This window comes from Thermobia domestica, chromosome 18 (genome assembly GCF_964235325.1).
Source record: "Thermobia domestica chromosome 18, izTheDome1.hap1.1, whole genome shotgun sequence".
Classification (NCBI taxonomy): Eukaryota; Metazoa; Arthropoda; class Insecta; order Zygentoma; family Lepismatidae; genus Thermobia; species Thermobia domestica.
In genome coordinates this window covers 82,759,246-82,831,334 of record NC_137471.1, presented here as the reverse complement: position 1 = coordinate 82,831,334, position 72,089 = coordinate 82,759,246, and positions in this window count along the sequence as shown.

Sequence of the window (72,089 nt, the reverse complement as noted above, 5' to 3'; positions counted from 1 at the left end):
CACAGGACCATCCCAAATTCTAAGAAGAGAGCATTAATGTACCTTTATCTTATAAAAGAAAATGAACTCCTATAGTCGCACCTATGACAAATAGAAGATAATCAGGTCTTATCAAAGAATACAATAAACCAGAAACGCCCAATTGTTGAAATTTGGCAATTTATATTCACAAAAAGGAACGATATGAACTACTCAAGCTTACAGTGATATATAATTTGGTACTAGAAGACATTTATTAATTAATGTTTTTTATGACAATTCCCAAATTTAAGGGATGTTCTTAGAATTTACAGGAGTGTGTTAGTGTACCAATATCTTATAAAAGAAAATGGATACCTACATTCGCCCTTATAATCATATGACGTGATAAAATCTAATCAAAGCGGATAAATTATCTAGAAAATATCCAAATTTTGAACTTTTGGCAATTTTATACCCATGAAAGGGAACGAGTTATACCACCCGAACTTATAGTGATATTCTATAAGTCCCTTAAAACATTTACCAAATTTTAATTGTACAACATTTCATAAATTTAAGGGGTTATCGTATATAAACCTCCCCTAATTTTGAAAGAAAGCATCATTATACCCATTTCTTAGGCTAGGTTTAGACGGAAGCATTTATACTAGCATTTCTCGTAGCAAAAATTGTATCATCGATATCCTACCGTGTAAAGCATCAAATGCTATAGCACTTTCCATGCCATGGCATATCCTATGACATTTCTTTACGATAGAACTTGCTCTATTTCATAAAATTTTCCCCAGCATTTGTGGTCCGATTGCAGCGCCGTGGTGTCTTTTATGCCAAATATCCAAATGCAAAATGGATTTTATGCCAAATATCCATGCTCTTTGTTTTGTGTGGGAAATTGAAGAAAAATGTGTTTGAGTAAGGATGCTGTTCACCCACATACTTCTTTGTGGTTTTCGTTTTTTAATATAACCGGCGAGAATTGTTGTTGCATCCACTATAGCTTTAGCTACCTTACGCTTTAGTTTCGGAGCCATAATTGCGCTCTTGTCCAGTGATTTGTTTGCTACGCCACGACAAGATGTTCATCAAAATGCTACCGTGTAAAAGCACTATATACTTTTGATGCCATGGAATATTATACGAGATTTTTGGCAGCACATCTGCTACGAAAAATGCTACGATAAATGCTTCCGTTTAAAACTAGCCTTATAAAACAAGACATTTCTTCTACATTTTGATGTTCTAAATCCAAAAGGGAATGAAATGAAATAGTACACTTTAAGGTCCCAGCTAATTTAAATTCATCATCAGAATTTCCCCATCGAGCTCCATTTTCTTATAATTTAGATCTTTGGTTTGTATGTTAGAAATTGTAAGCAGTTACACATGTGGATGGCAGCCGATGTATTTCTAATGGAGAATACCTCATCTCTGTAGTTTTACGATACGGTCATAACAGCAGATGAGTGTAGTTGGAAATAGGTAACTAATAAAGGTGCTGACATAATATTCGGTATCATAAAATGTTATTAATAGGTACGTAATTAAGGGTGAGTGAGTGAGGATGAAAGTGCAAAAGTAAATGTATAGGAGCACACATGTATATTTCTTTGACGGAGATGTTGATAGAAAATTTCCCCTAGATATATTTATTACAGGTGATAATAAAATGTATTATGTACAGAAAGAAAGGAGGGGAAAGTAACAAGAATATATGCATTTCTTTGTTGGAAGTAGTGAGAGAAAATGTTCACACACGCTAAACGTATGGAGAATAGTAAAATGTATTATGCCGAAAAAAGAAAGGAGATGGAGATAACGAGAACATATGCATTTCTTTGTTGGAGTTCGTAACAGTTCGAAGCATACAAAATGTTACAAAAAGTTTAAGACAAACAACTTAGGAACAAACTCTTGCGCCGTGTGCTTACACTTCTCAGTGATTAGTTACTTTCGGTATTCAACCCAACTCACCCCCTCCTCAGCCACTCTTTGTCTAAAGCAGTGGGTGACGTAATGTACTCTTTTCATTCAGACGGGAAAGACAGGAGCCAGTTTACAAGGTTTATCGCTCTAAAACCGTCCCTTTCATTCGTTTATTCTGAAATATCGTTCTAGAGCTTCAATAAAACAAAACGTTACCATAGCTTCATAAACACCCTTATTCGCATTCTTTTTTTCTTCAAAGGCTGCATATCACATCAACCTAAGAAGATGCTCCTTGTGAGTTCTATGGAAATTGTTAATCATAAAAGTATATTTTGTTTGTGCTTCCCAAACTCTGTAATGCGGGCGCAGAGGTCAACAAACTACCGACAGAAATGAGTGTTATTCATTTCTTGTCAGTAATTACAAGCAAATGTTCCGGTTGACAGAAGGACAGAGCAGGACAGAAGGATGTAATTGCCCCCTCCCTGGAGCTTGAGAAATACATATTATTTGATCAAATGTGTAGTAATATAACAAAAAAATTCGATCCTAGGTCGCACCAAGAAAACTATGTGGTGAACAAACACCGTGAGCGTGGGTTCTCCTGTTTTTCCCATTTTTCTTTCCACCATTTACTTCATTGCTTATCGTCACCGTCTCCGTTATCCTCCCCGCGTAATGGTGGGCGGAAAACTTAAAGATTTCATTTCATTTTTTGTACTAATAAAAAATGAAACTATTATGTCGGCAGAGTATCTCCGCTTTTCCGGACCCGGGCAAAATCTAAAATTACGCTGCTTTTAACAACAAACCTATATAGTTACGATAGCATATTGCTAGAGCGCTTACATTTGGTTTCAAGAGTCGAAGGTTTGATCCCAAGCCATGACAGTTCATGGACGACATTGAGAGATAGATAGATTCAAATATGGAGACAGAAAAAATGATTTACATATGTAAGTTTAGAATTTCAGGACAATGACCGGACAGCATCCGTATTATGATGAAAAGTGTAACTTTTTGAAACAGAAGGAGAAAAGATTCCGAACTGCGAGGGTTACATTAAGCAGTTGTTGAATTAAGATGGAGAATTACTTTTAGAGCATCAGAAGGGAGAGAAAGATCTTAAGATCTGGAGAATTAAGAATTTAAAAAATCTTTAGTTTCCGAGCCGTGTTTCCAAACACGAATCTTTAGTTATAGATTCATGACTTTATCCACTTCACTATTTATTATACTGTCACTAATATTACATAAGAAAATTACATGGATACAATATAGGTGTAGTCTAGGACCGACAACTGGGACAAGTATGGAAGAAAACAATATTTAGAATTATGCCACGAAGAAAGTCTTTGATCTCAAGAAACACTTTAACATCTCTTATAAGTTTACATTGATGCATTTGCTGAGATATTCAAGGCAAGCCACTGTTTGTTTATATTCTTCTGCGCGCATTTCAGCGTATTCGATTTTTTTTGTCTATCTGGTGTTCCATAACCATTGAAATGCTGACATAAAAAGTTTATATCCTGAAGTACTGTCGGATGGATGTTAGGATTCTTGCAAAAGTAGTAATCAAATTTAGCAATACGACAGAAGATAGAAAGAAGTTTTGCAATATTTTATTGTTTCAATTGCAATTGCTTTTTAGCCATTCATATGTATGATACTACGTATTTACCAGAGAAAACTACTGCTGATATTCCATTCAACAGTTTTCAGTATAAGATTAAATAACATGAAAAGTCCTTAAAATGGTTTATGTACATGGAACACCAGATAGACAAAACATCGAATATGTTGAAATGCGTACCGAAAACATATGAAGAAACAATGGCCATCCTTGAACACCTCATCAAAAGCCTCAATATAAACTTATAAGAGATGTGAGAGTGTTTCTTAAGATGATAAGATACAGACAGAGAATAAGTCGCTTAAGTTCATTAGAGAATGTTGTACTAACATCTAAAGTTATATTTCTACGTTTAAGAACTTGAAATGTTTATAATGGTGGTAGATTTGTGAAACATCCTAAATAGGAGTTATGTTTAGCTTAATTTCGTCTATCCCTTTGGTCATTATGAGACCGCTAGATGACTTAGATTTTGGGGTTGTTTCTCCATCATCAGCAACTTACGCTGGAATATGAAAGTAAATTTCATCTGAAAGATAACTCAACAAATAAAGCATAAGGAAAAGTAGCTCATAGGTATGTAGTAATTATAACTCATACATAAATTTACCGAAAACATATGAAGAAACAATGGCCGTCCTTGAACACCACATCAAAAGCCTCAATGTAAACTTATAAGAGATGTGAGAGTGTTTCTTAAGATGATAAGATACAGACAGAGAATAAGTCGCTTAAGTTCATTAGAGAATGTTGTACTAACATCTAAAGTTATATTTCTACTTTTAAGAACTTGAAATGTTTATAATGGTGGTAGATTTGTGAAACATCCTAAATAGGAGTTATGTTTAGCTTAATTTCGTCTATCCCTTTGGTCATTATGAGACCGGTAGATGACTTAGATTTTGGAGTTGTTTCTCCACCATCAGCAACTTACGCTGGAATATGAAAGTAAATTTCATCTGAAAGATAACTCAACAAATAAAGCATACGGAAATGTAGCTCATAGGTATGTAGTAATTATAACTCATACATAAATTTGCATTTTCAAAAGGGCAGCAAAAATCTGGCGTAGTCACTTGATGTTTCGACGTATTTAGTGTACCTTCATCAATGGTTGATACTCCATTCTCGCCTCTCTCTCTAGTTGGTTGCTCTTCTCACAACTCCAAACGAAGTCCCCCGAGAAACACTCACCATCCAGTTTAGTTTCCCGGACTGAAGCCTTATACCACACCTTCTGATTTCCTCAATACCAAATATAATCAATCCAATACTCATTTCCCCTTAAGACCGTGTTCGTGACGTCACATAAGTAAAAATGTTTGAGAGTTGAAGACCTCGCAAGCTGGGGAATTCACGTCCTAGTCCTGAGTTGTACTTTCTGAGGAATTCCAAGTGCCAAGCTAAACCTCAGCAAAAAGGAGAAAACACAAAATACACACTTAACAATAATCGTCAACGTAGTTACCAGACAATAACTTTTTGCTGAGGCAATCCATTGAATCAGCTAGAGAAGAGCTAACTGGTCGTTCGAAATATTTACAAATAAGTAGAATGTGAGCAATGTCCTCAAGCGCAGAGTAGTGACACTGGCAAGAAATGGAAACGTAGCCAGACACAAGTAGAAAGTTGATAAATTGAACAAAGGTAAGGACACAAACAAGGATACTGACTTTACATGAGGTTAAAGGAATCTGCTATTGCACTTATCTTTAATAAACACAAAGTCGCCATCACACTTTTCGATATTATGTCATTATATCCCTGTTTGGTAATAATGAGACTCACTTTATATAAATCACTTTTCCGGATCGTTTTTTCCAAATATTGGTAAATGTACGATATATTTCTTATTACTTCATTTGTGGCGCAACGCCTCGTACTCTTCAGACTTTCCATAATACGTAAGGAAAATGACACAATACCCAACTGCACTTATAATGATTCGGAACCTATACTGGCAGGAATATAATGACGCTTGGATTCCGTTACATAACTACTAACATTAGCAATAGATTAGGATCTTCTGAAAAATCAATTTTTTTCGTAACTATTGATGTGGATTTAAAAAAAAAATAGTTGATACTGGATATCCACCATAAGTTTTTGTTCATACTGAGTCAACCCATTAAGTGATGAAGCATGTGCCGCTCTACCACTTCCAAAAAATCAAATTTATTCGTGAATATTTATCCTTTATCGGGGTACTTCTAAACCGCAATTAATTATTCTTTACAATAACCCATTGCGACAAAGCTGTTCCTGCCATTTTGCGTTTTCTCGATTTTAGTCGCTTGCGTTGTTTTCAATATCTTAGCATGTATTTGTCTTACCAAATTGAAATTTGCTGGACATCTCCAACTTGTGTAGAGCTAAAACATTGATCTCTTAACATTTTTGTCTAAAACCACTTGAAGGCGGTGAAATCAGGGTCTACAGTAGCAACATTTTTGGGTATGGAAGACATGTTTGGGAAGAGGAAACAAGTAACGTAGAGGTCCGAATTTGAGTGTGCATGTAGTCCGGGGTCATAAGTCAATACACAAAAACTTACAGACCTGTAGCTTCTCCCAAAGACCTGACAAAATCGTAAAATTGGGGAATTATGCCAAATTGGCATGTTTCACTGTCCAATATCTCCAATGGACCTGGATAAAAAAAAAATATGAAATTTTGAGAATAGTTAGTCCTACAGTATACCATAACACACAGAACAGCGCGTTTTGTGTTTTTGAGCAGAAGGGGCTCAAAGTATAAGGAATGGTGTCATACTCTGGGAGGTGTTTTGTTCATAAATTAAACTGGAAATTCGTTTTTGTGAAGTGAAATAAAGTAGGATGAATGATTCAGTCCAGTGAAGGCTCTCAACCTCGTTTCTTTCCTCTAGTTGTAACACTGTTTTGTCTTATCACACGCACAGCAGCACTGGTGAAAAACGCCGCTATCAGCAGAAGGTGAGGAAAGTCAAAATGCACACTTGACAAAAAAAAGTCCGTAAGTACTTCTTTCTTGCTATATCAATGATATTCAATCATGTTTATTCTTGTTTTAACTGTCAACTCATGCAGGAGACTGTTGTTCTTTCGTTTGATCTACATTCTCAAGTCAGTGAACGCTTACTTGCTTTAAACACTGACTGTGGAATGTAGATCAAACGAAAGGACATTAGTCTTCTGCATGAATTTACAGTTAATAGAAGAATAAACATGATTGAATATCACTGATATAGCAAACAGCAAGAACAACGAGTATTTACATACGTTTTTTTGTAAAATGTGCATTTTAACTTTCCTCCCTTCTGCTGATAGCGGCATGCTTCACCAGTGATGCTGTGGGCGTGATAAGACAGTGTCATCGGCGCCCGAAGAACATTTTCTAGGGGTCTTAAATCCATGGTTGCTATATTATGTTTGGTATTTTCTATTTCTATTAAGAAAATCTTAAGAAATTTAAGACATCTACATCCTGCCCTCTTCTTCGGGCACCCATGAACAGTGTTGCAACTAAAGTAAAAGAGTTGGAAAGCCTTGACTAGACTAACCATTCATCCTACTTTATTTTACTTCACAACAACGAATTTCCAGTTGAATTTAAGAAAAAAAACCTTGTAGAGTATGACGTTATCCCTTAATACTTTGACCCACTTCTGCTCAAAAATACAAAACGTGCTTTGTTGTGTGTTATGGTATAATAAAGGACTAACTATTCCCAAAATTTTAGATTTTATATCCAGGTACATTGGTGATATAGGACAGTGAAACAAGCCAAATTGTCATAATTCCCCAACTTTACGATTTTTTTCAGGCCTTTGGGAGCAGATACAGGTCTGTAAAGTTTTGTGCATTAACTTATGACCCCGGACTACATTCACACACAAATTCAGACTTCTACGTCAGTTGTTTCCTCTTTCCAAACATGTATTCAATCTCCAAAAATATTGCTACTGTAGGCCCTGATTTCGCCCCCTTCAAGTGGTTTTAGACAACAATGTTAAGAGGCCAAAGTTGTAGCTCTGCCCAAGTTGGAGACATCGAGCAATTTTCAATTGAAAACAACGTAAATACTTAAAATTGAGGAAACGCAAAGTGGCGGCACCCGCTGTGTCGCTATGGAATGTTGTAACAAACATTTAATTGTGGTTTTGAAGTACCTAATATAGCATAAACATTCAAGAAAAAACTATATTTTTTGGAAGGATCCAGCGGAAATTTATCTTTTTTTTTCTCTCTATCACTGCATGGATTGACCCTACTGGTATTATACAAGAAATATCTTAAGGTGATACAAAAACATCATTATTATGCATTCCAACAATATCCAATACTAAATACGGAAAAGAGCGATAAATAACATTTAAGATGCTGAGCATTTAGCAATTGTTAAATTTTCGTGTAATACTACTGATCTTTTAGAAGAAGACCACGCAGGACAAAATTTATCTTTTCGTTCTAGGTACTGAGTGTAAGACTCATTTTACATGTTGCCTTAATCATACGTTAAAAATGTATTACGTCATTATCATTGATACTATGTACCATCTTTTTAGGAACTAATTGTAAAATGGGATATGTTAAATTTATTTTCTTTCAAGATTTTTCAATATTTATCCACTTTTGCAGAAAGAATTCTTAAATAAGGTGCTAAAGCGGAAGGAGGTTGAGAATTACAAATAGAAATACAAGTAAAGGGATATATTACACAAGATAAACATTTATAGAGATCAGTTCGTACATGTGTAAAAGAAAGAGCTGGTGAGGCACTACTCAAAAGTCAGTAACAAAAATGTTGATCGTCTACTAAATAATAACACGAAGAGACAGGTATACGTAAACTCCTGCTATTCAAATTTCAGAACAATAGTAAGACCTACATTGAGTGAAGATAATCAAGGTTTTCACAAACGTTATAATTATGTTAAAAATAGTAAATTCCTTAAAATGTATAAGCGTCTCTATTCAGATATCACCAGATTACCATGCGCTGTTGCAAGCTAGTTACGTATACGTATAAAATTACATAGTAGTAAAGATGCTTCATGTTTAATGTCTGGTGTAAAATAACACATGTAATGTTAAACTTGATGCTATTACTCTATGTGTACGTCAAAAATGAATTTTTAAATTTAAGTAAAGAAATAAATAGTTAAATGGACATGATACGACCAAGTGTTTTCTCACAATATCTTGTATAATTCTTGAAATGTTATATACAGAACTTTGACCCTATCTTCCCTGGTAACGATCCTAAAGATGTTGTTATTGACTTCGTCCCGAACGCAGCCTTTAACGGAAAAATCATAATTTAAGTCTTTGAATTTTCAATTTTTAACATTAGAAAACTACAACTACAAATGGGCTCAAAATATTTTCCTCATAATTCCCAAACTTCCGATTTTAAAAAATTATTTATACCTGCTAAGTATTCATCCAGCTTTAGATATCATACTATATCTACTACTGGAACGTTAGACAACTTTACATGGAAACTTACATATGATGCATTGTGAACGTAAAAATATTCTTTTGCGTGAAACTTAGGAGAGCCTCACTTGCATACTATATACACAAATTCATTCCCTTATTTAAATTGATAAATAGCGAAACATTATCTGATAAAAAATTTAAATTTTTCAGGTCAGTATGATAAGGATTAGTATGCACTCTTCCAACTTTCATGCTGACGAACATGATACTGAATTTTGTTATAAAGAAACTAGAAATCTCCATATTAGTTTTAGGCAAAATTGTATATTCAAACCTGCTAATGAAATAAGTGAAATAAGTCATCCACTAATATATTCATACAATCAGTTAGCAGACGAGACACATGGTATTACTTGGTACGAAGATGTCTTAGATTGTTCAAGTCTATATGAGGTACTTAAAGGATATTACTATAGTGCTAACTCTATTTATAATCTTGCAAAACTTGCCAAAAGTTTCTGCAGTCAACTTTACAGCAGGATATATAAAATCTCGACCATTTAGAGTGGTCGAAGTATTCGTCCTTAGGATAAAATGTATCTACTGTAAGTATGCCCATTATAAGTACCTATTCGGAAAACATACATGTAGGACTGTTCAACTAGAATACTTAAAAGTTTATCTAAATGTTTTATTATTGTAATAAGAAGTTAAAAATAGTATTTATTGATGAAATACTGAAATTGTTAATAACAGGAAAGTGCAAGATGAATCTGCTTGATAAACTAAATGTGATAGTAAAACCAATTTATAGATTTATTAATTTCGGCGCACGATCCTACCGGATTTCACTGGGTGTGTGTTTATGTCGATAATAAAGGAAGTTATTACTTTGATACATTTGCATTATCGATTCCAAAATATTTTTAAATAAAATCAGTTAAATATAGTTTACAAATAGTGTAAGTTATGAAGCGAAAAGTCTATATTAAATGAATATTTTATATAATTTATTCTTTATAAAATCATTCCTAAAAAATTCAATGCTCTAAGCACGATCACTAAAAATGTTAAAGAAAAACAACAAGCTTGGATATACTCATGTATGAAAAATATAAGAAAGGAATCAAGTAGGCTAGCTTAGGAGAGCAGAATATAATTACAATTTCTAAAAATCTTGTTTCCATTGCATTTTAATTACAACTTTGAATTGTTACAATATTGAGAACGCAATACTTAATGCTATTGATCCTTCATATTTCCAGCGATAACACACTTGCTGGCATTACGAAACGCACATCGTGATTTTATCAGAATATTATTATTAGTATTATGAAAAGAATATAAATTATTATATAAATTATAAATAAATATAAATATAATGAATATAAATTATTAGCTTGTATTGCATTCAGTGGTCTACATTCATTACTTTGCAAACTTAAACCGTTATCTAATTAAAAATCTTTTTAAATCCAATTGGATTTAACAGAACATTTAGAATAATTATTGCATCCTGCTTATATATTAATAAACAAATTTAAGTGTAAAATTCCTTTCATTAAGGTAATTTAGGATATTCCCAACAGGTTAAGCATATTTTCATTTTCAGACAGATTCAATTCATCTGGATCAAAATGATTCCATACACTCCAATACTTTATACATTCATTCTCATAACCATACTACTTTGAACCGATAGATGCCGAGTTTAGAAGTTATACATCCAATCATATTCACCCATTTACAATTTATTGCTGAAACCTTGTTTAATTTAGTTCTTATCAGCATAAGAATGAATTAGCTGACATACATCGGTGACAATGAAACAAAAACCCTCGGCTTTTAATTTTAGGATTCCTTTTACAAAGCGCATCTCTTGTTTTCTAAGAAGGTTAGACAACGTCTAATCTTCTTATTAATGAACTCATCTACTTAGAGAACCCTTTCTCGTAACGTTGTCTGTACATGAAATCCTCTAGCTGCAGTTGTTAGTAGCATTTCATTCCAAGAAGACTCAATGTCACTTCATATTTCTTAATGATCAACTGCATTGAGCAGTTTTACGTTGGTAATTACGTACCATTCTGCTCCAATTATAAATGTGAAACTCTGATATGTTCATATGAACCCTTTAGCTTTGATATTAATATTACAAATTGCAAAATTACAGAAATGTTGAAGCTTCCAAATATGAACCATTATATAGTAACATTTCCTTATATAGAAAAATCGAACGACAAAAACTACCCACTATACTATAGCCATTAGAGCGCTTACTTACATATGAAACGTTATTTCTTCCTTTCTCTCTTATCAAGCAAGTGAATATTTAGCTTCGTGAAACCGAATGTTACATGACACTACCTTATAGATACGTACTTACACAGCTTGTCTGACTTAAACATGTCTATCTGATTCTATATGAATCATAGAAATGATGAGCTTCTCTTATAGCTTACAACACGCTTTTACCCCTGTGCGTCTACTCGAAAATGAAGTGGACAACAGACCTGCAAGCGTAGAACTGTCGGAATTCCACGAATGTCGGGACCACCCTAAATGACCTTATTCCAACTTAGTACATGTCAATTCATAATTAACCAACAAACCCGTTAAATTAGTTACGTTGTATGAGTGATTTTACCAAACAATTCAAATTTTCTGTTCCATCTGATGCACTTCATCATTCACCAATGATAAACTTATTATCTCAAAATAAAAATCCTTAAATATAAAAATATTTTAATTAATACATGGTAAAATTTCACATGAATGATACATGAAAAACAGAATAATGACTTCGGAAAATTCAACATTCCTTAGTAATTCACTGCCTTCACGTACAAAGTTTCTGATTGAGACTTCACCACGTTCTTGAAACAAGTTAAATACTTCTAGAAAAATGTTTCCATAAGATAAATGCTGCACTACATAAGCACTAATGTTTTCATGATTTACTTAAAAATACAAAATCCTTGAACACGAAATTTTAACAGTACAAAATGTTTAAAACCACAGTGTACTGGATATTTATGAACATTCGCTTAGTTCTTCTCAACACATTTAAGGTAGATTGAACTAATATCTACATGCAAAACCACGCTTACAAATCCAACATGATAATTTCTTCTAATTGCGTACGGTGTATATGAAAAATAAATCTTTTAAGTGTTCCTTCACTAATAATATGACTGTCAGCATAGATGCAGAAACTGCCAGTGTCAATGTCGAGACGATTTAATACTAACCATGCACGCGGACTAAGCGAATTATAGTCGAAGTAGTAACACATAAGTGATAACTTAAAGAAACCATGCTTGTTAAAAGCAACACAGAGTGAAATTTAGTTCGGTTTTTGTTTTTGTACTGTTTCTAAAATATGATACAAACGTTATTGTATACACGGCTCCAAAAGTTCATTACCACCTGCAATTTACCCTTTCCTCCAATAGCAGGCAACCCAAAACGCTCAGCGGTTGCATTTGTTGCGAATTCGAAAGGCATTGGACCAAACCTCAATTTTGTAACAAATATATCAGTGTGGCAAACTGTAAATAAGAGAATAGAACAAACTGTTAAGAATGACAATGTTATTATCGTGACGGAGTTGGATGACATCAAAGGTTACAAAATGTTCTTACTTAAGCAGTTTAAACAAGACGAAGTGTAAGAAACACATATCACAGGGAGGCATTTCTCATTTTCCCCCAACAAAAAAGAATCTCATAAAAAAGAAGAAAAATACATAATGCAAAGGTTTAATATAAAAGCTCTACCCAACATTTTGAAAGTTGACACCGGAAATACAAGAACAACTGAAGCGAAGTGAATAAAATTGTAAACAGATATTGAAGACGTAAAATGAGGGAATACGGGTTTCGTATTTTAATGGAAAAAAGGGTGGTGTGGGGCACGGTCCCCTCCAAACCTTTGATCAAGAAATATGAAAAGTGCAAGTAACACTATGTCAAATGTGTGTAAACGACATGAAGAATTGCAACGAAACTTTACATATGGACTATACACAAAAGATAAACGAATACGGGTTTTTACGTTCTGCGGCAAAACGATTTTAGGGGGCAAAAGAAACCACCACGAACTTTTGACGCCCGAAAGATAAGAAGAAACGAACCGAAGTGAATGAAAGTTTTGCACAGATATTGTAGATATAAAATGAGGGAAAACGGGTATCGTATTTTCCTGGAAAAGACAGTTAGGTGGGCACGGACCCCTCTAATTCTTTGACCAGGAAATATCAAAAGTGATAGTAACAGTATGTCAGATGTGTGTAAAGGACATGAAGAATTGCAAAGAATGTTTGTGTATGGACACTACTAAAAGAATAAAAGAATACGGGTTTTTATTTTCTGCGGAAAAACTGTTTTAGGGGGCAAGAGCTCCTACCCAAAATTTTGAAAGTTGACGCTCGAAAGGGAAAAAGAAGTGAACCGAAGGGAATGAAATTGTTAACGGATATTGAAGACGTTGAATGAAGACACGGGTTTCGTATTTTCTTCGAAAAAAGATTGGGTGGGGCACGGAACCCTCCAGACATTTGATCACGAAATATGAAAAGTGCGAGTAACACTATGTCAAATGTGTGTAAACGACATGAACAATTGCAACGAAACTTTAGATATGGACTATACACAAAAGATAAACGAATACGGGTTTTTACGTTCTGCGACAAAACGATTTTAGGGGGCAAAAGAACCCACCACGAACTTTTGACGCCCGAAAGATAAGAAGAAACGAGCCGAAGTGAATGAAAGCTTTGCACAGATATTGTTGATGTAAAATGAGGGAATACGGGTATGGTACTTTCCTGGAAAAGACAGTTAGGTGGGCACGGACCGCTCCAAACTTTTGACCAGGAAATATCAAAAGTGATAGTAACAGTATGTCAGATGGGTGTAAAGGACATGAAGAATTGCAAAGAATGTTTGTGGATGGGCATTACTAAAAGAAAAAAAGAATACGGGTTTTTATTTTCTGCGGGAAAACTGTTTTAGGGGGCAAGAGCTCCTACCCAAAATTTTGAAAGTTGACGCCCGAAAGGGAAAAAGAAGTGAAACGAAGTGAATGAAATCGTAAACAGATATTACAAACGTAAAATGAGGGTATACGCGTTTAGTATATGCCTGGCAAAAAGGATTGGGTGGAGCAAGGAACCCTCCAGACATTTGATCACGAAATATCAAAAGTCCTAGTAAGAGTATATCACATTTGTGTAAAGGACATGAAGAATTGCAACATAATTTTGTGTATGTACAATACACAAAAGATAAACGAATACGGGTTTTTACATTCTGCGGCAAAATGATTTTAGGGGGCAAAACTCTCAGGCAAAATTTTGAAAGTTGATGCCCGAAAGGCAAGAAGAAGTGAACCGAAGTGAATGAAATCGTAAACAGATATTGCAAACGTAAAATGAGGATATGGGTTTCGTTTTTCCTGGGAAAAATGGTTGGGTGGGGCACGGATTTCTCCAAATTTTGATCACGAAATATGAAAAGTGCTGGTAACAGTATGTCAAATATGTGTAAATACATGAAGAATTGCAACATAACTTTGTGTATGTACAATACACAAAAGAGAAATATGTACAATACGGTATGCCGGGTCTGCGGCAAAACTATTTTAGGGCGCAAAAGCTCTCACGCAAAATTTTGAAAGTTGATGCCCGAAAGGCAAGAAGTGAACCAATGTGAATGAAACTGTAAACAAATATTGCAAACTTAAAATGATGATACGGGTTTCGTTTTTTTTTTTTTTTTTTTTTTGCTGGGAAGAAGGTTGGGTGGAGCATGGATCCACGAAACCTTTGATCACGTAATATGAAAAGTGCTAGTAACAGTATGTGTAAAGTGTGTGTGTGTGTGTGTGTGTGTGTGTAAAGGACATGAAGAATACCAACGAAACTTTGTGTGTGGACAATACGCAAATAATACATGAATTTCCGCCCTTCTGCATCCAAACGCCTCGGTGCACCTATTTTTTTATTCAGGAAAATACGAAACACGTATTCTTTCTACAATATTTGTACACAAATGCATTCACTTCGTGCTACTTGTTTTAGCCTTTTGGGCGTCAATTTTAAAAGTTTGGGTGCGAGCTTTTACCCCTAAACCGTTTTTTTGAAGAAAATAAAAGCCTCATTAGTTTTTTTTAATATTGTCACTACACAAAATTTCGTTGCAATTCTTCATGTTCTTTAGGCACTTCTGGCATAGTGTTATTAGCACTTTTGATATTTCATGATCAAATTTTGGAGTGTTCCGTGCCTCACCGAACCGTTTTCTCCAGGAAAATACGAAACCCGTATTCCCTCATTTTACGTCTACAATATCTGTGTACAATTTCATTCACTTCGGTCACCTTGTTTTTGCCTTTTGGGCGGCAAGCTTCGAAATTATGGTTGGGGATTTTGACCCTAAAACTGTTTTTTCGCAGAAAATAAGAAACCCGTATTCGTTTATTTTTTCCTTGTTGTCTCTACACAAATTATTGTTCAAATTCTTTATGTCGTTTAGGCACTTCTGACATGCTGTTATTAGCAATTTTGATATTTCGTGATCAAAGATTTGGAGGGGTCCGTGCACCACCTAACCCCTTTTTAGGCAAATACTAAATCCGTATTTCTTCATTTTACGTTTTCAATATCTGTGCACAATTTCGTTCACTTCCGCCCACTTGCTTTTTTGTCTTTCGGGCGTCAACTTTCAAACTTTTGGGTGGGGGTTTGGCCCACTACAACAGTTTTACCGCAGAAAATAAAAATACATGTATACGTTTATTTTATGTGTAGTATTTACCTGCCAAATTTTATTAAAAATCGGAGAATTACACTTGGAAAATGTTACTTGTCAGTCATTGTAGATTTATTTTCCCTGTTTCTCCATCAATAAGAAACTGTCTGACAAGTAAATGGTCCAAATGGATGAATGGAGTTGCGGGATGAGACGTAGTGCGACTGATAGAGGATGTGGAAATATGTATATGTGCAAAGTTATAAGGGTTGAACATGATAAGAAACGGAGGAGGTCAAAATTGATGGGAGAATTGCTATGCTATGTTATTACATCAAATAAACTTTTGAATCGTGAAAATAGTGAAAGATGGAAAATGCAAACGGTAGTAGTTTCACATATTGACAAAAGAAGAATGAGCAGATTAGATCATGAACCTCCGGCGCCATCTTGAAATCCTCAATTTTGAAATTGAGGTAGTGATGTGATATATCACTTAGGGCCAGCATGTTCTCAAAGGTCAATTATGAACTTTAGTGATCGTTATCTGTATTTATTTGTTAGACTTAGGATAATCTTCATAGTTATTTACGACAATCTAGGAGACTAATACTAGTATATTGAAAGTTCGGACTATCACTACATGAAAAAAGTAATCTATAATTTTGTATGATTGCCGCTAGACAGGGGCATTCGTTTAGAAGTCATCCGTCTTCTTCTCTGAATTTCAGATTTTTGGGGCAGTAATGCAGATTTAGAGACCTTTTGCTTAGCAAAGTCCAACATTCAAAAATTGAAGTCCTTACACCAAATAAATATGGATTTTGATCAGCTATAATCCATTTCCATTGGCCATAACGAGCTATAGGCGTATATTGCTCTCTTGTATATTTTTTTTAGCCAAGGATTTCAAAGGTTGCTCTACTTTCGAGTTTCGGGCCTGCTTAAAATTCAGGAAATTGGACCTAAGCAACTTCCCAGTTTTAATCCTCTGTATGTTCTTCGCATTTATTCGGTGTAAGGACCTCACTTATTTTGTTGGACTTTGCTTATCAAAACATTTCTAAAACTCTCTTACTGTCCCCAAAATCTGAATTGCATGGTGTGGGGGCGGTTGCCCTTCTATTCCACTTACGCTCCTACTAGCGGCTAGCATATGAAACTATCCCACGGCTTTTCGCATGGTTTTAGTAACATTTATTTGGGATTCTTGACTGCGAAGTATTACGTTTTTAAATAGAATTCATTTGCTTAGGAAAAATGAAATTTATTGAAAATCGATTTGGATCTATTGTGGTCTGAACTCACCAAATGTTACCTATCGTCAATAAATTCTTGACTCAGAAAAACAACCAATTACATAGACTTGCAGGAAATATAAAGTTAGCACAACATGTAGTGTGCTTCAAGCATTACTTTTCGAAAACGTAGCCCTATTATTATAAAATAATTTTATTAGCATCAGTGTTATGAAATAGTAATCAAATTTTGCAACAAAAATCTCACCCGCCTCCACAAAACGCTAGCTTAGCCCCTAAAGGCATAACTACAAAACTTTCAGAAGCGGTAACTCGAAATGATTTTCTTTAGGGTTAAAATAACCGCACAACACATTTCTGGTAAAATTCTAGTCTCCATGTAACATGACACCATTTGTATTTGAAATTTCGAATACTAAGCAAAGATGTTCGCCATGATGCTTGATAGCACCATATGATGTGGAAGACCACTTCCAAGTTTCATCATTCTCTCTCAACCCGTTCTCAACGCACAAGGATGGTGAGGACTTCTGTTTTGCCATGTATATGAATAGATTGTGTGAAACATCTATAGTAGGTAAATTTTAAAATCTACCTTAAAAGCTTACTATACACAAGAAAATACTTATGAGTCACTGGCAATGAGTCACTGGCAATACTTATGAGTCACTGAATTACTAATCTATACTGAAATATTCTGTACCCAACACAGTGTAGTCTTAAAGAAAATAAAATAAATGAAAAGATCGGTTTCAAGAGCAAAAAAGTCTTAATAAATACGTGGTTACACGATTTTGAAATATGTTTAAAATCATGTTTTAAATGTTCAAAATGTTTATAATATGTATTTTTCGTGTGTGTTAAAAATATCTTTAAAACATTTTAAACACCTTTTTCATGTTTTAAACACGTGTTTTGTTCTTTTTTTAAAACAAAAAGCTGTATTTTTTCCAACCCTGCTAACTTCTGACCAAGTTGGAAAATTAAAATACGTTTTTGCCAATATTTACTTAAAAGACTGTCGTTACTTTCAATTGACATTTGGATTAGCATTTTCTTAGTTACCTAGTTGCTGTGATTTTGATTTTTTTTATGAACTTGGCAATTGGCACAGTTGAATGTTTATATAATTAGTCTAGTTTTAAGTAGGTGGGAATTTGTCGCCAGACACAAAATTTCCTCATGCTACGGCCTCGCGCCTCATAAACATACTAAGATACCAAACTTCCTAGCTTTTATTCCGATTTCAATTACGGTACCTAAAATATGAGATTTTATACATCCAAAAAGCCTATTTAAATTACACATTCTTTTGCCTCTTTAAAGCTGCTAAAAATGGAAAATATTCACTTTTGGAAATTTTCTATATAGTTCCAGTGGGCTACCAACTTTGTCAAATTTAATCGTTGTAGTTCTACTTGAAGTGCCTAATCATTTTTGGGTGTAGAAAATGTTCCATAAATACCTTGGGGTACTTTAAATTGAAATAACATGGAATGATTTTCAGTTCCCCATAAAACACAACTAAAGTTTTAAACTGTTATTTTATTTATTTATTGTAATTTTTATAGACTACCCTATCCACACCCTACAATACCAAATTTTAATTATTTTTTAAGTTACAATTTTTGGCCCCTGTGGCTTAGTTGCTAACGCTCGCGCAGAAGGCAAGAGCTGTGCCGGGTTCGATTCCCAGTATTACCACTAGGTCGAAAAGGTGTACAGTTGTTTTTTCCAACCAGCCGTCCCGAGTGAGACTTTTTCCTCGGTTTTCCTCATTCACACCAGACAAATGCCGGGATAGTACCTCACATATAGGCTCCACGCCGCTTCCTTCCCCTCCTCATTCCTTTCTTATCTTTCTTTCCCCGGATTCTATGCTCGCCGAGAGACGTCATTCGTCAAACGTGATGGGCTTAAGGCTGTTGATGGCACTAACGCCATAAAATTATATAAATATCTTAACTATATATAAAACTACTGAGCTGACATAAATTATTGAGCATTTCTTGTAGGACTACAATGATTAAATTTGGCATGATTGTAACTTTCCGGAACTAACCCACGGGAAAATTACCAAAAGTGAATATTCTTAATTTTTAGGGGGCCTAAAGAGGGAATGAAGAATTTTCCTATGCTATTTAAATGGATCTTTTTTTTTTACCTATAAACTCATGTTCTAGTTACTTAGAATTGGAATTCTTGAAATTCGGTATGCTTGTACGTTTTCGTTAGTGTTACCTAAGTGAATCATCAGAAATAAAAATTCCAATCGTAGAGTGGTTTTATGGGGAACTGATAACTCTTTCCCGTGTTATGTATATGGAACGTTTTCTACACCACAGAATGTTTAGGTACTTCCAGCAGGATTAGAATGATGAAATTTGGCATGTTTATAGCCTTCCAAGACTAACCGACAGGAAAATTACCAAAGGTGAATATTTTTTTAAAATTTTTTAAGGGTCTAAAGGGGGATGAAGAAATTCCCATGCTATTTAAAGGGGCGTTTTCCTAGGATACAAAATCTTATCTTTTACATAGTTGAAATAGTAAAAGAAAGAAGAGTATTGTGGATTCAAGAGGTGCGAGGCCATAGGCCGAGCAAAGAGTGAAAGACAGTGAAGCGCCCGAATGAGCAGTTTCAGGAAATATTAAGATCAAGTGCATGAAATTCACTAGTGATGCAAAGGCTGATAGATAGGAAATGCAAGGCCATAGGCCTAGTAGATTTCGGGGTCTGGGGGTGGAGCCCCGAAGTAGCCGAAGGGTAGTATAATATATAAAACTATATGTACTGAAAGAAAATAACACATACTTCTGGTTAACATGGAAACTTCAAATTTGGCATGTTTGTTTATTTTCGGAAAGGCCGACCAAAAAAAGTGCCAAAAGTGAACATTTTTATTTTTTATGATGTGTAATGGGAAGGGGAAAATTTTCTACTTGTTATTCTTATGGATGCTTCTTGGACATAAAATCTTACGTTTTCGATACCTAGAATTGGAATTAAAAGTTCAAAGTCTGTATCCTTGTACGTTTCCGATAGCATCACAGGTGTAAATCACAAAAAATTAAAAATTTATTCATGTTTTATGGATAACTGAAAGCTCGTTCCAATGTTATTTAAATGGGACATGGTTTGGCCCCCAAAATTATTGGGCACTTCGGGTTAGGTCCCAGTGGTCAATTTTGACATGACTGTAGCTGTCTGACTAACCCACAGGAAAAATCCGAAAAGTGAATATTTTCAGTCTTTAGGAAGTCTAATGGGGATGAGAAAAAAACTCCATGTTATTTAAATGGACGTTTCCTTGAGTCATAAAATATCATGATTGAAATGGGAATAGGAATTAATAACTAGGTATGGTTGTAGACTCATGAGGTGAGAGGTCGTAGACCGAGCTAAAATTGATCCCCCGTCCCTGTGCTCCTTTGTTTCCAGGTCCATTCGGCTGAACTTGGGCTTCGCTGAAACGATAGTGTTACTAATTGTTCCAGCTACCTCAAATACTGTTAATTCGAGTGGTAGAGCGTTCACCTCTGGTGTTTGGGTCCCGGGTTCAGACCCTGCTCCCACCAAGTGAACTTTGTGGTCTACAAACACCGTGTTTGTGAGTTTTTTCGGGGTTCTCCCTTCTGCTCGTACTTTCTTCATTCCACCATTTCATTCATCTCTCATCATCACCGTCTCCTTTATCCTAACCGGCATAACCGTGGGACGTAAAACTAAAAAATTTCATTTCATTTTCACTATTAATTCAACACTAATATATATAGGGTGTTTCAAAACAACGCCGCCAATGTTTGGGAGGTGATTCCTGACACCAAGATAAGACAAAAACTATAGACCAACTTGGGTGCGCAAATGCTTCTTCTCGGAATTCACAAACAACCCAACCGCCGAGCTTTTTGGGTTGCCTACTATTGCAGGAAAAGGAGAATTGCAGGTGGTAATGCACTTTTGGAGTCATGTATACATGCATACGAACGGAAGCGAGTATATTGCCAAAGCAGTACATTCTAGGATTGGGGAGTCCACAGGTGATACAACGTCACCTTCTTCCTCTTTTTCCCAGTCAGTGATATACAATAATATTATATCACAATAATTCGATACTTTCTTGTCGTCCGAACATTCATATATTTCTTCTCTTTCCGGAGATAAAGCGGCTAAATTTGGTGATGATTCATTCCTCTCAAACTCTGAACGATCAAATGAAGTATCCAGTGAGCCCAGGTAATCAAACAGTTTTATTTTCCGAGCTGCCTTCTCTTCAACAGTAAAATTTTACTAAATTGTCCGCTCTACATTGTTAACTGATCTATAGTAAATGTTTTCAAGTCCTGTACCTAAATAAGTGTTAAGGTGGTGTAATTGTACAGCCGGGTCTTGTGTTTGGGTCTGCGTCTGCTGTACGAATCCCCTGCTGTTACCACCTGCATTTTCTTGCTTATCGTGTACCCCACGCTGCAAATCCAGCCGCCTCACAGCTCTCTTTCGGACGCGAAAAAAACTTGAAACATGATACTCTATTCTACCTTTAACACAATGCATCTATACAGAGTCTGGTAAATACAGTCTTACAACGAGAGAGCTTGGAGTCAAACGCTATTTTCATGTCTGTTTCAAATTGATTTTTCTCATTCCCTCCTTTGCACTAGTATATCGTTTTGAATAGGTTTGAGTTAAAGATTATGTTGAAGCCGACTAAATAATCGAATATGTAGCAATACATAAAATAAAAAATCCGCGGCAAAAAACCTGCAACATGAGGATGTAAGTTTATTGTGAAACTACGCCTAACAGCATAGGTAATGAATATAACATCTAAGTGGAACAAATCACGCCAGGATAAACCTCGGCCTCCTCCCGCGCACACTTATTTTGGAGCAAAAGACTTCGTCAATTCACAATAAACTTATATGCCCATGTTGCAGGTTTTTTTTTTTACCGCGGATTGTACAATACAGAATTAATTAAATATTTTATACATACATATTCAAACCATTGTATATTCAAACCATTCTGTTTTATAGCCTTATCATGACAACAAGTATAAAATATATTGTCTGAAAGTTTCACAAGATTAACGCATGTTTACATACAGTACTTCAACTATCCTACTATTCTTTCACACACTCATTGAAGTTAATCACTTTTCCTCATCATTTTGTTTCAAAATGACGTTCAAAAATGCCCTCATTAGGGCAAAGCGATTGATGTTAGAAGTCGCTGCTGGGGACGTGCTTCCACCTTTATTAGAAAATATGAAATTTATTGTTCAATTATAGGATCTAAAAGATGGTCAGATGTTTCACAAGCAATAAAAATGCATATCTTCTCAATTTAATTTAATTATTCTCGGGATTAGACTTGCCTTTTTTAAGTTCTAGAAGGAACTGTATGAGGCTAATCATTATACCGATTCCAAATACAATAAAAGCGCACGATAAATGCTCCAAACTTAAAATTCTATTTTCTTCCTGCGTAATCTCCACCAAGTTTAACCTAATCCGACTTATTTGTTCCATACTTCTTTTCCAATGCATCTGTAAACCCAATGCTATAAGACGACTATCGGCTATGTAATAACTACTTCAGGAATAATATAGAACAAGTTGGACCTGAAGATATAATGATTCTGGGTACGATTCAAAGTGTCAGTGTAGTCCCTAGCAATTATAGTAGTATGAATAGTTTCCTCTATATAGTTCCATTTCCTGTAAATTTTCTGGTACACTGGGTCTACCGTTTCACGAAATAATTGTCGGAAATCATCTGGTCCACCAAAACGAAGTTCTGAATTTACTAGGTCTTCCATTGTTTTGAGAAATGGGTATCTTTTACCGTATGTAAGAAATTCAAAGAATGATCCTTGGTAACCACTAATCAGAACTAGAGACATTGCAATCCAGTTCATATATAAAAGCCTCATGAAAAGTCCACGTGATTGGTGAGGAAGAGAAACTCCAAGGAAGATAGACAAGCTGTCAAGAAATGGAAATTGATAAACATGCCTATTTTCTTCATGATTTGTTAAATTTGCTAATGCAATAATTGAAGCTACCATGACAATAGATGCAAATAATAATAACCAACTCATAAGATCAAAAGGAAAAATTACAGTCATCCACACTGGATACCAATCTGGTAAAAGTGTTATCCACACAAAGTCTCCAAAGAATCCCGATATAATAACTTCAAAATGGTCTGTAAGTGGGATTAGAGGGTCAATAATACTCGTCATTTTGAAACTTGCATCAACGTTGTACGATTTTAAATATTCTAAATCTCGAAGAAAAGTTCTGTTCCGTGATTTTGGTATGTATGAGCAGTGATGATACGTAAAATTCAGGTAACGAGCGATCTCATTCATTAGGTCTACTGTTGGCCCTTCTAACCGACAACTTTCTACACCTTCCTCGTCCCAATATTTCTCCCCTTTGACATACCAGTACTTCTCGTGTATAATAAACTTTAAAGAACAATTATGTAAATTTCTAATTTTGTTAGGAAATAAGTTGTCTCCAATCATCAGTTTACCTTTAATACATTCATCCAAAACCTTAGGTTCTCCAACTGCTCTACAATGGGAGCTTGAGAAAGGAAAATATGTGTAGATGTACATTTCTTTATCATTGCTTAAACCTGTTGAGTTACGCTTAGCTAAAATGATCACATTATATACCCTTTCTGTGTTTGTTACGCTAAAAGAACTTTCAATATCATTCTGCGTATAATAGCCATTTTCAAGTATAATAATAATTTTACTAGAAACATTCCAGAACATTAGTTGTCTCATGTGCTTCATTATATCTTCCGATAAATGAAGATCCTGTAGTAAGATTAAATATGCAATATTATCGCGTTCACTTCTCCAGTTCAGACCAGAGTCCATATGAAAGATATTGCCATGAACGAAATACTGAATCCTCAAAAACGCCCCCTCAAAACCATTTAGTATATCGTATGAGTAATCTTCGACTTCTTTCTCCTGAACAATTACTAAGGTTCTGATACTTCTGAAATTATTCTTGACAATTTTACTGATACATTGCACAGTGAACTCATTGTTTTGAATTTCCACCAACTTGGAAACTAAACTTTGTTTAGAAATTATTAAGGACCATAAGAAAGCAAATACGCGAAGCATGATTTCTTCTGGTAAATATTTCCTCTGGTCCTGCAATAATATAAAGAAAAATCTTGATCTTAGTAAATGTTTCAAATCTAAAATAATACTCGTATATAGTACGATACTTATATTTTAGGAACGGTTTTGGAAAGAACCATATCTATATTATAAGCTCATACACTCGAAGAAAAAGTTTGTTTCTTTGCTTGTTTAAATGTAATCATTCGATCATTACAACGTGAAACAGGACTAGCAGAGATTCTGTTGTTCATGAAGGAACATCCAAGCGTATTACCAGAGGGATATAGTGTCCTGGTGGTAATATGCACAGAAACTGTAAAATGAATGTTTTTGTACTTCCACCAGACAGTAATTGCGTTTTCATAGAGTAGACACACATAAACTCTAGCAGAAATGTAATTGGTTCAATTTAATGTCTTCGTTCTTTCATTATCAGCTTTGAACCACACTCTGTTCGACAACACGTGAGTGAATCTATTTTATTGTCTACCAAACAAAAATTCATATTTTTCTATTTCTAAAATATAGTGTAATGTTTCTTATTCTCTATTAACTTTACTGTTTCTATTGCTATATTGTAACTAATAAATATATGCAGAAAAGAAGAGTATAATATAAAAATATAATAATAGGAGCAAAATATTATAATTGCACCGTAAATAATACCTCCATTCTACTGGCAAGACAGTCTTGTACTACTAGAGTGACTATAATATCGTTCAGCTAGAAGGACAAGTATTTGAACTTTTAACCATTAAAGATTCTTTTAAAAAATGTTATGGTTATAATAGTATGATATTTCATTATATGGATGTGAAATTCAAGTTTTAAGAGATAATAATCAATCAAAAGAAGAATCTAATTCCACTGCAGGTGCCAAACTGCTGCATTGCGTGCTCAATATCAAATGAAATTAGGACACAAGACAATCATTTATTAAAATGGTTCATATTATAACTTGCTAATTTTAATAGTTGATCAGGAGTACTAAACGACGATTTAAAGCGCATTGCGTTAAAGGAAAATAAGAATAAGAAAGGATATAAGAATGAAGATGGTTAACCAGAATTCGTTCTGAAGTTTTGCTCGACACATTAGTAAGACTGATCGGCCAATAGGATCCTATGGCAGTAAAATCTTTGTGCAATTTTAGAAAAACTGCGATCATGGCGAACTTTCAGACAGTAGAAAATACCTTATAGTGAAGATAGTAGTATATAGCAAAACAAGTAAAATATGAAAAGACGTCAGGTTTGGCAAAGCTAGTTATTAGTGCTAGTATCGGCACTAGGTACTGTATGGCGGCGATTGTGGGAGCATGAACAATACTTCCTACTAGTAATTGGAGCTGTTATCGGATCAGTTAGTTCCATCTATGGGTGGAGGGAATAATGGTTGTATATGATAGCCTAGTTAATGATAAGAGGAAAAGTGAAAATCGGATACCGAGGTAGAATGAGATGTAAAGACTTCCTCAAAATTAGTTGGGAAAGATTTCGCTTTCTTTGCATCGGTGGTAGGTACATAAATTGCCAACAACATAAATAGGATAAAGTGATCCGTGTTTCTGATCAGAAAGGCTTTTGAATAAATTCCTGAATTTCGAAGTGTGTTTCATTGCGTAATTGACTGCAAGAAATCCTCCAACCCTACCGTTTCCTTGCAATGATGTAATACTTGACTATGCACTTTAATTTGCCATAATGCCTAAGAAAGTAGTGATTTTATGTCATCACATATTCTTGTAAATAGTTGTGAAAGCACTGTAGAAGTGTGATAGCGTCATTAGAGTGGAACTCGAGAAATAATCTCAACGTTGACTTTCTACTTCTTGTTCAGTACTTACAGTTAGTGCTACTAACCGACAATTTGTGGTGTGCTGTTTTTTAAGGGTTAATTTATGACTTCCACTCTACAATGCAACTACTCACTGTATATAACAATAACAACATGAAGCAATTATGTGATCTAAAATACATAGTTTACATTAAATTATTAGATTACAAAACACAAATATGAAAAGTATACTCTTTGCAATTTCTTTACAATGCTTTAATTGTGTTATTTTCTGCTTGTATGCCTGTTACTGTGAAATCTTGGAAATGTTCGTTTCTATATTAACTAGAGAAAACGCTGAAATTTTGCGGATATGTGAATTCGATCGAAATACAATATTTTTGATATAATCTTTGCTCTACCCATTGGCTTCAGAAGTACTTTGGAACAGAAGAACTTGTGCTTCCATACTAATTAGAGTTCTAAAAGTTCGTATGGCTCTGTGTCAGATGGTTTACTTCCGGTGCGTGAGTTTCCTGGTTCGATCAATGGCCAAGATGGAAAACGTGTGATAGAAAACATCCAGTCGGAGAGTTTCTGCAGGGTATTTACACTTATTTTAACATTCTCATTCCCCAATTCTTCTATCATTATTCACTTGCCTTGATCGCCTCTCTTACGCAAAAGGGCATAATCCTGAAACATTAAAATTTAACTTTTCATTTCATTTCATTTTTTGTTCTGCGTTTATTGTATTGTAATACCATTCATCTGAAAACAGGAGAAAAAGAAGCAATTGGCAGGAAATAATTCTAGCAATTCATTTGGTGTGGTTTAGCCATCTCAGCTATGTTTTGTAAACTTATATTCGAGTTACTTTTGTCCTCCCTGTACGTAAAATTACTGAAATTACTTTTGCTTCTTCGAAATATTCCGCAGGAACGAGCAAATCCCCTGAGCTAGCTAAGGCAATTGTAAGATTTTTTTATCATTTTAGAAGTTAGATGAGTTTAAATCGATAACGCTTTCTACCAGGTAGATCGACAAGTACTAACCTAATAGATTTTATTTAAAATATACATACATAAGGCTCCAGATCAACATAAATGTCGTTAGTGATATTTTGATTTTACCAAAGCATTTGATAAAATCAATAATGATTTAATATACAAGTTATCCAGCTTTGGATTGATCATAATCAATCGTTTCCGTAATTAGTTGCGCACATTTTTCTGGAATGAAAGAATGCGTTGTATGTTTACAAAACTCATAACATTATTATAATATGAAGACAAGCATGTCGCAAGGCTCCAGTTTAGGATTACTACTATTTATTATATATGTAAACAATATTTCATTCAAAATAAAATATTCCACCTGTACGATTTATGATCGATGTAAAATTATGATATAATGATAAAACATGGTGATGCAAAGAATTTGAATTTGCAAGAATATATAAATGTAATGCTTAAGTGTAGAAATGAAAATTTCCTTGAATGATATGTAAATAAATGTTATTATGTAAAGTTCGGAACTAAAAAAAATGGAATTATTAAGCTATTATGCAGTATTTACGTTAGAAAAAATTACAATATGGATCAATGAAAATACCAGTGCAAAATTCTTCCGGAAAATAAACTACTTAGCCTAAAGAGTTCTCGTTTTATTAAAAATTTTATTAAAACTGCGAAATTTCATGCATCTTGTAAGAGTATCAAGTCACTCAAAGTTGGCTTATAAATATGTCAACCAGAACTCAAATGTTAACTTTCATGATGACAAAATATAAAAAAGAGAAAGAAAGAAAAGATAATTGGGAAAATAGTTTTGAAAGTGTTCTTAAGAACTAATTTATTATTAGTATACGGGATGTGGACTTTTAGGATAACTTTTCATACCAAAACGGCAAATAAAGGGGGTATAAAAGAGGTATCTTCCTCAGAACTACTTTGAGGCCTCCTCCATTTTTCTAATCGAAAACAAGTTAATGGAAATTATGGGCATTTCTTTAGTATAGCTCTCTCTCTCTTTCTGTATATATATATATATATATATATATATATATATATATATATATATATATATATATATATATATATATATATATATATATATTGTAACAGTTTCATTAAATAGAAAAAAAGAAAAAATGATAGCCGGTTAAAATGGTAAACAGCGCCATTGAGTTTATAACGGGAATAACGAGTACTAGAACCTGAAGGTTGTGCGCGGGTATAGAGTAGGCTCATAATTACGACAACGGTGAAGAACTGGACACAGTCAAATACTCATAAATTCAAGTGCTATAGAAATTGATCGTAGTAGAAAATTCTCAAGATATATATATGCAGTTTATAGTGACAATGTGAAACAAAAATTATTCTTAAATTGATATAAGCTGTAACAAATATATTCCGAAAGTTAAAAAAAAGTTTATCAATCGATAAGTTAAAGTGTTTGGTTACCGGAATTAGAACAAAGATTATCAAGAAGTATATTTTGGCTACTTCATTCAATGGCTTAATGATATTTGTCTCATGGAAGTTTTCGAGTGGTAAAAATATACTCAAATTTTCACATTTATAGTGATTTCAGTAAGTTCAAGAAATTAGTCCCTTTCGAGTGAGTTTAGCAACCCAATTAATAGCTTTAGAAGTGGGTCTAGTGTTCTATGTTAACTTTTTGGAATGATAACGTTAAATGCATTGTACAAGAAATAAAATTCGCTATGGAAGTAATAATTTCTAGAGCCAGCAATGTTGGTAAGTGTTGAAATTTTGTTCGAAATACTTAGTCTCATGATTATTTCCAAAAATTAGTCGTTTTGATGTAAAGCATAATATTTTGTTATTTTCTTGATTAAAAAAAATCAGTCAATTTAAATTTCTTGATTTTCATTACTAATTTTAAAAATTACATTATTTCATATTTGGAGTATAGTAATTCAGATTTAAATGTTTTATTTATCATACTTAAAGTCAATTATGTGTATGTACTCAAACAGTACATGTCCAATGGCGCTAGTCTTTGTGGGGAAAACTTAACTTCACTCAGGCTACGTTACACAAAATCGTTGTCGTAATTATCATTAAGCGTGTGCACTGTACAAGTTGCTATTGTCTTTAGTTGTGCACGCTGTATATTACCATAATATATTTCGATCGTTCTTACCTTCTTTCTAAATTCTTATTTAATCAGCACAGTTAAAATATTATTGATAATTCATGAGGCTAAGTTGAAGTATGAAAGTCGAGATAGTACATTAACGAAAGCCATAGCCGTTCGTCGTAGACCGGTTTTAGAGTATATAGTTAGTTGGCTTTTGTGCAACTCTTGTATATAATGGAGTCAGAGTATTCAGAATTATCTTATCCAGGTCAGTTAATATTGAATGGTTTTTCTAATGGTTCGCATGGAATTTTTGTGCAGAGGAATATGGATACTACTAATACTCAGGTAGACGAACAGTTTCTATCGTCTTTTGGCGATATGTTTGGTCCTCTCTTACAAACAGAACGTGATGATACCAGTTGTTTACTTAGCAACGATAACGATACGGGGCAGGTGTTTGTTGATAGTGTGAGTGTGAACACAGAACCCAAGGCTGTTCACGGAAGTTCTTAAGATTGCCTGGCTGATAACAACCCATTCAGAGTCACGTGTGAATCAGCTGTTTTGAAGGCGAAAGAAGAAGAAAACGAAAGTGTTCTTTCTTTTGCTTTTAAACCAGAAAGAATTGTGCCTGGTGATTCACGTGTAGTACATTCATTTATGCCTTTTAATACAAATTTTGATAAAGTAACTGTATACATTGCTGCAGATAGCTTTACTAATTTATGTAAACAAATACCTATTTGTGATGGTGAGGATGACTGTATATTATTTCAGTTTTTGTTGTCAGTTTATAAAATAGCTAAATTAAACATCTTTCCTAAAGAAAGTATTTTTATGGCAGCTATAGGGAAGGCCGTAGGCAACTTCCATAGCGAATTGTTGAATATTTTTACTTTCTCACATGATTGGTTAAAAATTGCCTCGTTCTTATTTAACAACATAGTGACCCCTATAGGCCGTAAATTCATTCTCGATTCATTTGTGAATTGCTTGCAAAGGCCATATGAGAATGCAGTGGAATTTGTCAACAAGGTCGTGGATAGTTATACAATTTGTTATGGACATTTAAATGACAGTGCAGTGAAAGACATTTTAATGGCCGGACTAAATCGCGAAGTTGTTTATAAGGTTTTTTGTTATTCCTACCCGAACTCTCTTGCGGAATTAATAGACATGGTCAAGCAATTTGAACTCCATCAAAATAATGTACGCATTGATTCGGCAGTAGTGCAAAGTGAGACTTCTAATAAATGTTTTAAGAGTAAACCTTATAAATCTACTCTAAAGTGTTATGAGTCTAGTGGCCCTCATCCAGTTGCAAAATGTGAGATTCGTAAACAACAGACATTAAATAAGAAACTTTTATCTCAACAGCATAGTAAGCAATTTACTCAATATACTACGGAAAAGTCAGCACAGAAAAACTTTGTTAAAAATGATAAACAATCAGTGAGTAAAGGAATGACAGTGGGTGAACAGGGCTCATCTTCTGGTGATAGTGGGCAGAGAACCTTGGTTCGTTCTCGGAATGGTGAAGATAATAAGATTATGGGAAATAAAATTAACAAACAGATATCAGTAAAAATTTGTTCAAGTGATCGTAATAATTTGGTTGCTACCTTTGTGTCTGCGTATATTTTGGGAGAAAATCTTATTGGTGGTTTGGACTCTTGTAGTACAATGTCTTTAATAAACAAGGAACGATTCCTGTAATGGAACTCGAAACAGAAATTTCCTGTGCGAATCTTAACTGTTTATTTCAGTGGTGTGGGAGTGGATCAAAAGAAAATAAAACTAGACAGTGTTGTTTATGTTCCATTACGCTTCCGATGTCAGGTTTATAAACTTAAGTTTCATTTGGTTTCTAACTTGCAACCTGTTTTCATTATCGGAGTTAACGAACTAAAAGCTATTAAAGCCACTATTGATTTAAACAATAATATTTTAAAATTGGATTTGGAACATAGTGTGGTGCCTTTACGTTATAATACGTCATTGTCTTTTTCTAGTGAAATTAACCTCAATAATACGGATAATAAGGACGTTAATAAATTACCATATAGCAGTGATACACAGTATAACTCGACAAAAATGTTTCTACGAGATGTTGTAGCCAATCCGTTAATTAGAAATCCAAATTGTGACCAAAGAGACTTACATTCAAGAGCGTTTGTTGGAAGTGATGTTACTGAAGTGGGACGGCGTTTCGAAAATAGCAGTGTTGCCAGCCATTCTGCTAAGGTGTCATCATATCTTTATTGTACCAGACCATTAATAAGGATTCAAAGGAACCTTCAGTCCATATAGATCCTCAATTTTTAGAACTGGATCCTACATTACAACCGTATGTAGATGATTTAGTTAATACTTATAATGGTGTATTTAATAATGTTGTTGGTGAAGTTAAAATTTTCGAGCATACTATTTTGTTAAAAGATTATACACTATTAAGCATAAAGCTTATCCTATGTCAAGGGTTGCTCAAAAACAACTTGATGTTATTCTAGATGAGTTATTAGCAAATAATATAATTCAGCCTAGTACTAGTGATTATTCCTCTCCTTGTTTCCTGGTGGGAAACAAGGATGGTTCCAAACGGCTTGTAATTAATTATATTGATCTCAATCGTAATTTAATCTTAAATCCTCAGTATACACCTAAAATTGAGGACGTTCTTGCAGAACTCTCAGATGGAGTAGTGATGTCGAGGTTAGATATAAAGAAAGCATATTATACCCTTAAATTGAACCCAGATTCTTACAAATATACAGCCTTTCTAACTCATAGAGGACTTTTTGAATTTCGATATATTCCATTTGGATTAGCTTCAGGATCTTTTGTGTTGAGTAAGGTATTGACAGACATATTTTATTCAATGAAAGATCAGAGTGTCACGTGGTATTTTGACGATCTTGTGATAAAATCTCCTGATGTAGAAACACATAAAAAAGCTTTAGAAGCTGTGTTAAAGAAATTAGCTGAAAATGGTTTGACTTTGTCCTAGAATAAATGTTCCTTTTTTCAAAAGAAAATCTCGTTCTTAGGACATATCATAGAGGATGGAAACATTTATATGGATCCGTCTAGATTAGAGGTTATCCGTAAACTACCAGCTCCAAAAAGTAGACGTGGAATTATTTCTCTATGTTTTTTTCCCAGTACTACAGTAAGTATATACCTAATTTTCAAGAAATAATAGAACCTATTTCTCGGCTAAGGTCTCCAAAGGTTCCTTTTTGTTGGGGTAGCGAACAACAAGAGTCTTTAAATAAATTAAAAGAAATGTTTGAGAGTTATATTGTGCTTAAATTACCACATTTAAATAGTAAGTTTGTAGTTACCTCAGATTCTTCAATGCATTCTTTAGGAGGAACATTGTCACAATATGATAAAGAAGGTAACCTAGTACCAATATCGTTCTTTAGTCGAAAATTGCGTAAATATGATATGAATAATCCGATTTTTCTTTTGGAATTGTTAGCAGCTGTTGTATGCATGGAACGGTTTTGTGTTTATTTACACGCTCCTTTTGAATTACAAGTTGATCACTTGGGATTAGCATATGCTTTACGTAATTTGAGACGCATTAAGCGTTATGGGAGTTTATTGTACAGGTTATTTGAATTTAATTTTACAGTAAAATCTGTTCCATCAAATTTGAATGTTCCTGCTGATTTTCTTTCACGTTTGCATAATACGAATGATTTTGAAGAATTTATTGAAGATCCTTCTTTGGATGAAGAGGTCATAAATTTATTTTTGTTTAACATTTGGAATATGCCTTATGCTCAATTATCTATAGCGGAAAATCAGAAAATAGATCCTGCATTAAAGAGTATTATTGAAAGATTAAATAATAAAGAAGATATTCCCGGGTGTAAAATAGTAAAAGAGATTTTATGTAAGAAGACTCGAGCAATCCATAATCCTTATAAAATTTGTCTCGCTAAGAGTCTATCAAAAAATATTATAGAAATCTATCATTCATATATTTTCCCGGAATCGCATTTAGGAGTTTCTCGGACTATAGCTAAAATTGCAGCCCGTTATTCATGAGATAGGATGATTTATGAAATTAAAGATTACGTAACTTCTTGTGTGCAATGTCAGAAAAGTAAAAGTAATAATAAGTAGGTTATGGGTCAATTAAGTTCAACGTATGAAACATTTGTAAATAGTGATTGGGCGTGTGATGTAATAGGACCAATGGTGAACTCAAGTTCTGGACGCTATTGTTTGATAGTGCTGGATTCCTTTTCTAAATTTATGTATCTAGAACCCTTTCGGAACTTATCTAGGCAAGTACTTATAAATAAATTATATAAATTAATGTGCAGACACGGATTTCCCCACGCTTTAAGTCATGATAACCATAGTGTATTTGTCTCAGCTAGGTTTCAGGATTTTCGATTTAGTAACGGGATCAGAGATATTCGAATCTCCCTTACCACAGTGCTCCCTTACCACAATTTAAGTGAAATATATATAAGATCTGTGAAAGACAGTTTGAAATCATATTTTGCTACAAAGCAACAGTTGTGTGATAAAGGTATACATGAGATTGAATTCTCATTAAATTCTGCAATTCATACGGAACTTAAACATAGTCCAATGGATATAGTGTATACTTACAACGTGTGTGATCCATTAGATATACGTTGGTATATTGATTGTACATATATTAGAAAGAGGAAATTGACATTTGGAAAAACGCTTTACATAACATGGGGTTAGCTTGGCAGCGTAGAAAGAGACTTTATGATAAGAATAGAGTTTGAACTTCTTATCGCGTTGGGGATAAGATTCTTATTAAGTCACAATTTCTGTCCTCGCTAGCTGATAAAGTTACAAAAAGCTTATGCTATAGGTGGCTGAGACCATACGTCATAGTCAAATTCTTAAATTCAAATTGTGTTCAGGTTAAAGCAGTCGAAGATGATAATGATATTAGGAAAGTGCACGTTTCTATGACAAAAAAGTTTAGGGAGCCAAGGTTAAATTAAGGCATTCTGATCGGTTAGAAGTTTATAGTATAACAGTTTCGTTTTTCACTTGTGATGGAGCATAGTGAATTTTCATTAAGCATTGTATAATTCATTTTTGATTTTGTTACTCACGGTATGATAGTGTATAGTATGATTGTTGTTTTAAGTTGTTCTAATATGATTTTATAATTCCAGGCCTGGAAAATACTTTTGTAAAAGGGGTGTTGATCCCTTCCAGAAAGAGCTATTGTAAGTCTACTGGTTAGACATCGCTCAAGTAAAATGGTTTTATTATGGATGGATCTGATTGAAAGGAATGGCATGAATTGGAAGATTGGATGATCTTTCACATTGTCATTTTCTGTGGTAATTCACATTGTTCCATTACGATTGTATACATGATTATTTGAATTTTGTGAAGGAGAGAAGTAAGTGTTCAGAATTTGATATTTGCTATAAATATTATATTACAATAATATTTGGTTAGTAAGTTATACTTAAATTATTTGTATGTTCGATATTAATTTAATCATTATTTTTTATTTCTATTAGATGTTTTGGTTCTGAATGTATTTAGTACTTGGAACTTTGACTATAGACTATTTTCGACACTTAGACTTGGGACTTGTAGTTGGTATTTAGTTGATTTATTGGGCGTTATTTTTGATTTTATTATTTTGTAGTCGGTGTATGGGTATAGATAATTATATTGTTAAATTTTGTTTTCGACATTTTACTTGAATATATACATTCATAATTAGGAAAAACATATATGAATACTTTTTTGCTATACTGGTGAGTGTGTGTAACAGTTTCATTAAATAGAAAAAAAAGAAAAAAATGATAGCCGGTTAAAATGGTAAACAGCGCCATTGAGTTTATAACGGGAATAACGAGTACTAGAACCTGAAGGTTGTCCGCGGGTATAGAGTAGGCTCATAATTACGGCAACGGTGAAGAACTGGACACAGTCAAATACTCATAAATTCAAGTGCTATAGAAATTGATCGTAGTGGAAAATTCTCAAGATATATATATATGCAGTTTATAGTGACAATGTGAAATAAAAATTATTCTTAAATTGATATAAGCTGTAACAAATATATTCCGAAAGTTAAAAAAAAGTTTATCAATCGATAAGTTAAAGTGTTTGGTTACCGGAATTAGAACAAAGATTATCAAGAAGTATATTTTGGCTACTTCATTCAATGGCTTAATGATAATTGTCTCATGGAAGTTTTCGAGTGGTAAAAATATACTCAAATTTTTACATTTATAGTGATTACAGTAAGTTCAAGAAATTAGTCCCTTTTGAGTGAGTTTAGCAACTCAATTAATAGCTTTAGAAGTGGGTCCAGTGTTCCATGTTAACTTTTTGGGATGATAACGTTAAATGCATTGTACAAGAAATAAAATTCGCTATGGAAGTAATAATTTCTAGAGCCAGCAATGTTGGTAAGTGTTGAAATTTTGTTCGAAATACTTAGTCTCATGATTATTTCCAAAAATTAGTCATTTTGATGTAAAGCATAATATTTTGTTATTTTCTTCATTAAAAAAATCAGTCAATTTAAATTCCTTGATTTTCGTTACTAATTTAAAAAATTACATTATTTCATATTTGGAGTATAGTAATTCAGATTTAAATGTGTTACCGGTATTTATCATATTTAAAGTCAATTATGTGTATGTACTCAAACAGTACATGTCCAATGGCGCTAATCTTTGTGGGAAAACTTAAATTCACTAATTCTACGTTACAATATATATATATAGTGGGGTAGTATTTTATATTAACTTTGAGTGTCAAATTCAATATTTTTTAACAATTACCTCAAGTACTCTTTTCTCCTCAAAACCAAAACCATCACAGAAAAAATAAACTGCTTGATTTGGCCTAATTCTCAAAGAGGAAGACAGTACACTCGATTTATGATATCCAGCGAGTAATGAGCGGGAAACTCTAAGGGACTAGGGTTGTGGTTTCTTCATGGGCAACAATATGATTCAGATCTTTCAGAGAAGTTTTCTTCACGGTACAAATCAAATCAAATTAAATCCTTCAGTTAACGTTCTACAATTATGTCCTTTAGGCTAAGGGATAGAGATTATTAATGGAAGAATTGGTAGAATGAAAATGTGAGAAGAAACAGTGTACCCCGAGAAAACCCAAGGACATGATGCTGTACATCACAAATTTACTTACCCGGGGATTGAACCACGGAAATCACACATCAGAGATAAGAATTCGACCACAGCCATCCTGGTCCCTCTTTGATATTGAGATAACCTGATTCGCAATAGAGTATTCATTACTAATGGACTCTCAAACCTTTTGATGGGAATGTGTCAAAGATGTAAAATGCTTTAACTATAGTAACATAACCTATAGTTCCTTCAAAACATATCTGTCCAATTGTGTATTTGGTTTTATGTAAAATTTCTTTCACATCTGAGTACGAAAGTTTCCACATAATCCTTTGTACGGTTTTGTATATCAATGCAGTGCTTTCGCATAATACTCTTATCGGTACTGACATTTGTGTGATTTTTTCGAGTTTGAGTGGTTTGCCTTTTTGAATGGTCAGACAAATCAGTACTGCATTCTTGAAAATTTCGACCTCAAACCCTAGCTATTTATAAACAATTTATAATAGGTTGTCGATTTTTTTAAAAAAAACATTTTAAACTGTAGCAGCAAAAAGGAGAAAAATGAGAATTAGGGATAGATTAAGAGGAAAGGTCCAAAAAGTAGAAAAAGGGATAACGGATACAACAAGAGGAAAAATGTGATGGAAAATATCTATTCCTATCAGGAGCCAACATTTGGCACAATTAGCACTTTATGAAAAACACTTCTTGTTGTTAGAAAACAAAGTGTGCATCTATAAATCCTAACCCTATTGGTAGCAGCATGTCTTTGTTTAATACCTGATTATCCTTTTACAAAAAATTAAATACATGCGTTGATTTTTAATTGCAATTTGCTAATTGTATACGAACATTTTAAAAATATTTAGATTCACGGTTAAAGCAACGTAAGATACTAAGTAAAAGTTTTGTTGTATATCAGTGAAACCTCTCATAGATTCAACGCAGTTGAGTTCCGGCACCATCTTTGCAATTTTTTGGATCTAAAGATCCAACATATTTCAGTTAAAAATTTTCTTCTAACTCTTATATATGAAGAACTACATATAGTGTAGCCAACGCCAAACTCTCTTTAACTCAATATGATGTGCTTATTCCATAAAAAATACGAAAACTCGATTTAGGAGGTATTCAAAAATCTCGTATCTCCTGATCCACAAAATAACTTTGGCCAAGATTGCAATATTTGGTGCATTTTTGGATCATTTCTAAAATTCGTTGCCATGATCGCAACCTTTTGATCCATTTTTATGATCATTCCTAAAATTCTTCTTTAAATCATTTAACAATATTGGAAAACATTTATTTGATTTCTTTGGCAACAACAGTGATTTTAATGTTTTGATTTTCCTCATTTCTTCTTTAAATACAGTTGAAACTGCTTTGATTTGTCAAAATGCATTTCCCTTATAGATAACTTTATTAATATTTAAATTAATTAAATTTATAGATATTCAAAATATTCGCAAATGAATAATTTATACAAAACGTAAAAATATAATAGATTTTGGGAAGAAGGGATAAAAGAAGAAGGCGCAGGTATTCAATCTCCTTAAGACAATTTTATGTTTATTGTTTGTTAAAAGAAATATAAAACGTATTTTGTGATTGAACGTTTTTGAATCGAATGGAATTAAAGTACAGTTTTAACATTATAAAAAATTATCATATATTTGTATAGTTACTAATACCTTATTATAATCCTAGTAGAGAAACTAAATGTTCTCTTTAAAAACAAGCTTCCTATTTGTGCAGACCACACAATGTCTTCAAACAGCGACTCAGCAAAGTTTTGTTTGTTTCTCATGTCTTAGCCTGATGTTTAATGAAACTAAAACTTACATCATCGTTCATATTGTTTGGTTAAGAAACGTACACTATTTCGAAACAACTACTTCGAGCAGTTTAACAGCCAGAAATTTCAACATGAAATATAATCCCCGTCCACTTTTGACAAGCATTTACTTTACATGTTAGTAAAATTATGGAGCTAACTATCTCAGACCATATATAGCCTATGATTTACATCATCTTTAAAATTATAGTCAAATCCGTTTTTCAATATAATTTTTATAGAGCGTATTTTGTAGATCATTATCATAAATCATCTTGTGCGTAAAATGAGGAAGTACTTTAAAGTCATGTTTCTGAAACGTTGAGTGGATTACAATTATGCTACTTAATTTTCTTGAGATGGTTTATGGCCATAATACCTTACTACAAATTACACTTAATTTCGTAATAAGAGATTTACTGCTTACTTGTTTTGTTTGTCCACAGAAGGAGTGATTATGGAAATACCTTTGTATGTTATCTCCTGGATGATAATGTTCTATGAGAGTACTCATTATTGGGGTGTGGTAACACGATATTCCACCCTATCCATCTCCTGTTTCAAACAGATACTTGTTCGACAAATCTACAACTCGATAAGAACATTTTGATAGGGTAATAATATTTTTTCATTATTTTTTCGATATTTTTACAATTTCACAACTAGTTTGTGATTGGGAAAGAAATTTTCGTTTCATCATAGCAGGATAAACGCATGGCGCTAATATGGAGTGAAAAAGTACAATTTATTGATTCAATTAAATACAAATTATCCAGTCTTATTAGACAGTAGCAAAATCATTATAATTACAGAAACAAAGAATACGCTTACAATGGGAAATAACAGAAAATTAAACTTTAAGGTTGTAAAGACATCTTATTTGTGCTCAGAACTGGTGAAATTACAACGTTGGACATGTAAAGTCACTTTTAGCTTTGGAAGTAATTCATTTAAGGGATGGTACACAGGACCATCCCAAATTTTAAGAAGCATTAATGTACCTATATCTTATAAAAGAAAATGGATTCTTATAGTTGCACTATGAGAAATAGACGATAATCAGGTCTTATCAAAGAATACAATAAACCAGAAACGTCCAATTGTTGAAATTTGGCAATTTATATTCACGAAAAGGAACGATATGAACTACTCAAGCTTACAGTGATATATAATTTGGTACTAGAAAACATTTACTAATTAATGTTTTTTTTTGACAATTCCCAAATTTAAGGGATGTTCTTAGAATTTACAGGAGTGTGTTAGTGTACCCATATCTTATAAAAGAAAATGGATACCTACATTCGCACTTATAATCGTATGACGTGATAAATTCTAATCAAAGCGGATAAATTATCTAGAAAATCTCCAAATTTTGAACTTTTGGCAACTTTATACCCATGAAAGGGAAGAAGTTATACCACCCGAACTTATAGTGATAGTGATATACGACCTAAGAGTCCCTTAAAACATTTACCAAATTTTAATTGTACAACATTTCATAAATTTAAGGGGTTATCCTATATAAACCTCCCCTAATTTTGAAAGAAAGCATCATTGTACCCATTTCTTAGGCTAGATTTAGACGGAAGCATTTATACTAGCATTTCTCGTAGCAAAAATTGTATCATCGATATCCTACCGTGTAAAACAGCAAATGCTATAGCACTTTCCATGCCATGGCATATTCTATGACATTTCTTTACGATAGAACTTGCTCTATTTCATAAAATTTTCCCCAGCATTTGTGGTCCGATTGCAGCGCCGTGGTGTCTTTTATGCCAAATATCCAAATGCAAAATGGATTTTATGCCAAATATCCATGCTCTTTGTTTTGTGTGGGAAATTGAAGAAAAATGTGTTTGAGTAAGGATGCTGTTCACCCACATACTTCTTTGTGGTTTTCGTTTTTTAATATAACCGGCGAGAATTGTTGTTGCATCCACTATAGCTTTAGCTACCTTACGCTTTAGTTTCGGAGCCATAATTGCGCTCTTGTCCAGTGATTTGTTTGCTACGCCACGACAAGATGTTCATCAAAATGCTACCGTGTAAAAGCACTATATACTTTTGATGCCATGGAATATTATACGAGATTTTTGGCAGCACATCTGCTACGAAAAATGCTACGATAAATGCTTCCGTTTAAAACTAGCCTTATAAAACAAGACATTTCTTCTACATTTTGATGTTCTAAATCCAAAAGGGAATGAAATGAAATAGTACACTTTAAGGTCCCAGCTAATTTAAATCCATCATCAGAATTTCCCCATCGAGCTCCATTTTCATATAATTTAGATCTTTTGTTTGTATGTTAGAAATTGTAAGCAGTTACATATGTGGATGTCAACCGATGTATTTCTAATGAAGAATACCTCATCTCTGTAGTTTTACGATACGGTCATAATAGTAGATGAGTGTAGTTGGAAGTAGGTAACTAATAAAGGTGCTGATATAATATTCGGTATCATAAAATTTTATTAATAGGTACGTAATTATGGGTGAGTGAGTGAGGATGAAAGTGCAAAAGTAAATGTATAGGAGCACACATGTATATTTTTTGACGGAGATGTTGATAAAAAATTTCCCCTAGATATATTTATTACAGGTGATAATAAAATGTATTATGTAGAGAAAGAAAGGAGGGGAAAGTACCCAACTCAACCCCTCCTCAACCACTCTTTGTCTAAAGCAGTGTGTGACGTAATGTACTCTTTTCATTCAGACAGGAAAGAAAGAAGCCAGTTTACAAGGTTTATCGCTCTAATACCGTCTCTTTCATTCGTTTATTCTGAAATATCTTTCTAGAGCTTCAATAAAACAAAACGCCACAAAACTTTACCATAGCTTCATAAACACCCTTATTCGCATTCTTTTTTTCTTCAAAGGCTGCATACCATATCAACCTAAGAAGATGCTCCTTGTGAGTTCTATGGAAATTGTTAATCATAAAAGTAGATTTTGTTTGTGCTTCCCAAACTCTGTAATGCGGGCACAGAGCTCAACAAACTACCGACAGAAACGAGTGTTATTCATTTCTTGTCAGTAATTACAAGCAAATGTTCCGGTTGACAGGACGGAGCAGGACAGAAGGATGTAATTGCCTCCTCCCTGGAGCTTGAGAAATACATATTATTTGATCAAATGTGTAGTAATATAACAAAAAAATTCGATCCTAGGTCGCACCAAGAAAACTATGTGCTGAACAAACACCGTGAGCGTGGGTTCTCCTGTTTTTCCCATATTTTCATTCCACCATTTCCTTCATTGCTTATCTTCACCGTCTCCTTTATTCTCCCCGCGTAATGGTGGGCGGAAAACTTAAAGATTACATTTCATTCTTTTACTAATAAAAAATGAAACTATTATGTCGGCGGAGTATCTCCGTTTTTCCGGACCCGGGAAAAATCTAAAATTACGCTGCTTTTAACAACAAACCTATATAGTTACGATAGCATATTGCTAGAGCGCTTACATTTGGTTTCAAGAGTCGAAGGTTTGATCCCAAGCCATGACAGTTCATGGACGACATTGAGAGATAGATAGATTCAAATATGGAGACAGAAAGAATGATTTACATATATAAGTTTAGAATTTCAGGACAATGATCGGACCGCATCCGTATTATGATGAAAAGTGTAACTTTTTGAAACAGAAGGAGAAAAGATTCCGAACTGCGTGGGTTAGATTAAGCAGTTGTTGAATTAAGATGGAGAATTAAGATGGAGCATCAGAAGGGAGAGAAAGATCTTAAGATGTGGAGAATTAAGAATTTAAAAAATCTTTAGTTTCCGAGCCGTGTTTCCAACCACGAATCTTTTAGTTATAGATCCATGACTTTATCCACTTCAGTATTTATTATACTGTCACTAATATTACATAGGAAAATTACATGGATACAATATAGGTGTAATCTAGGATTGACAACTGGGACAAGTATGGAAGAATACAATATTTAGAATTATGTCACGAAGAAAGTCTTTGATCTCAAGAAACACTTTAACATCTCTTATCAGTTTACACTGAGGCATTTGCTGAGATATTCAAGGCAAGCCACTGTTTGTTTATATTCTTCTGCGCGCATTTCAGCGTATTCGATTTTTTGTCTATCTGCTGTTCCATAACCATTGAAATGCTGACATAAAAAGTTTATATCCTGAAGTACTGTGGGATGCATGTTAGGATTCTTGCAAAAGCAGTAATCAAATTTAGCAATACGACAGAAGATAAAAAGAAGTTTCGCAATATTTTCTTGTTTCATTAGCAATTGCTTTTTAGCCATTTGTATGTATGATACTTCGTATTTACAAGAGAAAACTACTGCTGATGTTCCATTCAACAGTTTTCAGTATAAGATTAAATAACATGAAAAGTAATTGAAATGGTTTATGCACATGGAACACCAGATAGACAAAACATCGAATATGTTGAAATGCGTACCGAAAACATATGAAGAAGCAATGGCCATCCTTGAACACCTCATCAAAAGCCTCAATGTAAACTTATACGAGATGTGAGAGTGTTTCTTAAGATGATAAGATACAGACAGAGAATAAGTCGCTTAAGTTCATTAGAGAATGTTGTACTAACATCTAAAGTTGTATTTCTACTTTTGAGAACTTGAAATGTTTATAATGGTGGTAGATTTGTGAAACATCCTAAATAGCAGTTATGTTTAGCTTAGTTGATTTTGAGTTTAACGTCCCGTTGAGCAGCAAGGCTATATGAGACGTAGACCTACTGAGTAACGTGGAATCCGAAAAACATGAGCTCCCGCCGGGAATCGAACCCGGGCCTCCCACGCCAAAGGCGCGTACGCTAACCGCTTAGCCACTGAGGAGCTCAATATGTTTAGCTTAATTTCGTCTATCCCTTTGGTCATTATGAGACCGGTAGATGACTTAGATTTTGGGGTTGTTTCTCCACCATCAGCAACTTACGCTGGAATATGAAAGTAAATTTCATCTGAAAGATAACTCAACAAATAAAGCATACGGAAATGTAGCTCATAGGTATATAGTAATTATAACTCATAGATAAACTTGCATTTTCAAAAGGGCAGCAAAAGTCTGGCGTAGTCACTTGATGTTTCGACGTATTTAGTGTACCTTCATCAATGGTTAATACTCCATTCTCGCCTCTCTCTCTAGTTGGTTGCTCTTCTCACAACTCCAAACAAAGTCCCCCATGAAACACTCACCATCCAGTTTAGTTTCCCGGACTGAAGCCTAAAACCACACCTCCTGATTTCCTCAATTCCAAATATGATCAATCCAATACTCATCTCCCCTTAAGACCGTGTTCGTGACGTCGCATAATCAAAACGTTTGAGAGTTGAAGACCTCACAAGCTGGGGAATTCACGTCCTAGTCCTGAGTTGTACTTTCTGAGGAATTCCAAGTGCCAAGCTAAACCTCAGCAAAAAGGAAAAAACACAAAATACACACTTAACAATAATCGTCAACGTAGTTACCAGACAATAACTTTTTGCTGAGGCAATCCATTGAATCAGCTAGAGAAGAGCCAACTGGGCGCTCGAAATATTTACATATTAGTAGAAAGTGAGCAATGTCCTCAAACGCAGACTAGTGACACTGCCAAGAAATGGAAACGTAGCCAGACACAAGTAGAAAGTTGATAAATTGAACAAAGGTAAGGAAACAAACAAGGATACTGACTTTACATGAGGTTAAAGGAATCTGCTATTGCATTTATCTTTAATAAACACAAAGTCACCATCACACTTTTCGATATTATGTCATTATATCCCTGTTTGGTAATAATGAGACTCACTTTATTTAAATCACTTTTCCAGATCGTTTTCCTAAATATAAGAAATGTACGATATATTTCTTATTACTTCATTTGTGGCGCAACGCCTCGTACTCTTCAGACTTTCCATAATACGTAAGGAAAATGACACAATAGCCAACTGCACTTATAATGATTCGGAACCTATACTGGCAGGAATGTAATGACGCTTTGATTCCGTTACATAATTACTAACATTGGCAATAGATTAGGATCTTCTGAAAAATCAATTTTTTTTCATAACTATTGACGTGGACATTAAAAAAAAATACTAGTTGATACTGGATATCCACCATAAGTTTTTGTTCACACTGAGTCAACCCATTAATTGATGAAGCATGTGCCGCTCAACCACTTCCAAAAAAATGAAAATTTATTCGTGAATAATTATCCTTTATCAGGGTACTTCTAAACCACAATTAATTATTCTTTACAATAACCCATGACGACATAGCTGTTGCCGCCATTTTACGTTTTCTCGATTTTAGGCGTTTACGTTGTTTTCAAAATCTTAGTATGTATTTGTCCTACCAAATTGAAATTTGCTGGACAACTCCAACTTGTGTAGAGCTAAAACGTTGATCTCTTAACATTTTTGTGTAAAACCACTTGAAGGGGGTGAAATCAGGGTCTACAGTAGCAACATTTTTGGATATGGAAGACATGTTTGGGAAGAGGAAACAAGTAACGTAGAGGTACGAATTTGAGTGTGCATGTAGTTTAGGGTCATAAGTTAATACACAAAAATTTACAGACCTGTATCTGCTCCCAAAGACCTGAAACAATCATAAAGTTGGGGAATTATGCCAAATTGGCATGTTTCACTGTCCCATATCTCCAATGGACCAGGATAAAAAAATCTAAAATTTTGGGAACAGTTAGTCCTTTAGTATACCATAACACAGACAACAGCGCGTTTTGTGTTTTTGAGCAGAAGGGGCTTAAAGTATAAGGGATGGTGTCATACTCTATGAAGTGTTTTTTTTCATAAATTAGACTGGAAATTCGTTTTTGTGAAGTAAAATAAAGTAGGATGAATGATTTAGTCCAGTGAAGGTTCTCAAACTCGTTTCTTTCCTCTAGTTGTAACACTGTTTTGTCTTATCACACGCACAGCAGCACTGGTGAAGAACGCCGGTATCAGCAGAAGGTGAGGAAAGTCAAAATGCACACTTAACAAAAAAGAAAGTCCGTAGGTACTCCTTCCTTGCTATATCAATGATATTCAATCATGTTTATTCTTGTTTTAACTGTCAACTCATGCAGGAGACTGTTGTTCTTTCGTTTGATCTACATTCTCAAGTCAGTGAACGCTTACTCGCTTTAAACACTGACTGTGGAATGAAGATCAAACGAAAGGACATTAGTCTTCTGCATGGATTTACAGTTAATATAAGAATAAACATGATTTAATATCACTGATATAGCAAACAGCAAGAACAACTAGTACTTACATTTTGTAAAGTCTGCATTTTAACTTTTCTCCCTTCTGCTGATAGCGACATTCTTCTCCAGTGCTGGTGTGGGCCTGATAAGACAGTGTCATGGGCGCCCGAAGAACATTTTCTAGGGGGTCTTAAATCAATAGTTGCTATATTATGTTTGGTAATTTCTATTTCTATTAAGAAAATGTTAAGAAATTTAAGACTTTTTAGTGAGCCAGGGGGGTTCGGTCCCCATCCTGCCCTCTCCTTCGGGCGCCCATGAACAGTGTTACAACTAGAGTAAAATAGTTTGAGAGCCTTGACTAGACTAACCATTCACCCTACTTTATTTTACTTCACAACGAATTTCCAGTTGAATTTGTGAAAAAAAAAACTTCTAGAGTATGACGTTATCCCATAATACTTTGACCCACTTCTGGTCAAAAATACAAAACGTGCTTTGTTGTGTGTTATGGTATAATAAAGGACTAACTGTTCCCAAAATTTCACATTTTATATCCAGGTACATTGGTGATATAGGACAGTGAAACAAGCCAAATTGGCATAATACCCCAACGTTACGATTTTTTCAAGCCTTTGGGAGCAGATACAGGTCTGTAAAGTTTTATGCATTAACTTATGACACCGGACTACATGCACACACAAATTCAGACTTCTACGTCAGTTGTTTCCTCTTCCCAAACATGTATTCAATCTCCAAAAATGTTGTTACTGTAGGCCCTGATTTCACCCCCTTCAAGTGGTATTAGACAAAAATGTTAAGAGACCAAAGTTATAGCTCTGCCCAAGTTGGAGACATCTAGCAATTTTCAATTGAAAACAACATAAATACTTAAAATTGAGGAAACGCAAAGTGGCGGCACCCGCTGTGTCGCCATGGAATGTTGAAACAAGCCTTTAATTGTGGTTTTGAAGTACCTTGATATAGCATAAACATTCAAGAAAAAACTATATTTTTTGGAAGGATCGAGCGGCAATTTTTCTTTTTTTCTCGATCACTGCTGTAGCTGCTCCCAAAGTCCTGAAATGATCGCAAAGTTGGGGGGAATTATGCCAACTTGGCATGCTTCACTGTCCAATATACCCAATGGACCTGGATTTAAAAAATCTGTAATTTTGGGAATAGTTAGTCCTACAGTATACCATAACACACACAACAACGCGTTTTGTGTTTTTGAGCAGAAGGGGCTTAAAGTATAAGGAATGGTGTCATACTCTAGGAGGTGTTTTCTTCATAAATTAAACTGGAAATTCGTTTTTGTGAAGTGAAATAAAGTAGGATGAATGATTTAGTCCAGTGAAGGTTCTCAAACTCGTTTCTTTCCTCTAGTTGTAACACTGATTTGTCTTATCACACGCACAGCAGCACTGGTGAAGAACGCCGCTATCAGCAGAAGGTGAGGAAAGTCAAAATGTACACTTGACAAAAAAAAAGAGTCCGTAAGTACTCCTTTCTTGCTATATCAATGATATTCAATCATGTTTATTCTTGTGTTACCTTTCAACTCATGCAGGAGACTGTTGTTCTTTCGTTTGATCTACATTCTCAAGTCAGTGAACGCTTACTCGCTTTAAACACTCACTGTGGAATGTAGATCAAACGAAAGGACATTAGTCTTCTGCATGAAGTTACAGTTAATAGAAGAATAAACATGATTGAATATCACTGATATAGCAAACAGCAAGAACAACAAGTACTTACATACTTTTTTGTAAAGTGTGCATTTTAACTTTCCTCCCTTTTGCTGATAGCGGTATTCTTCACCAGTGCTGCTGTGGGCGTGATAAGACAGTGTCATGGGCGCCCGAAGAACATTTTCTAGGGGTCTTAAATCCATGGTTGCTATATTATGTTTGGTATTTTCTATTTCTATTAAGAAAATCTTAAGAAATTTAAGATATCCCCATCCTGCCCTCTCCTTCGGGCACCCATGAACAGTGTTGCAGCAAGAGTAAATGAGTTTAAGAGCCTTGACTAGACTAACCATTCATCCTACTTTATTTTACTTCACAACAACGAATTTCCAGTTGAATTTAAGAAAAAAAACCTTCTAGTGTATGGCGTTATCCCTTAATGCTTTGAGCCACTTCTGCTCAAAAACACAAAACGTGCTTTGTTGTGTGTTATGGTATACTAAAGGACTAACTATTCCCAAAATTTTAGATTTTATATCCATGGCACATTGGTGATATAGGACACTGAAACAAGCCAAATTGGCATAATTCCCCAACTTTACGATTTTTTTCAGGCCTTTGGGAGCAGATACAGGTCTGTAAAGTTTTGTGCATTAACTTACGACCCCGGACTACATGCACACACAAATTCAGACTTCTACGTCAGTTGTTTCCTCTACCCAAACATGTATTCAATCTCCAAAAATGTTGCTACTGTAGGCCCTGATTTCGCCCCCTTCAAGTGGTATTAGACAAAAATGTTAAGAGACCAAAGTTTTAGCTCTGCCCAAGTTGGAGACATCTAGCAATTTTCAATTGAAAACAACGTAAATATTTAAAATTGAGAAAACGCAAATTGGCGGCACCCGCTGTGTCGCCATGGAATGTTGTAACAAACATTTAATTGTGGTTTTGAAGTACCTTGATATAGCATAAACATTCAAGAAAAAGCTATATTTTTTTGGAAGGATCGATCGATAATTTTTCTTTTTTTTCTCGATCACTGCATGGATTGACCCTACTGGTATTATACAAGAACTATTTTAAGGTGATACAAAAACATCATTATTATGCATTCCAACAATATCAAATACTAAATACGGAAAAGAACGAAAAATAACATTTAAGATGCTGAGCATTTAGCAATTGTTAAATTTTCGTGTAATACTACGGATCTTTTAGAAGAAGACCACGCAGGACGAAATTTATCATTTCGTCCTAGGTACTGAGTGTAAGACTCATTTTAAGCGTTGCCCTAATCATACGTTAAAAATATATTACGTCATTATCATTGATACTATGTACCATCTTTTTAGGAGCTAATTGTAAAACGGGATATGTTAAATTTATTTTCTTTCAAGATTTTTCAATATTTATCCACTTTTGCAGAAAGAATTCTTAAATAAGGTGTTAAAGCCGAAGGAGGTTAAGAATTACAAATAGAAATACAAGTAGAGGGATATATTACACAAGATAAACTTTTATAGAGATCAGTTCGTACATGTGTAAAAGAAAGAGCTGGTGAGGCACTACTCAAAAGTCAGTAACAAAAATGTTGATCATCTACTAACTAATAACAGGAAGAGACAGGTAAACGTAAACTCCTGCTATTCAAAGTTCAGATCAATAGTAAGATGTACATTGAGTGAAGAAATCAAGGTTTTCACAAACGTTATAATTATGTTTAAAAATAGTAAATTCCTTAAAATGTATAGGCGTCTCTATTCAGATATCACCAGATTACTATGGGCTGTTGCAAGCTAATTACGTATACGTATAAAATTAAATAGTAGTAAAGATGTTTCATGTGTATGTCTGGTGTAAAATAATACATGTAATGTTAAATTTGATGCTATTTATGTATACGTCAAAAATGAATTTTTAAATTTAACGATAGAAATAAATTGTTAAAAGGGCATGATACGACCAAATGTTTTTTCACAATATCTTGTATAATTCTTGCAAATGTTAATTAACAAAACTTTGACTCTATCTTCCCTGGTAACGATCCTAAAGATGTTGTTATTGACTTCGTCTCGAACGCAGCCTTTAACGGAAAAATCATAGTTTAAATCTTTGAATTTTCAATTTTTAACGTTAGAAAACTACAACTACAATGGGCTAAAAATATTTTCCTCATAATTCCCAAACTTCCGATTTTAAAAAATTATTTATACCAGTTAAGTATTCATCCAGCTTTAGATATCATACTATATCTACTACTGGAACGTTAGACAACTTTACATGGAAACTTACATATGATGTATTGTGAACGTAAACATATTCTTTTGCGTGAAACTTAGGAGAGCCTCACTTGCATACTATGTATACAAATTTATTCCCTTATTCAAATTGATAAATAGCGAAACATCATCTGATAAAAAATTTAAATTTTTCAGGTCAGTACGATAAGGAAAAGTATGCACTCTTCCAACCTTCATGCTGACGAACATGATACTGAATTTGTTATGAAGAAACTAGAAACCTCCATATTAGTTTTAGGCAAAGTTGTATATTCAAACCTGCTAATGAAATATGTGAAATAAGTCATCCACTAATATATTCATACAATCATTTAGCAGACGAGACACATGTATTACTTGGTACGAAGGTGTCTTAGATTGTTCAAGTCTATATGAGGTACTTCAACGATATTACTATAATGCTAACTCTATTTATAATCTTGGCAAAACTTATCAAAAGTTTCTTCAGTCAACTTTACACCAGGATGTATAAAATCTCGAACATTTAGAGTGGTCGAAGTATTCGTCCCTAGGATTCAATGTATCTACTGTAAGTATGCCCATTATAAATACCTATTCGGAAAACATACATGTAGGACTGTTCAACTAGAATACTTAAAAGTTTATCTAAAAGTTTTATTACCGTAATAAAAAGTTAAAAATAGTATTTATTGATGGAATACTGAAATTGTTAATAACAGGAAAGTGCAAAATGAATCTCCTTGATAAACTACCTGTGATAGTAAGACCAACGTATAGATCTATTAATTTCGGCACACGATCCTACCGGATTTCACTGTGTGTGTGTTTATATCGATAATAAACGAATTTCTTACTTTGATGCACTTGCATTACCGATTCCAAAACATTTTTAAATAAAATCAGTTAAATATAGTTTACAAATAGTGTAGGTTATGAAGAGAAAAGTCTATATTAAATATTTCATATAATTTATTGTTTATAATATCATTCCTTAAAAAAATCAATGCTTTAAGGGCGTTGGCACTCTACTCAGAATTACTAAAGAACGCAATTTATCGAAATGATCTGAGTATATAACATTATAGCAATATATTTAATAGTAGTAATAATAAATTTTATGTTGATATAATCAATATGCGCTTATATAATTAATTAATAATTAATTAAAATTTGTTCCAATTTAGTGCAATAATTAATAAAAATTTCGTTCCGAAACTTGAATATGTTATTCCCTGATTATTATTGATTAGAATGAAATGGTATTAAATTTTTCTTGAAGCTTGATTTGTTTTTAATTATCTTAAGAACTAGATATTGGAATGAAAAAATGCAACTAAACTGCACACCACAGCGCAAGTCCGTTTTTTGACTACTTATATTTGTCAAAAAGGCCAGCGATCTTCAACATTTATATATCGTTCTAAGCACTGAAATGTCTTCTTCCTCTGGATATTATACTTCAAAATGTATTACCAACGTACTTTATGTATTTCGAGAATAAATACGCAAAGTGTTAACATTTTAAAAGGAACATCTGTACGCTAGCGCCACTCGCATTTTCGACGGGATGTTCTACAACTACAAGGTTCTACTATCAACTATTTCGCAGTGTAGCTAACGAGTTAAAGTTGTTACCAATCAGGCGTGAGCTGATATACTGCAAATACATAATGGTTCGTAAACGACCTTTATCAAAAACCAGAAAACGAAATAAGCGCTCAAAATCTGCTCGAGCCGCCGCTAAACGTCGCAAAACTGAAATGGTTGTTTCTGTTGATGATTCTTCTCCATGTTATCAAGAACAAGGAACCGGTGAAGATTCAAGACAGCATGATGAAAGGTAAGATTATGTATATACATATATATATATATATATATATATATATATATATATATATATATATATATATATATATATATATATATATATATAAGCTTCGTGTTACTGGAGTATGTTAGTAGATAACTTTTTATATTCGTTTCACTTATTATTTAATGTATATTTACATTATTTTTGTCTCTCTTGTTTTTAAATTATGTTTTGTTTTCGCTGTTTAGCATCTCTTCTCAGTATACCTACCAGTTTCTATATACAATCTGTAATATATTGACTCACTATTTAGACTGGGACGGAATATTGTACTACATTTAATACTCTCTCACTGCGAACCACACAAGGGTACCAGTGACAAGGAGCGATGTATACGAATATGATGTTGATTAAAGAGAAGAAGTACGATTATAATTACATGCCACTTGGTCCTCAAACATATTTGTCAAATAAAATATTCACTTTTGCAAAACTGAGATAGGCAGCTTCAGAACTGCGTAAACTGACGAGCAACTAGTTATATAATGCAGTATAACTATATGGATATTGTTCATGGGTGGACAACTTCGCACTATCCCTCCTCTCCCTAATTTATTTCTAGTATGAAAGAACTCTTTTGAAAATAATAATTTTAGCAACTAACCTAAACTAACGATTTGAGGTGAAAAATCTCAAAATCGGACGGGTAAGTGTGAAGTTGTCCCACCCCTTATTCCATTAGTTTGAATAATAATAATAATAATAATAATAATAATAATAATAATAATAATAATAATAATAATAATAATAATAATAATAATAATAATAATAATAATAATGTCTCATCTATCAGTAATGAGTACATCCTATCTCGCTAACGGTACAGTAAGGCAAGCAGATGAACCAAGGATTTCTCTGCTTTGCACATCACGTGACTGACTAGCTTCGGGTTAGAATTCCAAGAATTGAGAAGAAGCAAGCAAACGAGGGAATCTGATAAGACTTTTTTTTTTTTCCATCTGTGCTGCACAGAGGGTTTTCACATTGGAATTGGCATGTCATTTCTACTCCCCCTCCTGCCGGATTGGTTTTCCTCATTCTTGTTCCGCCAAAATTGTTTCTAAGTATTGACTCAGCCGCGGGCATTTCAGGTGCCAAGTAGGGTATCTGTTTCGCTTCCTTTCTTTCAAGGCATGGTAAAACGCCAGAGTCACTACGAAAAGTACTGCATTTCATATGTTGTAGCTACAAATGAGTGTATTATCCATGTTAGCATGCGTCCCTATCCTCTCATCTGGTTTATAGTTTTAGTCGTCTTGATCTACCATTTTTTTTTTCAACGTCGACCAAGTGTTCACATCGGGAATCATATTCGCAAGCCCCCGCATCATAGGTTATGACTTGAATGATTTTTTTAAAAAAAATTATTTACTTGTTGTACTATAGCAAGCAATTTATGCATTAATTTAATTCACTTGGGTACTTTCTAGCGGAAAAAAGTTGTGTAGAAACCAAGGATGTAGCTAGGGGAAGCACGGGGTCCAAATCTTGACTTGCCTTCCAAATATTTAAACTAGTATATAAATACTAGTTTGCTATTTATACTACTAGTTTAGTATATATGCCCCCCACTCAAATCAGAACTCTGGCTACGTTCCTGGTAGAAACTTTAAAAAAAAATGTAATTGCTGAGCATTTTGAACGTCCGAAAACGTGAATCGCAAAAAAAAAAAAAAAAAAAAAAACTTTTGACGCGCAATTACCAGCTCTGATGATAATTGCATCACAAAAGTGGTATGATAAAAAAAAAATCATTTCTCAGTGAGATCCGACTTTTCCAACTTCTAAAATGTGGAATTTGCTATTTATTTTTCTATAGAAGTATTTTTTTCATTTGCTCAGAATTTTCTGGGATGGGTTGGGTATGAACCCATAGACCCCCGTCCATCTGCACGTCTCTATATATATCACGTAGCTATCATTGTATCACAATGATGCCTCTGAAACTTCTGGATTAATTTTAGACTTCCAAACTATGCTATGCATAAGAAATTGAAGTCCTTTAGAATGGCTGTGTCCGTCCGTCTGTCTATCTGTCTGTCTCTCAACAGGTATCACAGCAAAAACGGTAAGAGCTATTTTCATACAATTTAAGCGGTAAAATCTATCGACAAGTGGTTTTCGGGAATCGATTCAGCATCCCATGAACAGATTCCATATCATTCAACAACCTTTTACTTAAACCGGAAGTGGTCGAATTTTACCACTTCCTGTTTCAACAGTAATAGTCATAACCCAGAAACGATAATACCTAGAGTCAAACGGTTCTCAGGAATCGATTCAAGGTCTCGAAGAAACAAAACACTTCGACTTCTGTATTTCCACTAAAACCGAAAGTGGTAGAAATTCACTACTACTTCCGGATTCAATATTGATTTTCATTGACATGAAACTGTAAGACTTATCGACAAGCAGTTTTCAGAAATCGATTCAGCATCCTAAGAATATGTCTATCTCCTTCACCAATCTTCAAGTTAAACCGGAAGCTATACAAATCGGCCACTTCCGGTTTCAACAGTATTTGTCATAACTCAAAAACGGTAAAAGATATCGACAAGAGGTTTCTGAGAATCGATTCATTGTTCCAAGAATAGGTACAATCTCCTTCGACAATCTTCTATTTAAACCGGAAGTGGTAGAAATCAACTACTTCCGGTCTCTACTATTTCCAGTTTTACTATGTAGCCGATTGTCCCAAGCGGCTATCGAATTGTGTACTTGGAACATTTTCTTCAATGGGCATTAACACTTCAAGATAACCATAGAAGAATATGCACTGGAGGAAAATTGGACTTTATAAAAGAACGGCGACTAGGACTTGTTAGTTATTTGTACTTCAAATGTCGAGCATGCAACCGGGAAGTTAGCCACTCTACTGAGAAATTGGACTCAAAAACGAAAGTGTCAACTGTTAATACGTCAGCAGTTTGGGCCACGGTATCTATAGGAAGTGGTTACTCTCACCTAGAAGAATTCCTCAGCATTTTAGATATTGCATGCATGAGCAAGACTATGTTCACTAACATTGAAGGGAAACTTGAATCCGTAAGTATAGTCTTTTTTTTTTTTTTTTTTTTTTGTTCTATATTTATCCAGACACATGCACACAAACCAATCAGACAGCATCATATTGAGCGTGTGCGTTTAAAATTAGATGTATTGTATATGTTAACCTATAGCGAGTGACAAAATCTACTCTCATTTTGATAAAGTATCTGTAAATAAAATGAGTTCATGTGGTTAAAATAAAGAATGTACTACAAGTGTCAGTAGCGTGAGAAAATTTGTAGTATTTTGACGAAAACAGGAAGAAGATCTTCAATGTTCATGAAGGGATTAATGATTTGGGGAAAACCAAATTGTAGCCTAACGTTTATTCGCTACTATGACTCAACATTACTGAAAGTGATGAATAAATCTCATTGCTTGGTATCGCGTTCGTTTTGTCTTTTTTTATCGTAAATATTTTGATTTACTATTTTTTTCGAAATGAGACGTGATTATTTTATTTTTTGTTTTATAAAGTAAATTTGATGTGTTTTACATGTGTCACTTGTTTTTTCTTTCGTGATTTTTATTTCGGAGAATCTCGTCATGAGGTCTCATTTCCCTTTGCCAACATCCTTCTTCGTACGTCCACAAAAACACTAAGAATTACTTTTCACATTCATCTGCGAACCTTATACATTTTATCGTTGTTCTGTAACTGACTCCTTTCTCTGGATGAATACACATTGAGTAAGTAGAGAAAATTACGAGAATTTCTGGGAGCCTATCAGTTTTGTGGATTCGTGTAATTATAAAATATGTTTCAACTCTACGATTCCAGGTTGTCTCGAAACTTCGTTTTTACATATTTCGCAAACATATACCTCGACAAAGATAATTTTGAAGGATATGTTTAATGAACACTCCTTTTAATGTTTGTAGGAAAAGTAGCTATTTGTGCTTACAATATCGCCTACAAATTTCAGTTCACCCTGTCCTGTTTCAAGAATGCTTTACATTATTTTTCATATTAGGTCAGTTCAAATGAAAGAACTTTAATTGAAGTACCCTCCCGCGGACAACATGGGAATTCGATTTATGAAGAACATCGCCGCAACCGTCTAACGTCATCCATCTTCGATAAAGTTGTGAAACGTAAAGATCACACTTCGTGCCATGTGTTGGTGAAAGACATTTTACACAAGAGAAATCTATCGACACCATCAATAGAATACGGAAGAAATCATGAAGATGTTGCTCTACGAAAGTTTGCGAAGGAGAAGAATGTGGCAGTAGAGAAACGAGGATTATATATTGATTCTAAGTATAGTTTCTTAGCTACTAGTCCAGATGGCAAGAAATATTTTTCAACTTGTTTGTTGATATAATATAATAAGTGTTTAAGTCTAATAAGTGCTGTTTGTTCAGTATGCTATAATTAGAGGACTGAATCTGAACGAAATCAAACCACTTCCTTTTTGTTTATGGAAAAGGGACAGACAAATTATTATATTATTTTTTAAAATCTATTTTCATTCTTGTCTATCAATTAATTCTCTTCTAATCATATTTCAGGATATGTAGTAGATGATGCGTTAGTGGAAGTAAAGTGTGTTCCTTCACTCAGAAAAAAAGGATGTCACTGAAGAGAAAGAAAAACAAAGGGGCATTTTTTCTTAGAGCTCTTCCAGACGGAACTATAGGACTAAATACTAACAGCGACTACTACTACCAAATTCAGGACCAGTTGAATATTACCAAATTAGACAAATGTTTTTTAGTTGTATACATTGATGATAAATCACCTTTACACATTGTGGAAGTAAGAAGAAATGAAGAATTATGGGAAAATGTTATGCTACCGAAATTTATACGGTTTTTTAAAGAGTGTATGCTTCCTGAGATAGTAGATTCTGTGGTACAACCTGGGATGCCCTGCAGAGACCCGGAATACATCCTAAGTGCTCAAAGCAAAATCGCCAAGAAAAAAAGACAATGATCGAGCAAAGATGAAATAGGTGTAATAATGTACATACTTACTGCACCGAATTTGTGTTCTAAATAATCGTGTTCTGCATGTGAATATAATTATTGTTACTATTATTGTATATTTGCAGTTCGTTAATTACTCTTGTAATGTTTTATAATACTGCTTCTATCGTGTTATTCGAAATTCTGGAAAATGCCATGATTTACTGGATCATGGTTAGGAAATATATAAATAATGTAAATATTTTCTTAATAATGTAAACTTGTATTGTGTTTATTTGTTGCTCTTTGTATTATAGTTGCGCTGTGTATGTATTTGAATTTGTTCATGTTGATGTACTTGTTAATATTGAATAAAGTAACTTAGGGTATTATTATATGATATAAAGACTCAAAATAGAGAACTAAGAATGATCTAAATAGTGTAAATAGTTTATAAAATCAAAATTATCATTGCAACACTTAATTTTTACTCAAATATTCTGTTACATATTTTTTATTCACATAGGAACTTAGGTAATTTCGTCACCGGAAATTTCACCACCGGAATTTTCGTCACGGTAATTTCGTCACCGGAATTTTCGTCACCAAAATATTAGCATGTAGGTAATTTCGTCACCGAAAATTTTGACGTAGTAAATTCGCCACCGGTAATTTTGTCACCGAAAATGACCAGTGTCTTATTGAACATGACCCAATGAATAAACTCGAAAAAGTTTTTGAAATTGCTTAGATTATTAAATAAATAGTTACATATTATTTTAAATATTATGTCTGCAGTGGTGTTCCCCCCTTATGTCCATGACGCATCCCCCCAATTGTCTACCCGTAGGTGTTCTTCTATGAAAAAAATCTTTTCGATTAACACTCCCTCAAACATATTTATACAGATTTCCCCCCCAAATATTTCAATGACGCACTTTGCTCCATAGCCCCCCTTGTGGGCACCCCTGATGTCTGAGATAAGAGAGAAAATTTTCGGTAATTCTATCACAGAAATATTAATTAGCATGGGAATTTTGTCACGGTTATCTTTTCATCTTTCTTGAACTAAGCAGAGACAAAGTAAGTGACCAAAAAGCTTACCTGATCTTAATCAAATTTGGAAAGCAATTCAGTTGGTATTGTACTCTGCAAAATCGAAGTTTCGGATACTCGACGCAAGAAAAAACACCAGTAGAAGATCATAATGCCAGCTTCAGTAAATGTTAAAAGCACAGGCAAAATGGGCCCCTAATGAGTTTGTATATTACTATTTACAAATTTTATGTTTTGCCAATATCAAAATTTCCAAACAGAAAATAGTAAAGAAAATGTAACTCGTTATAATACCATAAGCGTTTTACAAGTTCATTTTCTACTGTGCATCACATTAAATGAAACACCAAGCAAAAAATTCTGTCAAACTTTTAGTTCCAGCATTGTACGCTAAACACAAAGACTGGAGCCGTTTCTACTAAGTCTGAAACGCTCTTTTAGTTTTTTTTTTTGGTGGTTGGCCCACAGCATCTTGATGAAGCATAGTTGAAACTGTTGCTTCATCTTGTCGAATTCCACGAATAAACCTTCAAATAGTTGGGTGGGATATTCCTAACAGTTGATGAAACTTTTGGTTCCACGATTTACAAATATTATTTGTCCTAGGATTGTTGTTCAGGGTGGCTTGGTGAACATTCCAGGTGTCTGGAGGATAAGGAGAGGGCACATTTCGTAAACGAATATTTCCAGATCGACTTTTAACACGGCGATATGTGCCGGACACGTAAGTACTATCAAAATAGTCTAGAAGTTCCAGCTCTTCCTCCGAAGCCTCTTCTCTTAGTATTTGTATTCCTCGATGCACATCCGCTATAGTGAGAAATGCTAATCCATTCATTTTCCCTCAAAACAGACCAAAATTTTCATCCTTCTGTGAGTCCAAATGCTTGAACCTATGGCCATCAAAGCCTATTGCCATTCTTGAACCTATGTATATACATATGGCCATCAAAGCACAATTTTTCTCCTCGTGTAGTAGATATAATCTCCGTGCCTCACAATAACTTCAATCTAATAAAACGATCACAGTGAACTACACTCTGTATAGAACTTCACTCTACACTGTGAGCATTTCTGTGCTTAAATAGCAAGCAGGGCAAACACACCTGAAAAATGTGTAATTGGCTAAAACTGAGAAGCGTAAACAAATCTTTGTCCCTGATTGGTCGAATACCTGTCCACGCTAGTTAAAGGAAACTTCCAGACATATTTGTTTTTTTTTCTTCCTTTATATAAATTTGTTTTCTTAACATATTTCCAATAACTATTTACCAATGTTTACTCAAAGTTGAAATATAATATTCTTTCAATGGCCTCTTTTCACTGACGTAGTCAACATGGAGGAAGGTCCAAGAGCTTAGACTCACAGAACAATACAAGAACGATGAAAATTTTCGTAAAATTCTGATATTGGCAAATCCTAATATTTGTAAATAATGATATACAAACCCGTTATAGGCCCATTTTGCCTGTGCTTTTAACATTTGCTGAAGCTGACATTATGTTCTTCTACTGACGAAATTACTGTGTAAAAATTTCCGTGACGAAATTACCTACATGCTAATATTTTGGTGACGAAATTACCGTGACGAACTTTCCGGTGACGAAATTTCCGGTGACAAAATTACCGCTGACAAAATGTACTTGTGTTACTAAGAGTCTCACACAAATAACTACTTAACATTACTTAAATTTCCATGTTCTAAGTTTTTAAATGTAGTTTATAATGTAGTAACAGTATTCTTGCGCTGAATAACCAAACAATCATACCATTATTTGTATTTTAGCATAAATAAAGAAATCGCTAGTCTGACTACCCCAGGGAACTGGGAAAGCAGCCAAGAAGACATTGTACCAGTGTTTCTCAAACTGTTTGGTAACAACTCCCAAAATCGGTAAAATATCAAGGAGTTTGTAAATTTAAAAAAAATCATTCGTAAATGACTTTGTGACATTAGTATTATACAAAGAGGAGGCATCGAAAGCGGGTCTACAGGTAAATTGTTTGAGAATCACTGTGTTACACATTCTTGACGGTCACAAGCCCGGTGAATGCTGAGTGACTGTTGCCGATTGCTTTTCCTGTCATTTGTATTTTGTGTATATCTTTGTGTAGAGAGGATAGAAGGGTAGTAGTGAGCGCGAAGTACGCCAAGGAAGAATGAACATCTCCGCTCAATAGGACGAGTTTTCTGGAATGAGTGACAGCTTCTACACGGGGAGGGACCGCGAGTTGAACAGAAGGATGGGTGAATCACCATTGAAAGAACTCCCCCACCACGGTTAGTGCTATAGATATAGACTGCTGCTACCAAACATGTTATTCTAATTACTTGGTTCTCAAGACAAGTTTTTGGGCCATTCTTTTTCCTTGAAATCCCATCCTTTCAATTCGTATTTGATGCTTTTGTATTTCAAGGCGACAGAAGAGGTTTCTATGGCTTTTTTTTATTGTCGTTTTAAAATTTTATTAAATTTGATAAATAATAACAAATGATATATATAAAACCGGAGTAACCAGACGACGGTGTATGGCCCTGCACCGGCCCCAACCATGGGTTTTCCCAGAATTTTGCCTGGGGTTCTGTATTTTTGCTGGGGGAGTTTGGATATTGATGCATGGAGGAACAACATAACGTAAACGAAATTACATGTGTTATAAAATAAGGCAGAAAAAACATTCTTCTCTACACCTTCTTCTTTCGTACATAACAAGTACACCTTCTCCAAAAAATACTTTTCATGGCTTGATCGAGGGCTATTTCAGAATTTACTATTTCTACAGAGTACCCCTGGAATTTTCAATTAAAGTTTCTAACATTTCTTCATACATTTACCCAGGGACGTACGCAGAGGGTGGGTCCTAGGGATCCGGACCCCCCCGAAATTCCGACTTTTTCTAAATTTAGTCTAACTTTAGGGGCAATTTTACACATTTTAATATAATTTAACCTCGGACCTCCCGAAATGGTTTGGACCCCTCCCAAAATAAATTCCTGCGTACGTCTCTAAGGTCAAGACATTAGCAAATACAGATACTTTATCTTTAAGGGTGATATGAAAGGCTATATATTTTTCTCTGTATCCATCGATGAATTATGGCAACAACCGTTCAAACTATTGAAACAGATCAACGTGAAGCTTCCACCACAGCAAGCATATATAGCAGGTACGTATCCAGGGGGGACCTGGGGGCTCATGTCCCCTCCGAAACTGAAGCACGTTTTTAATAAACATACTTTTACGCTTTTGAGATTCTTTTGTTTCAAATTACTTCGAGTCTGTCAAAATTTTGGGCAATGTGTTTCGTCTTCTTTTAAGTCTAAGAACATACCGTGATGCCATTGCCCCTTGGTGGAATAAAAAAAAAAAAACACTTTTAAATAGGATTAAAATTTCGTTTCTGTTCTGTTTACAACTGAAAATGTAATGGAACTATACACTCAGTGTTTTCTTGTTATTCTTGTTATATGCTATCGCAGACATTTTCCTTAGTTACGTATCTCTCGGAAATATTTGTTTGACTTTCTTTGTGCCACAATACAGTTCCTTCAAACTAAACTGGTTCTTATAATGAAAAGTAAGGAAAAGTTTAAGCAAGAATAGAACTGTTGCATTATATTATTATTATTATTATTATTTTGAAAACAAATTGATAGTTTAAAACATTAGAATTACGTGCTTACGAGACTTCCCCTTGTTACCCCCCACGAAAAGAAATCCTGGATAAGTGCTTAATATATAGTGATTAAATTCCCATCAAATCAAATAAGTTCTCATGTATCCGAACTTGATACATGGATACATGTATTCAAACTACAGACCAGGAGAGCATAACGTGTTCTACAAGATAAAATTTTCAGATGACCAATTCACATCACATGACAAACGCAGGATTGTGAAGACAAGGGACGTACGCAGGGAGTGGGTCCTGGGGGTCCGGACCCCCAATATCCCGACATTTTTGTAAATTTAGTCTAATTTTAGGGGCATATTTACAAAGTTTAATATATTTATTATCCGTTAATATAATTATTATATTATCCGTACGGTAATTGGGTTTAGATGTACATCTGTGGACAGCCAAATTACTGTACAATTTCCATCTCTAAATCGAACAAAATCTGTTTTTAAATACTTTAGTATTTTATTTCGTAACAGAAAAAAAGACTTGAAAATATATAAATATTGGAAACAGAAGGAAGAAGTTAAAGGGTTACTTACAAAAATAAAAAATAACGTAAGTGTATTAGCGCGATATTTTGCTCATTGGTACGCGTTTTCGTGCACAGAGAAATAATAATAAAAATAATAACGTATCAGATACTCCATAGAAACACATTATATACCAAGCAATACAGAACAAGTAATCATTTCATTTCTTCCTTTTCTCTGCAGGTATTTATTAAATGTATTTAATTTACTGGTATTTCGTATTCTGAAAATGTACAAGAATGAAGATAAAACAAGAAATTCCCATTTATCGCAAACTTTCAATACTTTTTTCCTTTTTCTGAGACTTCAAGGGGGTCCGAATAATGATGAGAATCTTGAAAATATTTTCATTATTTAAGTCACTGGTTCTTAACAATGGCTTAACGCCCCCACAGGCGTTTTCCTTTCTAAACGAGGCTTGGAACAAAAAGGGGCGATGGACGGCGTTTGAGATTTCATGACATGTTATAGACTGTTTTCTTATTATTAGGCGTAAACCATGACTTATTTTACCAATACACACAAGCACACACGTATATTCATTATTCGTCAACTGATTTGACTGTATTTAACACTTTTTCATTATTGAGTTGGCAACATCGAATGAAACAACAAACTTTTTCACAGATGTTTTTGCGAGCGAAGGCAAGACCGACTGCGATGCTAACTCCATCTCTGGACGGAGAAATAAAACTCGTGCAAATCCTTGGCTGTTAAGTACGTTTACTAAAAATGTTAAAGAGAATGACAAGCTTGAATATACTCATATATGAAAAATATAAGAAAGGAATCAAGTAGGCTAGCTTAGGAGAGCAGAATATAATTACAATTTCTAAAAATCTTGTTTCCATTGCATTTTAATTACAACTTTGAATTGTTACAATATTGAGAACGCAATACTTAATGCTATTGATCCTTCATATTTCCAGCGATAACACACTTGCTGGCATTACGAAACGCACATCGTGATTTTCTCAGAACATTATTATTAGTATTATGAAAAGAATATAAATTATTATATACATTAGCTTGTATTGCATTCAATAGTCCACATTCATTACTTTGCAAACTTACACCGTTATCTAATTAAAAATCTTTTTAAATCCAATTGAATTTAACAGAACATTTAGAATAATTATTGCATCTTGCTTATATATTAATAAACAAATTTAAGTGTAAAATTCCTTTCATTAAGGTAATTTAGGATATTCCCAACAGGTTAAGCATATTTTCATCTTCAGACAGATTCAATTCATCTGCATCGAAACGATTGCATACACTCCAATACTTTATACATTCATTCTCATAACCATACTACTTTGAACCGATAGATGCCGAGTTTAGAAGTTATACATCCAATCATATTCAGCCATTTACAATTTATTGCTGAAACCTTGTTTAATTTAGTTCTTATCAGCATAAGAATGAATTAGCTGACATACATCGGTGACAATGAAACAAAAACCCACGGCTTTTAATTTTAAGATTCCTTTTACAAACCGCATCTCTTGTTTTCTAAGAAGGTTAGACAACGTCTAATCTTCTTATTAATGAACTCATCTACTTAGAAAACCCTTTCTCGTAACGTTGTCTGTACATGAAATCCTCTAGCTGCAGTTATTAGTGGCATTTCATTCCAAGAAGACTCAATGTCACTTCATATTTCTTAATGATCAACTGCATTGAGCAGTTTTACGTTGGTAATTACGTACCATTCTCCTCCAATTATAAATGTGAAACTCTGATATGTTCATATGAACCCTTTAGCTTTGATATTAATATTACAAATTGCAAAATTACAGAAATGTTGAAGCTTCCAAATATGAACCATTATATAGTAACATTTCCTTATATAGAAAAATCGAACGACAAAAACTACCCACTATACTATAGCCATTAGAGCGCTTACTTACATATGAAACGTTAGTTCTTCCTTTCTCTCTTATCAAGCAAGTGAATATTTAGCTTCGTGAAACCGAATTTTACATGACACTATCTGATTTTATATGAATCATAGAAATGATGAGCTGCTCTTATAGCTTACAACATGCTTGGACCCCTGTGCGTCTACTAACTTCATTTGTCTCCCTCGAAAATGAAGTGGACAACAGACCTGCAAGCGTAGAACTGTCGGAATTCCACGAATGTCGGGACCACCCTAAATGACCTTATTCCAACTTAGTACATGTCAATTCATAATTAACCAACAAACCCGTTAAATTAGTTACGTTGTATGAATGATTTTACCAAACAATTCAAATTTTCTGTTCCATCTAATGCACCTCAACATCATTTACCAATGATAAACTTATTATCTCAAAATAAAAATCCTAAAATATAAAAAATATTTTAATTAATACATGGTAAAATTTCACATGAATGATACATGAAAAACAGAATAATGACTTCGGAAAATTCAACATTCCTTATTAATTCACTGCCTTCACGTACAAAGTTTGTGATTGAGATTTCACCACGTTTTTGAAACAAGTTAAATACTTCTAGAAAATTGTTTTCACAGGACAAATGCTGCACTACTAAAGCACTAATGTTTTCATGATTTACTTCAAATACAAAATCCTTGAACACGAACTTTTTAAAGTACAAAATGTTTAAAACCACAGTGTACTGGATATTTATGAACATTCGCTTAGTTCTTCTCAACACATTTCAGGTAGATTGAACTAATGTCTACATGCAAAACCAAGCTTACAAATCCAACATGATAATTTCTTCTAATTGCGTACGGTGTATATGAAAAATAAATCTTTTAAATGTTCCTTCACTAATAATATGATTGTGAGCATAGATACAGAAACTGCCAGTGTCAATCTCGAGACGAATTAATACTAACCATGCACGCGGACTAAGCGAATTATAGTCGAAGTAGTAACACATAAGTGATAACTTAAAGAAACCATGCTTGTAAAAAGCAACACAGAGTGAAATTTAGTTCGGTTTTTGTTTTTGTACTGTTTCTAAAATATGATACAAACGTTATTATATACACGGCTCCAAAAGTTCATTACCACCTGCAATTAATCTTTTCCTGCAATAGCAGGCAACCCAAAACTCTCGGCAGTTGCATTGGTTGCGAATTCGAAAGGCGTTGGACCAAACCTCAATTCTGTAACAAATATATCAGTGTGGCGAACTGTAAATAAGAGAATAGAACAAATTGTTAAGAATGACAATTTTATTATTGTGACGGAGTTGGATGACATCAAAGGTTACAAAATGTTCTTACTTAAGCAGTTTAAACAAGACGAATGGCAAGAAACACATATCACAGGGAGGCATTTCTCTCCTTCCCCCAACAAAAAAGAATCTCATAAAAAAGAAGAAAAATACATAATGCAAAGGTTTAATATAAAAGTCCCACCCAAAATTTTGAAAGTTGACACCGGAAATGCAAGAACAACTGAACCGAAGTAAATGAAATTGTAAACAGATATTGAAGACGTAAAATGAGGGAATACGGGTTTCGTATTTTTCTGAAAAAAAGGGTGGGGTGGGGCACGGACCCCTCCAAGCATTTGATCAAAAAATATGAAAATTGCTAGTAACAGTATGCCAGATGTGTGTAAAGGACATGAGAATTGCAACAAAACTTTCTATATGTAAATACGCAAAAAATAAACAAATATGGGTTTTTACGTTTTCTGTGGAAAAACGGTTTTACGGGACAAACGCTCCCACCGAAAATTTTGAAAGTTGACCCCGAAAGGCAAGAAGTGAACCGAATTGAATGAAATTGTGAACAGATATTGCAGACGTAAAATGACGATACGGGTTTCATATTTCCCTGCAGAAAACGGTCGGTAGGGGCACCAACCCCTCCAAACCTTTCATCACGAAAAAACAAAAGTGCTAGTAACAGTATGTCAGACGTGTGTAAAGGGCATGAAGAATTGCAACGAAACTTTAAGTATGGACAATACGCAAAATACAAAAGAATACGTTTATTTATTTTCAGCGGAAAAACGATTTCAGGGGGCAAAAGAACTCACCCGAAACTTTTGAAAGTTGACGCCCGAAAGATAAGAAGTGAACCGAAGTGAATGAAATTGTGCACAGATACTGTAGACATAAAATGAGGTAATACGGATTTCGTATTTTCCTGGAAAAGATGGTTGGATGGGGCACGGACCCCGCCAAACATTTGATCAAGGAATATCAAAAGTGCTAGTTACAGTATGTCAGATGAGCAAAGGACATTAACAATTGCAACGAAACTTAGTGTATGAATAATACACAAAAAGTAAACGAAAACAGTTTTTTTTATTTTCTGCGAAAAAACGGTTTTAGGGGCAAAAGCTCCCACCCAAAATTTTGAAAATTGGCGCCCTAAAGGCAAAAAGAAGTGAACCGAAGTGAATGAAATTGTGAACGGATATTGAAGACGTTGAATGAAGACACGGGTTTCGTATTTTCCTGGAAAAAGGATTGGGTGGGGCACGGAAGCCTCCAAATCTTTGATCGCGAAATATGAAAAGTGCGAGTAACACTATGTCAAATGTGTGTAAACGACATGAAGAATTGCAACGAAACTTTACATATGGACAATACACAAAAGATAAACGAATTCGGGCTTTTACGTTCTGCGGCAAAACGATTTTAGGGGGCAAAAGAACCCACCACGAACTTTTGAAATTTGACGCCCGAAAGATAAGAAGAAACGAACCGAAGTGAATGAAAGTTTTGCACAGATATTGTAGATATAAAATGAGGGAATACAGGTATCGTGTTTTCCTGGAAAAGACAGTTAGGTGGGAACGGACCCCTCCAAACCTTTGACCAGGAAATATCAAAAGTGATAGATGTGTGTAAAGGACATGAAGAATTGCAAAGAGTGTTTGTGTATGGACACTACTAAAAGAATAAAAGAATACGGGTTTTTATTTTCTGCGGGAAAACTGTTTTAGGGGGCAAGAGCTCCTACCCAAAATTTTGAAATTTGACGCCCGAAAGGGAAAAAGAAGTGAACCGAAGTGAATGAAATCGTAAACAGATATTACAAACGTAAAATGAGGGTATACGGGTTTAGTATATTCCTGGAAAAAAGGATTGGGTGGAGCACGGACCCCTCCATACATTTGATCACGAAATATCAAAAGTGCTAGTAACAGTATATCACATGTGTGTAAAGGACATGAAGAATTGCAATATAACTTTGTGTATGTACAATACATAAAAGAGAAACGAATACGGGTTTTTACGTTCTGCGGCAAAACGATTTTAGGGGGCAAAAGCTCTCACGAAAAATTTTGAAAGTTGATGCCCGAAAGGCAAGAAGAAGTGAACCGAAGTGAATGAAATCGTAAACTGATATTGCAAACGTAAAATGAGGATATGGGTCTCGTTATTCCTGGGAAAAATGGTTGGGTGGGGCACGGATTCCTCCAAAATTTGATCACGAAATATGAAAAGTGCTAGTAACAGTATGTCAAATGTGTGTAAAGGACATGAAGAATTGCAACATAACTTTGTGTATGTACAATACACAAAAGATAAACGAATACGGGTTTTTATGCTCTGCGGCAAAACTATTTTAGGGCGCAAAAGCTCTCACGCAAAATTTTGAAAGTTGATGCCCGAAAGGCAAGAAGAAGTCAACCGAAGTAAATGAAACTGTAAACAAATATTGCAAACGTAAAATGAGGATACGGGTTTCGTTTTTTTTTTTTTTTTGCTGGAAAGAAGGTTGGGTGGAGCATGGACTCCACGAAACCCTTGATCACGTAATATGAAAAGTGCTAGTAACAGTATGTGTAAAGTGTGTGTGTGTTTGTGTGTGTGTGTGTGTGTGTGTGTAAAGGACATGAAGAATTCCAACGAAACTTTCTGTGTGGACAATACGCAAATAATAAATGAATTTCCGTCCTTCCGCAACCAGACGCCTCGGTGCAACTAAAAGTTTTTTTTTTCCTTTCAGGAAAATACGAAACACGAATTCTTTCCCCTTACTTCTACAATATTTGTGCACAAATGCATTCACTTCGTGCTACTTGTTTTAGCCTTTTGGGCGTCAATTTTAAAAATTTGGGTGCGGGCTTTTGCCCCTAAACCGTTTTTTCGCAGAAAATAAAAGCCGCATTAGTTTTTTGAATAATGTCACTACACAAAATTTCGTTGCAATTCTTCATGTTCTTTAGGCACTTCTGGCATACTGTTATTAGCACTTTTGATATTTCATGATCAAATTTTGGAGGGTTCCGTGCCCCACCGAACCGTTTTCTCCAGGAAAATACGAAACCCGTCTTCCCTCATTTTACGTCTACAATATCTGTGTACAATTTCATTCACTTCAGTGTCCTTGTTTTTGCCTTTTGGGTGGCAAGTTTCGAAATTATGGTTGGGGATTTTGAACTTAAAACTGTTTTTTCGCAGAAAATAAGAAGCCCGTATTCGTTGATATTTTGCTTTTTGTCCCTACACAAAGTATTGTTCAAATTCTTTATGTCGTTTAGGCACTTCTGACATACTGTTATTAGCAATTTTGATATTTCGTGATCAATGATTTGCAGGGGTCCGTGCCCCACCTAATCACTTTTTTTTTTTTTAGGAAAATACTAAACCCGTATTTCCTCATTTTACGTTTTCAATATCTGTGCACAATCTCGTTCACTTCGGTGCACTTGTTTTTTGTCTTTCGGGCGTTAACTTTGAAAAATTTTTTGGGGGGAGGTTGGCGCACTAAAACAGTTTTACCGCAGAAAATAAAAATATATGTATACATTTATTTTATGTGTAGTATTTACCTGCTAAATTTTATTAAAATTGGAGGGTTACACTTGGGAAGTGTTACTTGTCAGTCATTGTAGATTTATTTTCCCTGTTCCTCCATCAATAAGAAACTGTCTGACAAGTAAATGGTCCAAATGGATGAATGGAATTGCGGGATGAGACGTAGTGCGACTGACAGAGGATGTGGAAATATGTATATGTGCAAAGTTGTAAGGGCTGAACATGATAAGAAACGGAGGGGGTCAAAATTGATGGGAGAATTGCTATGCTATGTTATTACATCAAATAAACTGTTGAATCGTGAAAATAGTGAAAGATGGAAAATGCAAACGGTAGTAGTTTCATATATTGACAAAAGAAGAATGAGCAGATTAGATCATGAACCTTCGGCGCCATCTTGAAATCCTCAATTTTGAAATTGAGGTAGTGATGTGATATATCACTTAGGGCCAGCATGTTCTCAAAGGTCAATTATTAACTTTAGTGATCGTTATCTGTATTTATTTGTTAGACTTAGAATAATCTTCATAGTTATTTACGACAATCTAGAAGACTGATACTCGCATGTTGAAAGTTTGGACTATCAAGAAAACAGATGTAAGTTGAACGTATCCAAAGCCAAGAAAACTAACCTCGATATTTGATATTCAAGACGTATATGATTATACTTCACTGTCGAATATCAAATTTCACTGTTAGTTTTCTTGGTTTGTAGATATATGAGTTATTTTGTCCATAATACGACTAATAATGCTAAAAGACTTACAAATCGAATTTAGTTCGTACCTTTAAAATTTCTTACAATCAACGTACAGTTGTAGTTCTCAGCCTTTCGAAAATAATTGACCCCATAGACTCCTTCTTTATTACAAATAATAGTATCAATAATACAACCTATTAAAAACGGTAACCCACCGACAAACTGTAAGCAACCCCAGTAAAATGAAATGAAGTATTTCATTTTAACGAACCACGATTATGCTCTTTAGGCTAAGAGAGACAATGATTAAGGCAAGTGAATGTTGAATGAAGATACGATGGAATGAGAATGTGGAAGGAAATTGGAGTATCCCGAGAAAGCCTACATAAAATACAATGGTGTCAACCACAAAGTTTATTGACTGAGGATCGAACCAGAGGCTCCACGTACCAGAGACAAGCTGTTTACCACTGAGTCATCGTGTCCTCCCCCAATCCCTAAGGAACGCAGGCACCCAGTTAAGAATAACTGACACAGAAAAACGCACCATTTTCACACGAGGGAAACTCCACAAATCCCACATTTAGACTTTTGTACTACTTGTATGTTGGTTTATCATACTCAATAATTAGTATATCGATGCATCTGTCAGAATCTTAGTGTTTCCTCCAAAGTAGGGGCAGGGTGACTTAGTAATTGAACGCTTACTTCTCGTGCGGGATGGATCTCGTTCCATCCCAGACTATAAAAGTATGTAGTGGATAGCATCGTTCCCGTGAGATTTCTCGGGATTATCCTGTTTTCTCCTACACTATTTCTCAAAAATTAGCTTCTATCTATTACCTCTCTCTATTATTTGATCGGATTTCAGTTTAGAATCCCTTCGGTAGCAAAATTACATGAGATATGGAGCTACGGATTAACGTGAGATCCGAACTGCTTGCGCTCCCGCTGCGAATCGGAGCCAGGTCTCCTATGCGAAAGTCGCACACGCTACCCCATAGCCAGGCGTGATCTTTCTGTCTTTATTAGCCTAGAAGGCATAACATTTAAACTTTATGGACTTCATATAATTTCAGTTCTTCCTCGATAGCCAATTCTGTACTGAGACAAAGTAGATCAATCAAATATGTGCATCTTCCCTGTATTTTATAATTTTAACGATGTTCTTGTAACTTTGAACGTGTTCTAAGATTCCTGTTAGTTGAAATATCGTATTTAATTGTAGTTAACTTGCCTCAAGCAACGTTCCATAAAACATCCCAATAATTCTTCAATTTGATTGGGGTGACCTTTGTGCTGCCCCTGTACCATATCGATTTGTGCATTAATGGAAGCTATGACTAAAAATAATATACATTTCCTTTCCCCCGACTTAGATCCGACATTTTATTCTCGAGTTACGGCTGTTTTGGGCATTTTTCCGACAGATTTTTGGCTGGTCATAGCGCCAAAAGAAAGCATTTGTGCACCCAGTTGTCTTATCTTGGTGTCGGGAATCAGCTGCCAAAAGTTGTCGGTGTTGTTTTCAAACACCCGCTATATTTCTATTCTGTTTCTAATTAGCTTCTGTTTCCCAATCAATTTCCAGTATTCCCAAAACAAACCAAAAGTGAAGTAAATTCACTAAATCGCCTTCCCTTTATGCTTCTTCTTGTATAGTACTTATTATATATTTATTTTGTAGTTGACAGAGATTGCCAACATTGATTGAAATATCTAGTTAAAATGCTAGTAGAGGAATTCCCTCTTTAGTACAGAAATTCTCTCCTTGCATCCTACCGCCATTTTAGGTGAGATGGGATTAGGTAAGAAGGAAATTCCCATCTCGCCTAATATGGTGGACATTCTTATATTGGAGATATAAGTGGCTGATAAATCGTTAATGTAGTTGGTATTAGGCGAGATGGGTCGGAATCATCTTAAAAGGTAGGGGGACGGTAGGTAGCGGAATGACGTCACGCCGTCCCCCATGCCTAGCTTTGCGCATTGCAATTGGTTATGAAGTGGGGGACGCCGTACACAGTTTGTTGGAGGTTGGGTACCGGGTACCCCGCGTTCCTATGGACTTGTACACTTGCTACTAAGTATTAATTGCTGTGAGGACTAACGAAAAAAATATGTGATAATAACAATAATAATAAAGGATCTGAATGATAAAGATATTTTTTCAACTTTCTATTACAATTCCTGTGGGCTTCCATGAATCTGGCTGGATATATTGCTTTTATAAGGAATAAAGAGGCTTCAAACAACAATATGATTTGCATAAAAGAAAAAGTCTTATCAGTTGTTTTACAAGGTACTGAGCAAGTGACAACTGACCTTGTGTCTATTTTTTTAAACACAATATCACGAGGCACAGAAGCCACCCCTGCGGGCTGCTTGCATTTTTTGCCTCAGGGAAGCTTCAGTGCTAAAATTAAGACTTTCATTCTGTCAATTTATGTGTAGCTATCAGTCAATCTCACAGGTTCTTTGCAACGCTGAATTTTACAAGAAAGGTTTTGTTCCTTGGGTAGGAAGCAAAGTCCATTCATCGTACGTTGTAATCCCTTCTCTTTTGCACACTGTGTGAAATTTAACTTGTATACTGTAGTGAGTTATAGAACAGAGAATGCTATTTTTACAGAACAGAACAGAGAACAGAAAAAATGGCATCAATAAGATTGACTTATTATCACAATATATTCAAGATGAAAAATATTAATTTAACAGTCGTCGTACTTAATTGTCTGCACTGAAATTCCCATAATGTGCTTTCTTCTTTACTAATATGAGCTCCGAGCTTCTTCGTGGCTAAGTGGTTAGTGTACGCGTCTTTGGCGTAAGAGACCCGGGTTCGATTCCGGCGAGAGCTCATGTAGTTCGGATTTCACGATTAATCAGTCCGTCCCGTCTCATATAGCCTCGCTGCTGAAAAGGATGATAAAATCAACTCAACTCATATTGAGCATCATAGGAGATATAACTGCGAGGGGAATTTTGTCCCTGAAAAACCTCCCAAAATCATCAACGGTACGAAATATGTCGGGTTACATGCGTAGGATCCACACTGCGTAGCATCCACACTGCGTAGGATCCACACTACGTAGAATCCAAACTACGTACGATCCAAACTGCGTAAGATCCAAACTGCGTACGATCTAAACTGAAACCGGCGTAGGATCCAAAACAGGTAAGGTCATATGATCGAACAATAAAAATAACAATTATTTTATAATCACAGAATATTAAGTAATATTCTTTTGAAGTTATACAGGGAAAAACCGGACTAGGATCAAAACTGTATACGACCGAAAATGCGTAGCGTGAAAACTGCGTAGGAAAAAACTGCAAAGGATCCACACTGCGTAGGATCCAAACTGCGTAGAATCCACACTACGTAGGAT